The sequence below is a fragment of the Fundulus heteroclitus genome, chromosome 23 (assembly GCF_011125445.2).
Source record: "Fundulus heteroclitus isolate FHET01 chromosome 23, MU-UCD_Fhet_4.1, whole genome shotgun sequence".
Lineage (NCBI taxonomy): Eukaryota > Metazoa > Chordata > Actinopteri > Cyprinodontiformes > Fundulidae > Fundulus > Fundulus heteroclitus.
In genome coordinates this window covers 22144229-22215687 of record NC_046383.1, presented here as the reverse complement: position 1 = coordinate 22215687, position 71459 = coordinate 22144229, and the positions used below count along the sequence as shown (strand labels likewise).

General features: G+C 40.6%; 3 protein-coding genes across 7 annotated transcripts in view; 1 reads left to right on the top strand and 2 right to left on the bottom strand.

Moving 5' to 3' along the window:
* Positions 1-5252: 5252 nt before the first annotated feature.
* On the bottom strand, positions 5253-19917 carry csf1ra (colony stimulating factor 1 receptor, a). 4 transcript variants are annotated; one of them, XM_012849362.3, is made up of 22 exons: positions 19757-19907; positions 19430-19502; positions 17875-18162; positions 17501-17788; positions 17282-17418; positions 17038-17203; positions 16749-16950; positions 16311-16426; positions 15565-15676; positions 15256-15455; positions 15058-15149; positions 14808-14934; positions 14110-14214; positions 13889-13999; positions 13610-13772; positions 13442-13524; positions 13252-13367; positions 12792-12914; positions 10129-10240; positions 9933-10032; positions 8913-9024; positions 5253-6688 (listed from the first exon to the last, which is right to left on the bottom strand). In XM_012849362.3, exons 2-22 carry the CDS (start codon positions 19482-19484, stop codon positions 6542-6544), a joined length of 2955 nt encoding a protein of 984 aa, XP_012704816.2. In that variant the 5' UTR covers positions 19485-19502; positions 19757-19907; the 3' UTR covers positions 5253-6541. The 4 variants fall into 4 exon arrangements, 3 of the variants coding, with proteins under 3 accessions (XP_012704816.2, XP_012704891.2, XP_035983571.1); XM_012849437.3 differs by having other exon boundaries at positions 19430-19499; XM_036127678.1 differs by lacking the exons at positions 5253-6688; positions 8913-9024 and having other exon boundaries at positions 9929-10032; positions 19757-19913.
* Positions 19918-24134: 4217 nt separating this feature from the next.
* pdgfrb (platelet-derived growth factor receptor, beta polypeptide) lies at positions 24135-61746 on the bottom strand. 2 transcript variants are annotated; one of them, XM_036127677.1, is made up of 24 exons: positions 61306-61746; positions 47298-47472; positions 45092-45166; positions 43101-43418; positions 42759-43016; positions 42129-42259; positions 41003-41165; positions 39060-39240; positions 37575-37690; positions 37300-37423; positions 36932-37143; positions 36456-36550; positions 36210-36342; positions 33846-33950; positions 33408-33518; positions 31546-31702; positions 31158-31324; positions 30646-30758; positions 30422-30544; positions 29310-29421; positions 28648-28747; positions 28460-28565; positions 26626-26915; positions 24135-26038 (listed from the first exon to the last, which is right to left on the bottom strand). In XM_036127677.1, exons 3-24 carry the CDS (start codon positions 45138-45140, stop codon positions 25891-25893), a joined length of 3312 nt encoding a protein of 1103 aa, XP_035983570.1. In that variant the 5' UTR covers positions 45141-45166; positions 47298-47472; positions 61306-61746; the 3' UTR covers positions 24135-25890. The 2 variants fall into 2 exon arrangements, with proteins under 2 accessions (XP_035983570.1, XP_035983569.1); XM_036127676.1 differs by lacking the exon at positions 47298-47472.
* An 8575-nt stretch (positions 61747-70321) lies between these two features.
* Positions 70322-71459, top strand: part of cdx1a (caudal type homeobox 1a) — a 9642-nt gene continuing 8504 nt past the window's right edge. The window contains exon 1 of the mRNA XM_012856390.3: positions 70322-70777. Coding sequence (XP_012711844.1) covers positions 70426-70777 — 352 coding nt within the window. The 5' untranslated portion in view covers positions 70322-70425. The remainder of the gene's footprint in view (positions 70778-71459) is intronic.

Here is a 71459-nt window from a genome sequence, read left to right as displayed (position 1 = left end):
TACCACATTTCGTTGCTTGTATTTGTGACAGTGCAATGACAATAAAATTGAATTCTATTCTATTCTAAAATCAAGTATTATATTGTTATTACAGGAGTAATTTATTACATATTCGAGTTGTTCTACAGGTCCGATCTATAGCAGTTATCCATTGTTTTGATTTTTGACACATGGATGTAAGCAGAAAATATAAACCCTTGCTAAATTTAGTAAATTTGACAGTAGAAAGTCATTTAGTTCCCACATCATGACTTTTTTTTTTTTTTATATATTTCTGAATCCCTCAAATTTTTTTATTCTTTTAATGGAAGAAACAGTGATGTGGCTTTCTTTCAACCACCTGAGTGTTTGCAGCAATAGGTGGGGCAGGGGCAGTGCTGTGGTTCTTTATGCTCCCTACAGACGGAGAGAACTCGTCGGCACTTTCTCTGACATCTCAGTAAAACAACCTTCATCCTTAGAAACAGTACGGTGGAGAATTTCTGTAGTTTTGGTACCGTAACGTTTTAAAACGTAGGCGTACTTTAACACCAGCGATCGGCCCTTCGCTACTTCTGACTGAACTGAGCTTCTTCAAACCTTATTCTGCATCTTTGTCCATGTGCCATATTTATAGCATTTCTGAAGTCCATAAAGCTGTCTTCACAGAAATGTTTTTTTTTAATTATTATTATCAGAATATAATGTTAAGTCAGTTAAATATTGATCTGGTCAGTTCAGTAGTAGAGGGGTTGGCAATCAGTGTCAGCTGTTCTGTGTTAATTAAATAAACAGGCGCACTAAAGGGGCAACAATGAGACCACCCCCTAAACAGGAATGGGTTTACAGGTTGAGGCCACAGATGTTTTTCCCTCATTTTTTTGCATTTGACCAAGGCAAGTGTTATTTTTATGAGTTTTTGTTGCCTTGTTTGTCCAGACACCCAGGCTGTGATTAGATAAATCATCATTGTAGAGTATTCCTTCATTTGATGTACATTTGATCAAGGTCAGTGTCACTAGTGATAGCTGGACAATACCTGGACCCTGCAGAGGTTGCTCAGGCAGTCCAACTCCACCAGGATGGCACATCAATACGTGCCGTTGCATTTCTTAACCATACAGCATTTATCCAGGGTGTTTCTGCTTACTCTCTACGAAGATGAGTTCAGATGTTTTTAAAATATGTCGGTAAAATTAAATTTATTTGCCCTCTTTCACAGGTCACACTTGCCGGTGTCTTGGGTTGTTTGCACCAGGACACATGAAATTATGAAAACTTCTACTGATATATATATATTTACTCGTAGAACATATTTGTTTAAAATAAATTGTATATTCATTTGTCTTGTCATGAATGCTTTTGGTGTATTTAAATCAAATAAGACCTAAATATACTACGTTGCCAAATGTATTCATATGAATTTAAGTTACTTCCTGTTCTTTAATCTACAGGGTTCAACATGGTGTCGGCCCACTGTTTACAGCTAGAACAGCTTTGACTCCTGTGGGAAGGCTTTTCAAAAACATTAGGTGCGTTTTTATGGGAGATTCTGACCTTTTTCTCAAAAGGTCATTTTTGAGGCCAGGGAGTGATGTTTATGAGGTGACCTGCACTGCAAAAAGGGAACTGAAAATAAGTAAAATGTTCCTGAAATGAGTGTATTTGCCCTTAGTTCGAGCAGGTAAATAAAATTATCCACCAATGGAATGAGTATTTAGATCCCTAAAATAAGACAATTAGATACCGCACTTAAAATAATATGGCGGAGATGAGTTGTTTTTATTTTAGATGCCAAAATCTTATTCCAGTGGCAGATCATTTAAACTTGCCTGCTCAAATCAAAGACAAACACACTCATTTCAAGAAGTTTTAGTTCCCTTTCTGCAGGACATCCTAGTTCTATCGGGTTGAGTACAGGATTATGTGCAGCCCGGTCAAGTTATTCCAGCCCAAACTCACTAATGTATGTTCTTATGGATCTAGCTGTGTGCATTGGTGCCTAGTCATGTTGGAAGACTGAGGGACCATCCCTAAACGGTGCCCAAAAAGTTGGGAGGATGAAAAAGTCTGAATTGTCTTGGTTTCCTGAAGCATTAGGAGTTAATTTCAATAAAACTAAAGGTTGAGTCCAGCTCCTGAAAAACATCCCCATACCATAATCCCCTCATCACTAAATTTGACCTCTGACCCAATGCAATCAGGTTGTTATTCAGGAACATCATTAGTCACTCCGGAGATGGCGTCTCCATTGCTTTGGAGTACGGAGGCTGCGTGCTTTACACCGCTGCATCCGGTACTTTGCACTGGGCTTGGTGATGTGAGGGTCGGATGCAGCGGCTTCACCATGGAGACAAATTACACAGAGCTCTCTTCACGCTTTTCTTAGGCTAAGCTGAAGGACACATGAAGTTTGGACCTCTGTTCCCACCATGCGCCTCAGCACCTACTCACCCCACTCTGTGATTTTTAGGTGGCCTACCACTTCTTGGCTGACTTGTCTTTTCCAGTCACTTCTAGTTGGTTATAATATCACTAACAGTTGACTTTAGTATATTTAGTACCAAGGAAATTTCACAACAGCACTTTTTGCACAGGTGACCCCTTTTATTCACAAATATTTGTAAAAGCAGTCTGCTTTCCCAGCTGAAAGTGACTGAGCCACCTGGATCCAATGATCTGGATGGGTGAGTAGATACTTTTACAAGTATTCTATATTTGTAGTTTATATTAGCTAATCAAGCTGTTAAATAAGATAGATTATTGTCTTGTTATCATGTCTTAAATGAGACATGACATTGTTTCGACAACCACACTTATCATTTATGTGACAAAATGGCCAAATTATCACAGAGCCTGACTTGGAACCTTTTATTCTCCTAAAACGATGATAAGCTTCAACCCGTTGTTTAAAAATGCACAATTTAATTACAGCACGAAGCATTGCCAATGCTTCTTTTAAACAATCCGCAGTAGCTTATTGTCGCTCCTTCTTAATCTTCCTGAATCTTATGCATATAGAAATATGTACTAGGATTGTTACGATACAGAAATTTCAGACTCTATACCGAAACCAAGAATAATGCGTCACACTGGTTTGACCCAGTGGCAAATTTTATGAAGGGCACTTTCTAGTTGAGAGAAAAAAACAAAAAAAAGTAAAGGTAATTAAAAGATGGTAATATTACAACTTCCTTATTTAGATGAAAACAGAATAGTAAGGATCAATTCAGACCTCCATATAGAAAATTATCTAACTTAAAAGTGTCACTTCTTTGTTCGGCAAACAATACACAAAAGAACACCCTGTATAAATGTTAAAATCCCTCATGGAGGTGTGTACTTTTGATTCAGTTGTGTACACATACACACATATAGTGCATTTGTATACTTAAGCATGCAAATACCTTAAAACCTGACTGGTACAGAAACTGTTGACTCTTTAAACCAGGATTGAAAACACTACTGTTTTTTTTGTTTTTTTGTTTTGTTTTTTTGTTTTAAAGAAAAAAGAAAACATTACTGTTTACTGCAAATTTCCTAAAACATATATAATCACTTTTATGTCCATGTCTTGTCTTAAGATGGGCCTCTATAACATTGCTCCTTTTCCCTGTAAAGCAACCTGTATGAATGAAGTTACATGAACAAACATCTTACTTTTTTTAACTTGATTAAATTCAAGTTTCCATATGATCAAAATTACTGATGTACCTTGTAAAGCATGATGGTTTAAACACAGCATCATTGGGCATCTATGAATCCTGAAACATAGATTAATCACTGTAATAAAAAAAAGAACGTGCCCATTATAAAATGCATAGTGTTAAAACTAAGACGCAACAAATATAAAAAAAAAAAATAATTAAATATGCTCTCATTTGACAGGAGATCTTTTTCCTTGGAGGACTGAGAGAACAGTAAACACTTTGGTCAATGAAAGTGCACAGATAAAACTATACTTTCCACTGATTACTGTATGAACGTTTCCTCTGCCTCAAGATAAATCATGTCTAACAAGTACTTATTTGTCTTGTTCTCTCAGCCCCCAGGAGTTTTTGTCCTGTTTGAATTTTAAACATCATCATCATCTTGATGACACTTTGTACGTTTGCAGGAGTGTGACAGAAATCCTGGCAAGTAATGTATTATTATATATTAATCGGGATTTGTGAAACGTGTCCTCCGCATTTAACCCGTCCCTTAGGGAACCGTGGGCTGCCGCTGCACAGCACCTGGGAGCATTCTGGGGCTTGCTCAGGGACCCAGAGGGGCAGTCTGTGGGATTTGAACCTGGGAACCTGTAGTCTTCCCAGGATGCAAGCCCTGTTCTTAAATTTTCAGTACCTTACATAAGATTAGGAGTTTTCCCTGTTCTTCCCAGCATGGATGTTATAGAAATATGCTTGTTTCCACTTGCTACTTAGTAATATGTGCAAATCTGGAGCCATTTAGGCAGGAAAAAAAATCAGCAACAAGTTTGTTAATTTACATTTCTTTGCATTACTGAGGAAGCTACATCGTAGCCTCAGCTGTCCTGGAACAGGCTGACCACCGACCGCAGGCAAAGTGGGTGAAATGTGTTCCCCAAGGACATAACAGCCCTAAGAAAATATCCTAAATCTGCCTTCATCCACATTGGAAAAATTGGTCATCTGTGCATCTTGTTAAGTATAGATTTCCTCACCGTTTGATCAACCTATATAGTGCAATTTTTGAAACTATAAACAACCTATAAAAAAAATCAACACAAAATGACGGTCAACTCTTTTTCCCATGAGTAAACGGAAAATGCAATTATTAAGAAATTAGTTTTGGACACAATCCACTTAGTAAAATAAATGAATCTCAAAATGATTAATGACTGGTTTAGACAGAGCCTCTGACAGAAACAATAACACAGAAGGACTCTTCTGTAATGATGATTTATCTTATTACAGTCTGGATGTCTGGGCAAACAAGACAACAAAGACTCCAAATAAATGTGGTTTTAGCTTTAAACAAAGCAAAATCAATAAATGCCTGGGCCGATTTGAAGTGCGAAAAAAAGCCAGAACATTGCTAAAGAATGTTTAGATAGATCTACATACTTCCCTTAAATGATTTCTGACTTTAGCAACATTCAGAGAGATTGTGGGAAGCGTTCCAGACAAAACGCAGATTGGACGACGTCCAGCAGAAAACGGGAAGTGGGGAGAGAAGAAGACAAAGGCCACACAGTTTCTGTCTGCACAGGAAAACAAAAAAACACAAACTGCGAAGTTCTCCAGAGGTTCAGCGACACTGAAGAGGAAATCAGTCGTTTATTGGTAATGCTTTATTCCTCAACTGCACGTGCACTGATTTAAACAAAAAACACTCACTGAAACGTTGATGTGCTACAATCTACCGCATTTCAGTGGAAAATAAAGATAATCCTTGATTGTGTTTTATATCTCTATATATATATATGTACACTATGAGAAATCTCACCTGTGTTTCATTCAGATGCAAACACACACAAAATGCCTGACATCGCGCAAATTTGCAGTCTGTATCGCTCACATAGCTTATAAGTCATTCTAAAAATCATCACACATTTGGCAGTGTAGGCTGACTGCTACATACAGACATTAGTGAAACCTTTTTTTTTTTTTATCCAAACATTCAACTAATGCTGGAGATGAAAAGATCTAGTTTTGACTTACAAAATGGACATTTAAAAAAAATAAAACGAGAAAAAGAAGTTCACATTGTCAGATATGAAAGGTTTCTCTGGTGCAGAATAGATCCACAGATTTTGCTGCTGCTAAACTACGCTGAGCACTGGTAAATGAATTAAAGTGAAGCAGAACAATCACATGTTGCTAACCACTGGGCAGCCTTGTAAGTGTGTTGCAAGTAAAATAGCCATGACCGAGGCACAGAGGGAGAAAACAACACGGGCTTTCTTTGCCTTCTCGAATCGGTTGTTTTACCATGTTCAGATGTAAGAAACATTTGAACTTTAAGCTATAGAGGGAGAAGAAAAAAAACGTCTGAAGGAGACAAAATCCCAGATCAAGCTGTTTTAGCCCAGTGTTAGCAATTATATACCTGCTTCTTCTGCAAGCGCTTGCAATTGAATAATTAAAAGGAAGTGATCCTGCTGATTTCAACCTCCACAAAAAAAAAACAAGACTTATCATATGGCAGTAAAAACTGTCTTGCATATTGATGTTTTCCCAAAGACAGGGTGATATTTTTAATAGAGAACGGCTCTGAAAGCCCGCACGCTTGTTGACGTGTTTCCTCCCTCCGTGTCTGCAGCCGAGGTTAGAACTGGCAGTTTCTAGTCATGGTCTGCACAGAAGCGGGTCACATGCTTCGCTGCAGCCAGCCGTCTGTCTGGCGAGGCACAGTGGGCAAAAAATAGCTGAGAGGGTAACAGTCTGCAGCGCTTCACGCAAAAGGCCTCAGCCCACGGGCTGCAGCTGATCTCGCTTTATTTCTTTTTATTTTGTTACTATCATCATTATCCTCTTTTTTTGTTTTTGTTTTGGTGGTCAATGTTCCTACAAATGCATTGTTGTCCGGGGCTCCTTCAACAAAACTGATAGTTATTTGTCTTCATCAGAGGCTGCTCCTCTTCTTCGTGGTCACAAGACTGGTCACAAGGGCCGTCACGACACTTGGGCTCGTCATACGCGTCGGCCTCTGTGACCTCCTGCTGCATATTCTGGTAGATTACCTGAGGAAGGAAGCATATAACGGACTGATAAGTGCAACGGCCTTTTATTTAAAACACTTTCGCTGATTCCACATTTCGTCTGTGACAGGGACCTTTTTAGATTGCGATGTCCTTCAATCCGGCTTATTTCCTGCCATGATTCTCAGACTACGATACAAAGATAATGTTGCTTTTGGTGGTACTGAGATGACACGAATAAGCCAAAAACAACCAAGAAGATGACTGGTTCAAGTACCGAGATGTTTGCCTCCAACAGGGCTGTTCGCAGGAAGTGTGGCGTAGCATATTTCAAGGAAGAAATAAACCCCCAGCTGAACCAGAAGGTGAATCGAAAACGAGCTGTAGGGGGCTTCTTGTGTTGCTTTGACCCTCTCAGGTTACAACTTGGATCCAACATTAACATCCAACCCAACTCAACACCGTTCTAGCTGCCAGGCAGAAAACTGGTAGGATTTACCAGCCGTCGAACTGAGTTTCCAGGTTAATAACCAGTACTGAGACAAGCTAATAGCAAAATATGTTTCTATACTTTATGTATTCCAAACTCATGAAAAACATTTTAAGGACGCAGATGTTGCACATATATTTCCGGGGCTGTAAAAAAAAACCTTATCTGCTCTCTTACAGATTTCTTTAAAGGTTTCAGATCATCAGACTAATTTGAAATATCAAACATAACCAGAACATATGTAAAAAGTAATATTGGTATTTATTATAGGAAGGAAACTATCCAACCACACTGCCGGCCCTATGTAAAAACGTTATAAACCTGCCAGCTGTTGGTAGCAGCTGCCTCCAGGAATTTGCGATACCTAACAATGAGTCTATTACATTGGTATGGGAAAGTTTGGGCCCACTGTTCTCTGCAGAATTGATTTATTCAGATGCACTGGAGGGTTTTTGAGCATGAAAGGTCCGTTTAAAGCCACAGTATCTCCAATCTCATTTGGATTGAACGTCATCTGTTAAAATAAAAAAATTAAAAAAAGCCAGAGGTGGACTTGCTGGTGTGTTTTGGATGGTTGTCCTTCTGCACAACCCAAGTCAGATTGAACTTGAGGTCACAAACCTTCAGGACTTCCTGGTTGAGTAGCAGCCCATCACCCAGGTCCTGAAGCAACAAAGCAGCCCCATAACATCCCACTGGCATCGTAAGCCACCACCTTGTTTAATTGCTGTGTTAATTTTATTGCAGATGACAGAGACCTTCCAAAAAGTTTGGTTTGGGTCGCCACAGAATGTTTTACCAAAAGTCTTGCGGTTCATTGCAATGTTTTTTTTTTTTCAGAAAGCAAATCTGAGATAGGACTTTGTATTTTCTAGGTCAACATTGGTCTTTTGACCATCCTCCACAGATGCCATTTTCTCTCATACTCTTTATTTTTGAATGCATTGTTGAATCCTAAACTCCACTAAGGCAAGTGAGGCGTGCGGTGCTCTAGATGTTATCGGTTCCGCTGCAACGTCCCGGATTGATCGGGTCACTCCTGGGAAAGCATGTTTTTTCTCCATTTGTGAACAAGGGCTCTCTATGAGTCCCACAGCCTTAGAAAAGCTTTTCTAGCCCATTCCAGACTGGTTACAAACGTCAGTCGCTTTGTTTCTCAAATTTCTTTAGATCATGTCCAGAGGTATTTTGTATTTTGTGTTGCCAGACAGGTCCTGGTTAAATGATTTCTGGAAATATGGTAGTAATCAGACCCATATCAGTCCATTTTCCGGCGGCGCCCTGATGGCTGCGGCTGCATACAGCTTCCAACAACCTGCGAGCGTTTCTACAAGTCTAAGTATATAATTATGTAGTATAACCACTGGATTAACTACATTCTCACAAATGGCCGACGTGGTTTGGTCAGCTTTTCTCCCTCAACAAATTAAATAAGGTCATAAGAAAACTGCATTTTGTCTTTATTCAGTTTATCTTGGATATTATATTTAATGTTTTGGCTTAAATCATTCAAGTGGGACAAAAAACAGGAGAAGGGGCAAACTCTTTTCACGGCATTATGGACATGCGAAGAAAGAAACGACCGTCTTTCCTTCAGGGAATTCTGATTTTAGGGGTCTCGCTCTGGCTTTTTATTCCATGCTTGAAATTGCAACATTTTTCACTTCAAACATGTAGCACAACTTAATACGAATGTTCACAGTGTAATTGGAGCATCACATGTTTTAGTCCCTTTCACAGATTTGACTGAACCAGGCCTGAATCACAAAAACTCACCTGCTCCTCCTCAAGATGGCCCCCGAGTAGCTTTTCTATCATTTGTCCGATTTTGCTAAAGGTTGGACGGCTTGTGGGCTCCAGGTTCCAGCACATTTTCATGATGGCGTACCTGGAACCAAACAGGACAGACAGAGGGGTCTCAGTGGGGTCTCGGCAAAAAGCTCTAAAACCGACTCAGGAAACGCAGCGCGAGTGCAGCGTAGGTGCTGACGCAGTTCGATAAGAGAAGCTCGTTCATAAGAACCTTTCGGCCCTCGAGTCCCATTTTGAGGCCGTGAAATAGCGAGTTACACGGCTTCCTGGCTGTGCGATCATGTGGCTAACAGGCAGAACCGGGGCCTGACTCACAACAGGACAACAGATGATCAGGCCCTGACTCACTTCAGCCCCTTCCATTTCCACAGCTCAGTGATTCCGACTCGTGTGACGGCCGTGCTAAATTGGTGCACACAGATGTTGCGAGCACTTCAACCCCAGGACACGTCGAAAAAAAAAAAAAACGTCTCGTTTTTCACTTTGCAGTTTGAGCTTGCTGAATTTGAGGTTGAGTGAAGTGAAATCAGAAATAATGGAAGTGCTTTATTTGGTAATCTCGTTTATCAGTATTTTCAGATACGAGCTGGGCCTGAGGATATGGGAGCAGAAAGAGAAAAGCCTCTTTGTTTGGCCGTGATAGCCGGCTGCTTTTTCTGCGTGATGCTCTACTCAACTTGGAATTAATCATCAGCCTAAATGTTTTTAGCTTAAAAAGTCCCTTGCATGTTAGTTCATCTGTTACGTGCAAGCACTGCAACAAAATACTACGACTACTGCTCATGCACTGATAAGCTGGGAGGCATATATTAGGTCTGAGCTAATCCTAAAAACCCGTGCTAATGATCACTGGATGCCCCACTAAAACCCATCCTATAATGAAGCCGGGCTTGGCGGAGCTTTGCTTTATCATTGGGAAGTGTAATAGGGGCTAAGCTGGTTGCTGCAAGCAGAATCTTGCAGATAAGCGTACAGAAAGCTTACATTTCAAGTGGAGCAAAGTCGGGCTGGGACATCTGATAGCCGCGCTTCACCATCTTGTAGAACCTCGAGTCCACAGCCATGCTGGGATACGGACTCTGGCCTAGAGAGAGAGAGAAAAGAAAGCTTAAGATTTTTGCTGGCTGCTGCATCATGACTGAACAGATGAGTGCAGAGGAAGCTCTGCGCTTATTCCCACCCAAAGAGAAAATCTCCCATAAGAGGATGCCGTAGGACCAGACGTCACTCTGCACAGTGTAGACACAGTCAAAGATGCTCTCTGGGGCCATCCACTTCACAGGCAGACGGGCCTTCACACACAAAAAATAAAACATGAAATGAAACCACTCTGAATGAGTAGATAAATTGATCTTATGAGTTAAAACAGATATTTACAAGCATTGTATAAAAAGATTGCTGCACGAGAGAGTATGGCCCTTTATAAAAAAAATGCCACCATAAGAAAAAAACATTTTTTTTTGGAAATACTGAAACAACATCAACCAGGAAATTAAAGCTTGGGTATAAGTGGTTCTTCCAAATGGACAATGACCATAATAATTTCACCAAATTAGTTTCAAAGTACCTTAAGCAAAACAAAGTCAATGTTTTGGAGCGGCCTGATCTGAATCCCATAAAAACAATATTGTGTTCTGAGCTCAAAAGGTATTCTGGAACGAATGGGTCTGCAAACCTGACTCAGTTAAACCAGTTCTGTCAGGACGAATGGGCCAAATTTCCAGAAGCATTTGAATGAACACTCAAAAGGTTTGACTCAAGGTATACAGTTTAAAAGTAATGTTATGAAACACTAATTATGTATGTTTACTTCTGAATATAAAGAAAGTAAAAAAAAAAAAAAAAAATCTCATTATTTAGTTATTTAGCAAATAGAAACAATCTGGTAATCCTGAGTGACCTAAAACAGGGGAAGTTATAAATAAAATGAGTAGAATTTAAACAAATTTGGTCTGAAGTGACTAAAGCACTGAGAATGGATGTCATTGATTTCACTAATGTCAAGTTCTTTCAATCAACCAAGAGTTTGTATGTCCTGGACGGGGCGCACAGAGATCGGGATGTGAACAGGTTTAAAACAAGCACATTTACTGTCTTTAGTCAACATTGAAGTATTTAGTGCAATATTAGTGATTTAGATTCTGTCATTAAATCATATCCAACTACTGTCCACTCAGTAGTTAACTTTATTCATCATTGTTTTAAATCTCTGGTGCTGTTTTTTTAAGTTCTAATGAGCAAAACACCTTGAACACTTGAGAACTCTTATTTCACTGATACTTTTTTCGCTTTTTCTAATAATAAGTAGTGTAATTAAAATACTTAAATACATTGAGTCTTAATATGGTTCCAATATTTAAAATTCTCTTTTGCATATCAGGGGGTGGAAAAATAAAAATTATTATTTTTAGTAGTAAAAATTGCCACAAATTTGGTAATCGTATTCTACAATCAAGCCGTCCATGTTTTGTTTGCCACAGATTTTGAGAGAATTTAAAATAAGTTTAGTTCATGTTCAGTTAGTTAAGATCGTGTTTGAGGATTCAACAAAAGGCCAGCAGGCCTTGTTCTGAGGAGAAAACTCTGCTGCGATGTTAAAACCATCAAACAGAAGCTGTAAAAGTTGTGTTGTTTCAACCTTTAGTTGAGTTTTCTAAAGGTTTTGCTTCATGTTTCCAGGATCAACATACAGGTGCTTTTATTTTTGAAAGTAAAATACCGTAGATATTTGAAATCTGAAGATTTATCTTTTGAGATGCGTAACTTAAGATTTCCACTAAAGGTAAAAAGCCAAAAAAAGTAATAACTATTCAAAAGTGATCCTTCATAGTTTATTGAATTCAGGATCTTTCATTGCTGCAGATTATTGTGTTTAATTTTGTGTATTTTTGCATTTTCTAAATACCTTGATTTAACACGCCATTGTATTCTAGGATCTTAGTCTGAGAAAGTGTTCTTTATTAATAAATGCGTAGATTCGACTTACTTTAAAGTTGTAACTAGATTCCTAAATACATTTTGACAAATAAACATCTAAGATCATTAAGTGGACCTGAAATGCTACCATACTGTATCTGTAAGGTTTAAATTTGCACAATTTATTGTGGAACACAAGTGTCATAGTTTTGGAAGATCCAGATTTATATTAATGTAAATATGTTTTCCAAGGTCTCTGATAAAATTATGATTTATTACTTTCAAGTATTCCTTTTGTCTTTCATCTTATTAGTGAATGTAAACAAAATTTCCAGAAATGTTTTGGCAGCCTTAAGTAATATTTTTTTATTTTGTGACAGCAGAGTCACAAGTCTGCATGTTATTAGAATCTAACAAACTGTTTTTTGTTTTGTCGTCAGTTTTTTTTTAAGATTATAAGATGCCTTTTTGCTATAATTCTTTTATTATAATTTGTCTAATGGTTTTTCGTGCTGCTGCACACAGCTGGTCAGCTGGCAGAAGGAAGGCTGCTACAGCTCTCCATTGTTTTTGTCTTTTCCTAAATATATCCGGTCATGAAAAACATCAACAGTGATAACCTTTAAAAATCGTCAAGCTACCATTTGCATGTCTGTTAAGCAACCGACTGCAGGACAGATACCTGAGCAGATAGGGGTTAGGGGTAGGATTGAAAAATGAACTAAAAAAAAAAACTTGATATTCTGTACAATAGACACAGCAGGTACTAGATTTAGCTTTTTTTTTTTCTTTACCTTTTTCCTTGAGTCTGTGTCAAAATAACACTTTAGTATTTTTACTTAAGGGTATCACACTGTGACACACATACTGGGTCATGCCTGCATGGTATAGGGGTCAAAGTTAGCTGCCATCTACTCAAGTGCTTACGTTGCCCTTCACGACGTAGTTGGAGTCATTCATTATGTCTCGGGCCAAGCCGAAGTCACAAATCTTTGCCTCTCTGCGGCTGGTCAGGAGGACGTTCCTGGCGGCGACGTCTCTGTGGATACACTGAAGAAAGACAAAGTCACACAGTTTGTCTTCTGTTGTGAAGCCATGTGTCATAAAAAGCAATCGGTTTAGTGTGTTTCCTAAATATAGCAGCAATTTTATGATGAAAGGCGTCAAACTATTACCAGTTAAATGGATATAATAAAAAAATGCAAAGGGGGAAATTCCCGTTCTAACACCCCATGAATGATTTCACAGCCCTCCTTTTCGTGGTGGAATTAGCATCAGTGGAAATATTTTCTCTTCTCTCTGCGACACTTTCCAGAAATGGCATAAGAGCCGCTCTTATATAATTTCACAGAAGTGTTTTCGTAATAGAGATTTTGTGTATTCGTACATTTTTTGCAGCAAGAAAGTCAAGGCCCTGCGCGACTTGAAGGGAGAATCTCAGCAGGTCGTCTATGTCCAGCGGCCAGTCACCAGTCTCCTCGCACTCTGTTTCTGGACAAGAAACTGAGAGAGATGTTGATCAATGTGTTATTCTATCTTTCCCGCTGTGCAGATCCAGTTTTCAGAGCTGCGTGTACCTCGAGGTTGCTCTACATTTGGCAGCTGACTGGGTCTCATCTCCAGGTAACTGCTTGACGCCACGCTGGAGATCCCACTGTCACTGTTGAATGAATGATCACAATAAGTGGATTTTCTTTCTTTTTTAATTCATTCAATGGTGCTAGGTTCCCTGTTTAAAAACAGACCTTCTGATAAACTGCTTCTGAATGCAAATGTTTTTATAATCAATCGAGCTCTCCTCGATGTCGGGAATGTTCATGACGAAGTTTACGAAAGTCTCCGCCTTCTGGCGCAGGAAGTTCAGAAGGTCGCCGAGGCTGCAGTACTCTGTGATCACAAGCACCGGTCCTAGAGAGGAAACACACTTTTAGAGGGTTTTCATGCAATTTACTATGTAATACCAGATTTTGCATGGATTCAACAAAGTTTCATAAGCCTTTTTTTTTTTTTTTGTGCCATCTGACCTCCATAAGTACAGGCCCCGAGCAGATTGACTATGTGTTTGTGGTGCCCCAAGTGGCTCAGGATCTTCAGCTCAGACATTAAGGCCTCCTTCTCATCTGAATGGGCACAGGCTGCAAATACAGAGTACGAACCACACAAATTAGTTTTTTATTGGTATTTAACTGTTTTATGGGGTTAATTGGAATAAAATACCATGTCTCTGGTAGATAGTTGATCTCACCTTTTAACATTTTCACAGCCACGCGCATGACGTTGTCCTCCTTTCCTAGACCGTAAGCCGTTGCTTCAACAACTTTTCCAAATGCACCCGCACCCAAAATCTTTCCTGTTAGGAGACAAAGCACACAGGGGCAACATTTCTAGCGTTTTCAGCTGTGTTCACCAAACATTTTCAGTATTATTATTTTTTGATTCTCTATTTCAAGCATTATCTTGATGTTTAGCCAACCTAATGCTTCAGGCTAAGCTAGGCAGGGCAGATTATTATTTATACTGCCGTTCTGTTGGAAGGTCCTGTTAAAACAGAGTCACTCCTCTCCCCTTCCACCACATGCTTACTCAAGTCAAACACTATGCAATCAGTTGAACTCCCTTTGGTAGATACATTTTGCACAGTATTATACTTAGGATTGAAACTGTTTAGATTAAATGTTTGAATTTCACTATAATTAGGTTCTACTGGACAGAATTGGATTCATCTGAATTAAAATAGAGACAGATTTTTTGTTATATAACTGGATGTAATTGGGACCAGATTGCCTTGTAAAGAGCCTTTAGAAGTTCCAGACTGTTGCTTTATAAATATAATTAATCATTTAATGTTAAAATCACATTAAATTAACTGAATTCATTTCAGTGATAATCAAAAAAATTACATTTAAGATTATGTGTATAAATTAAAATGGGCATTTATGTAACCTAGTTTGAGCTTGTCTCTTGGAAACTCCCACTTCTCGTTGTATGGCAGCTGCGTGGGGTCAATAAATGTGTAATTGTTGCCATCCCTCGCCTCTATGATCTTCCAGCGGATTTCATAGCGGGGTTTCTGCAAATTAAAGTGAAAAACAGGTCTTCAGTTTTATCAAATCTGTCAACTTTCCTGTAGTCCTTCATTTAGGATGAAAACCAATCGTGAAGTGGAGCTTTCAGTATTTAAAATGTATTTTACCTGCTTATATTTGTAAAGTAGAATAACCAACAGAAGCAGGAAGATTGCCAGAATTCCTGCAGCTCCACTCAAGGTGGTGTTAAAGAGCTTGTCTGTTCAATTAGAGAGAAAATGTATATTAATGCTCCAGTTTGAATCACACAAATCAAGACATGTGATTGTAATCTTAAAGATCTAGAAGAAACATCAGATCCTCACCAGACACCTCCATGGCAAGCGTGTCTCGGCTCACGCCTACAAGGTTGAAAGCTACGCACTCCACCGTCATCCTCTGGCTGGACGGTCCAACTGTGAGGACACTCTCCACCTCCACAGCTCCGTACTCCTCCCTCTGGACTTCCACAGTGGGAGCCTGGAGAGGGATGGCCAGCTGCAAGCCTGAGGTGTTCTCATTGCACCTAAACCCCAGTCAGAGAAACATAAATAACAGTCTTTATAATCTTGATGTCTAATGTATAGAGTAAACTTAGTGCCAACCATTAGACATTACAGTCAAGTTGTACTCACGTGGGTCGTATTCCCATGCACTGATACCAAATGATCCTTGGAGCGGGATAGCCGAATGAGGTGCAAGTCAGAGTGGTTACATTTTCCCATCTAACGACCGCATTGGGTCTCTCTGGCAGAGAACAGAGAAAAATAAAAACAGCACCCTTTAAAAATGTCTTTGGACCGAGCCCTACGTGACTTTTGAGAAAACAGAAAAATAATATGTTCTTTTGTGTGACAAAACGCAAGAGTTTTTGTGATTCTTGCAGCAAAAAAAGCAATGGGTTTGAATGCGGGTTGCGGGGTTTCTGGTTGAGTATATGCAATGGATAAATGGGTGGTCCCGAGTTTCTAGGGCGAGATCTCAATGTTAGTTTACATTTCTTGTTATTTATATACAGCTCCACAGTCTAATATTTTGTCCTTTTTTGCTGCATCTCACAATTCATTTGAGAGATTTTAAAAATCTTTGCGGGATCTCCTAGAGATCCAAAATTCTCCAATGTCACTGGCATGACTGAGTGACGTTAAAGCAGCACTCTATAACATCTAGCCACTAGGGGCACTAGTGCCCTGAAGCTCACTGGAAACACTGCACTGTCTCAAAATGAAACTGATAGCAGACCTGAAAATGGTTTAATATATCTCAAATTAAGGTGATAATGGGATCAAAACTCACACTGTGCTGCTTTAAGATCTATTAAACGTTGAAGGACATCCTTTGTCAGTCTAAGAGGAACGACAGCTTAATTTGTGCAACTTACGATACATTTGGACTTGAAACGAGATGGATGCGTTGGCCAAATCACTCTTTGCATAGAAAGTATATTGTCCTTGCTCCTGTATGTTCAATCTCTTCAGCTGCAGAGTCGCGTGGTATCTAATGAAGAACAAAAACAAAAAAAGGATCTTTTAACTAGGAAACAAGAAATATTTATGAACTAAGAAGAAGTGACTAATTTTGCGGTTTGTTTTCAGACAGTTCCTATATGTCACTCCTGGATAAGTCCAGATTTTAAAAAGAGAACATTGTTCTTCCCTTTAGCAGTTTTTTTGACCTGAGTGGGGATATGGTGACCTTCGTGTTCCTGGTCAAATTTACACAAAACGCGCTGACAGCATTTCAGAACAATTTCCTCTTCTGCAGTACAGCCTGACTGAGGATCGACGCTCTCTATTATTTCTATTGCTCCAAGCTGCACCTGTTGTTGTATCGGATGAACTTGTGCTCCTGTGTGGGTGTGTTGGGTGATGTTGGAGTCAGCCATCGGTGCTCGGTAATATGAGGGTAGGCTTCGATCAGCAAGCTGAGCTCCAGGTCTTCTCCCTCGTTCACCACAACAGAAAGCCCCTTGGGGGCCAGTTTGGGTGAGAGCTGGGGCAGCAGCCTGATGTAGGGCTTGTCTGTTTTAATATATGAAAAGTTCAGAAAATCATCAGCTTTTTATAGATTTTAAAGGTAAACTATAGAAAATGTGTTTTGTTTCTTACCCACAACCAGCAGGTATGTGGTTGTACTGTTCACCCCAGCTTCGTTAGTACCAATGCAGGATATGTTTCCTGTGTCTGCGAGGTCCACAGCAGAGATGGTAAGGATGCTCTGGATGTCCAGACGATTCTCTCCATTGGAGCGAACTGTCTCCTCTATTGTTGGCTTCTGAAACGAGGAGTAAAAATCTGAGCCACAGTCCAGGTAAATCTTACAGACGAGCCTTCGACAGTGCCTCCCACTGACCGTTTTGGTGGTATATTTCCACGTGACATTGTAGTTGAAGTTGGGGTTGTGCGTCGTGCAGCGAATCTTAATTTCTTCCCCAACTATCCGGACGTATTCATCTGTCTCCAAGAAGACATACGGAGGGAAGCGAAGCTCTAGAGCGAGAAGAAAATATGTGAATGTTTTGACATTAAGAAAGTTGCAGTGAATCGGTTTTCCACGGCAAAGGAGTCTCACTCTGAATGACGTTGACGGAAAAGGCCTTGGAGGTCCTTTCCACTCCATTGATCTTAGCCGTGCAGACATAGTCAGCATTGAAGCTCGGGTGGAGGCTGTGGATGAGGATGCCACGGTGTTTGTCCACAGTGTAGTTCATTCCCGGTGGCACAGTGGTGCCGTTGTCCATACGGAGGCCCAGATCAGTGGCCGAAGGGTCTGTTAGCAGACAGGGCAGCAGGAAGTCCTCACCCTCCTTCCTCACTACACGCAGAGATATGCTGCTAGTCCAGAACACTCGCTGAGGGTCTGAAATGGACACGAAAATGTGAGTAATCAGCCTAAATAATCACAGAATTCTGATCAAACAACAAGTCTCAACTGATCCCACTCACCTTTCACGTACACATGCAACGAGGAGGCAAAGTCACTGGATTTGGGCCCAGCAGTGTAGAAGCACTTGTAAGTTCCAGTGAATTCTGCCGAAGGGCGATCCACCTTGAACGTGCGGACGTTCCCGCTTCCTCGGGACACAAAGCGCCTGTGCTTGGGCAGCCTGGGTTGCCAGCTTACAGGTCCGTCGCCCTCACACCTCAGATCCAGAGGCCTCCCGGCCCTAACCATCACCTCAGAGCCTGTCACCACCTTGGAATTGACTTTGATTATGGGGCGCCTCCATTCCACTGTTGTAGCAAAATAAATGTTTTCTTTAGATCATTCAAGATTTAGTGTCTATTTTAGTCTGTTCAACCACTTGTCAGATCAACGAGTCAGACTTATTTTGGAATGTCTACCTCCTTTTTGTATAATATCCACTTCTGCTTTTCATTGAAAAAAAAATATCCAAAGTGATTCAGGGACTGTTCCTGTTGTATTAATGCCAAAAATGTTTGACACAAGAAGCACATTCAAGCAATTCACACACCAAGAGAAAGAACAACAGCTAAATTCAAAGATTTGCGAACTGTTAAAAGGGACTGCAACAAATGAGTCATTTTTGTGATGAAGACTAATCATCTCTTTTATGGCTTTAGTAAGAATTTTAGCAAGAACTTTAGCAAGTTTAGTAAGAACTTTGTGCATCACAACAGGCAAGTGGATGGGTGATTTTAGAGCAATAAAGTCTCTTCTGTTCTGGATCTTCTACTGAAGTCTTCTCATTTTTTTCTTCTCAAAGTTTCCTTTTAGAACGCTGTGTTTTGACTCTCAAAGGAGAACTGAGATTCCACGTTCAGCATTTTCTCTATTCACCGCATTATTTCTCACAGTAACTGGGATTTAAATGTTGTTTCACGCCAATCAGCAGTTCCGTGCTTAACGTCCGTGTGTCCATAAACAGATCCTATCCCTCTTTTGTTCAAGTAAGTGAAACCTTTATCCAAGCTGAAAATAACCCTAATTAGATCTCCTGAAGTGATCCCAGAGCAAGTAAAGCTAATCCATTCAGCCCCCAATGAGATCAAAATTAGAGGATTTCACATGTTCAGATTTAAACACTTTAAGCGGCAAAATAATAGCTGGTGGATGATAACCATTTATCCCAGTCAAAGCTGTGTCAAAATGCAGCGGGTGGAAAAAAAAAAGAAGGAGAAAATATCTCAAGAATGACCCCATAAACAACTCATGATGTTCTGTTCAATTGTTCTGCTCATTAGACACAGCATTGTGTACAATTTCCACAAGCCACGAGTGGAAGCAATAGCATGCTCTCACAGAAAAGCCTGACATTTGCATTTGATAACCGTGTGGAGCAAATGAAACCGTTGTGTCTGGATATAACTAACCTGTTTAAAGTTTTACGCATTAACCCATATTACCAAACCAGCACTGCTTAATTTGCCTAATTTAAATTGTGGGATACACACATGAAGCTGTAGCAGGTAAGGAATAAAATAGGACAGCAAACAGGATTGACATTGGATCATCTCGGCAGTGTTTGTACCGTCTTACCTGAAGCTGCAGAGGCCGCGAGCGCCAGCAACAGCGTGAGGTGGGGCTGCATCATGGATGAACTCCAGACCTGCTGGTTGAAAAGCATTACTGGCTTCTAAACACTCTGCATTTGATTTGGAGTGTTTCAGAGAAAGAAAAAGACAGAGATGTGGGAAGACTGTCTAGGACGTTATGTTATCATTGCATTCCTTCTTTTACTTCTCTTTTCTAACCGCTTAGAGAAGCTATGGTGTGAGAAAGAGCATTTTATAACTGATAAAGAGCAAACAGGAAAAAAAACAAAATATTTCATTATTGATGCGAATGTCTGTTAAATATTCTCACCTCCAGATGTCTTCAGCTTGAAGGAGGGATGTAATAACTTCCCACGGTTTTGGAAGTTCCCAGCATCCAAACGCGGACACACGAGTTCCTTCCTCACTCTGTTTGTCTTTGCCCTTATTCCTCCTTTCTGCTTGTTTACGGTCACACAGAAAACATCAGTGAGCAAAGTCTGGAGGGTGGAGGGAATTGTGCATGTGTCAAGGAGGAGGCGGTTCAACTTATCATGCTTGACAAATTAATGAGGCATTTCAAATTTGACAGAGAGAGGCCCAGTACAGACAGCCATAGAGGTGCTACTTATCTGTATCAGTGCTGACCTGTGGCTGCAGGGCTTTCTTGGCTGCAGAACATATGAGGAGACAGGGTAGTGACAGACTGCAGACATGTAATGCATTTAAAAAATATGTGACCATATAGTAGATCCAATTAAATATTACATTTATATAGTTCCAATTCTCAATAACTGTAATCTAAACACAGATTGAATCTATGGTATACAACTTCAATCAAGTTCTGTCCAACTCTAATCCAAACTATTACATCCATCCTCAATCTACACCCATGCTGGGTGGTAGGTGCTGGTGCCTATCTCTAGCAGTCATTAAGCCAGTCCATCACACACTAACATCCAAGGGCAATTTGGAGAGACCAATTAACCAAACAGTAAATATTTTTGACGGTCTCAGTACCCTGAGAGAACCCATGCATAGAGAACATTCAGAAAGATTTGAACCTGGGACCTTCTTGCTGTAAGGCAACAGTGCTACCAACTGTGCCACTGTGCAGTCCTACAATCTGTCCCAGTACAATGGAATCAAGCTAAAGGGCAAGTTCAATCGAAGAAACTCATCGCCTGCCTCCATTCAGAGTCCGATCCGCCTCTGATGTGAGCCAATCAGCTACGAACTGCACCTCCATGAAGCCAATCAGCATCCCGCGCTCATCTTAAAAGCAACTTCAAATCCACGTCTCAGCCTGCAAACCAGCAAGCGCAAACGGATTGCATGTCGGATTTCGAATCAGATGTCCGATTCAACCCACCCCCGACCCCTTCTCCACCATCGTAGCTGAGTTCATCTAGCTTCCAAGACGTTCCTCCATCCTCAACCCATCAGAGTGTTTTCTCCCTTCAGTCTTCAGCACTTCCTATCACCTCGTTATTGGTCCGGCAGAAGACCACCATGTTGGGCCTGGTTCTGCCAGAGGTTTCTTCCCAAAGGGGAGTTTTTCCTCTCCACAGTCGCTTCAAGCTTGATCATCATGGACAGTTCATGCAAACCTGTGTTTATCAAGTTGGACATCTATCTTAAACAGATCACCATATGGACTGAACAAACTTCTTCTATCTCCACTCCACCACCAGTTTCAGACCTGGGGGGAACATCCCTGTTCTCATACATCTACTTATGCATATTAAAGTATAATTCAGCATTAATGTTCCTGCCGAGGTCTGAGCGCCAAAGACTTAAAATATTGTGTCAATAAAATCCTTCTAATTGCCATTTCTTTCTCTGTGAGTTTTTCAGATTGAAATCATACAGTTGGACATGTACTACATACATCTATCCATTTTCTTACACGTCTATTCCTTGTGGGGTCGCAAGGGGTGCTGGTCTCTATCTCCAGCTGTCAATGAACGAGAGGCGGGGTACACCCTGGACAGGTCACCAGTCTAGCACTAGATACAGTCCAATTTAATCTTAAACATCAAACAGTTAAGTCAATCCATCCATCCATCCTTTTTCTTTCATGAGGGAATCCCACATATCTCTCTCACCAGCAATTCACTCTGTTGGTCAACTGACCATTCTGATTAGATGGCTGAAAAACCTCAACTGTATCCTTTTGGATTTAGTGGCTACTCTAAATGCCCAATCCACCAATGTCACTACCTCCCCTTACTAGAATATAAGAGCTCCTCACCTGTTCTCTAAGGTTTGTATCTGGGATCTCTATTCTTTCAGTCACAATCCAAATGTCATGACCACAGGTTCGGGTCAGAATGTACACTGGCTAACTTAGAGGTTCGCTTTTTCCTCACAAGTAAGAATCAGCGTTTGCAGTACTGCAGACAAAGTCCCAATCCATCAATTAGTTTTGCATGCTGTCTTATCATTACTGCTGAATAATACACCAAGACACTTGAACCCTTCCCCTTGAGTCAGAGACTTACCCCGAGTATGAACAGATTTTTGTAGTGGCTGCTTAGCACTGTGATTTTCTATAAACTGGCCAAGAGTACGCTCAAGGCCATGGTCTGAAAATGGCAACATAACCCCATCATCTCCCAAAAGGCAAAGATCAGACCCTGTGGTCCCCAGAACAGACAACTCTCATAAACTACACCTTGAGAGCCTGTCCATGAACAACATGAACGGTGAACAACATATACTTTGTTACAAGAACACGGACAAAGTTCTCGCCCTGTTCATACATGGGTGTGATATCCCTTAAAAACATCCCTAAGCACGCCATACCGCTGAAGCAGCCCCACACAAAATCGCTTGAGGGGCAGGGTTTTAGCTCCTCTCCAGATCCTCAAAACACATGTAGACCAGAGAGCCAAACCTCCCTGACACGCTCACCAATTCAGCAATAGTAAAACTGATGTTCACCCTTTCACGGCCAGGACAAAATTCCTATGGCTCCTGCTCAGTCCAAGCTTTGACAACTGGTCATGGCCTATTTTTCCAGCAAACTTTCCCTGGAAAGATGAGCAGTATGACATTTAATAGTTGAGGCAATGTTGAAGAGGTGTGTCAGCCATGGCATCTCCACAACATCTAGTGTTTAGCCTCTCTGGGAAAATCTCCAATTCACTCCTGGATCTCTGTTGCCAGAGAGCTTTTTAGTATTGTATCCACCCTCTGCAGTATCCCACTTCAAACCAAAACCAGCATTAGAATTGTGGATCCATAAATTACTGTGCATGAACCTCCTCAAGATCAACTAAGAATCATTCTCACAATCCTTCTGTCTACCGAATACCTGTTCTCTGCTTCTTGAGTACACAAGAACAACCAAAACCTACGGGTCTCCTCCTTTAGCTTGATTGCTTCCAGCACCGCTGGTGTCTGCCAATGAGTCCTCTGGCTGTGGCTGTGACAACATGGTCCATCTAGATGCTAGATCTCCACCTTAATCTAAATATGAGAGAAACTCCCAGAAGAGTAAGTTGAAGATTTCCCAAGCGCTTATGAACCTTCTTCTGCTCAGTCATGCTATTCATTATGGACATCTCATGTCTAGAATAGCTGGTCAATCAGCAAAATACTGCATAGATTTAAATCAGGGAATTAAATCTTGTCTGTACCCTAGGTCCAAATAACTCTAGACTATATTTATATTGATAATAATTGTTGAAAAGGCATCTAAGAAAGAACAGGATATCATGAGCTATCGACATTTCAGCAATCACTCATGCTAAGTGACATAGTACACATAAATAATGGTAGCAATAGTTGTGTTAGTCCTTCCAAGAAAGAGTAATACTTAAACACATAGGCACTGAGCCAGCAGTACTTTCAATGGAAATGAAAAACAGAGAAGGTACACATTTGATTAAATCCATAGCTTTTCAGTGGGTTTATACAGCAGGATAAACCTTCTGTGTTGTGATGTGTGGATTTGGAGTAGGACCCAAGTGCAGACAGGTATGTGGGATGAGCATCATGTCAATTTTAATGATGCCAGAAACAGGAGTAACAAGATGAGAACAGGATGGGCAGAGTAATGAGTAGTGTAACAAACTAACTAAGGAGGATTCAGCAAAGATCAGTGACAATTGGAGAGCTGAAACACTGAAGGAAGAGTGGAGAATGACACTGGATGCAGGTGAGTTAATTAGGGAATTATGTGTAGAAGCTCAGGCAAAATGGAGGCAGGAAAAATAAGGGAAGAAGATTAACAGAGGGAACTGAGCTAAAACACAAAAGAACTACTAAACAAGGGGAAAATGTGTTAAAATACCATCTGTTGTGTCTGCCTGTATACATTGTTTGCGCACATCCTGAGCCGGTGTCTGTCTCAAAACAAAATATACTGCGTGGTGACAATAAAGATTCCTGATTTTTAAAAGACTCATGGGACTAAATTAGAATGCACAGGGAACAGAACACAGGAATAAACTACAAAACTAAATGGGAAGAAATTAACTAGTTTGGAACCTCATTACAGACAATAATGAACACAGAGAAAGGAACATGATATGGCAAGATGATATAGAATATAATAAACAACAAGGAAATTACATAAACACAGACGTCAAAGAAAAAAATCAAAGCCTCACTGAAACCAGCTAAATTTGGTTTAGTTTATTTTTTTTAGCTCTTTAGACACATTACCAATTTCACAAAAAAGATTCCAGAAAACTCAAAAAATTGTGATATTACTGATTTATTGACACATTTACAGCATACAAAAAAGAAACATATAAAAATACATTTGTAGAAGTTAACAAGAGCTTTGGTACCGTCATTTGTGACATAGTGATTGTGTGCTTTTTACATTGTCAGGAAATAAAGATGTGTTCATTTAATGGATATGCTAAGCACAGAGGTGTAAAACACTATGCAAGAAAATGTGACACAAAGCAACAGAAAGCATTTTGTTCACATGTGCACACCAGGCTTTCATCGTACGGTGGATAAAAAGGTCTACTCACCCATGTTTATATGCAATGCTTTTACAACACAATAAAATAGGAACACGATAAAGAGTTTCCTAACATTTCCTGTCTTTAATGTGACATATTTTCAGTTTAATTCCACCAAAAACACCAACATTGAGCAAATACCATTTGTATCCAACTGTGAGAGTTGAACTTTATTTACAGTTTATCAGATTCTCTATAAATAATGGACCCATCTACCCTTGATGTACCCACGAAGAATGAATGCTCAAATTTAATAACAATACGCTTTAATAGTACAAGTCTGCACTAATGTATTCAACCAGGTTATTCAAGCTTTTTTATTTATTTTTTTCCTTTCCCCCCTCAGCAAATTTGTTTTTAAGTTGAATAATGCAAGATACTTGTCACATCAAAGGTAGAAAAAGTTCTGAAATGATTTATCAACCTAACATTTTGATAGGAATATATATATCCACCGTACATTAAAACAAACTTTCATGTATGAGCTATGAATAAAACGTCTGTCAGTACAAAGGCACTCATGTGTGCCATCTTGTGCTAAGGCAGTGATATGCTGCTCGAGTGTTTCCCCTTCTTTCACAGATATCAGATTTGAATCGAATCAATCAAATAAACCCAGATTCATGCTGTAGTGGCTCTACATTGTAGCTTTCTAATATTCACAGAGAGTAACATTATACCTTTAATGCAAAGAACCTCATTTTCTCTAAATAAAGTGCAAATATGACACAAAACTATGAAAGAAGGCTAAAAAATAATTGAAAACACAAACCTCAGCGGTTATTAAAACTCAGGCATAAAAACACTGACAACAAAGCTAAGAGGAAAAAAAAAAATCTATATATTTTTTAAAACAGTGCACCAAGGTTCCTCCATTTCTGATCCTAGAAATGAAACTTTATAAATGTATAATGATGAATAAGGCTACTGAAAGAACCCAAGAGGTAAGCAAAAAGAAGTTTATAAGTGTGATTTAACAATAAACCATCTATTTCTGCTCATGTTTTAAAACTGTTTTAAACTGTTTGTTAAGGTTGGACTTCATTACTTTTCTATGTGAAAGCCAAAGAAAAAAATATATACCCGCTTCTCAGAAATCACATATTTCAGTCAAAAAGACAAACAGAGCTAGCACAATAATAAAGCACATTCTGAACCTCCTAAGGCCGTCTAAGTGTCTGACCGAACTGGGAACTAGAGTAAACACCAACACTACTTTGGTTAAACTGATTGTGGACGAATATGACCTTATTCATCTCCTGGCAAGCTTCCAGAAGCGTGAGAAAGATTGTACCTTTTTCATTTTTATAACTTCGCATAGAAAACAAAAACTCTCAAAAGGAGGAAGTACTTCTTCGAAAGCTCAGTGAAACTACAGAGATTGCTTCTCAGTCTCAGTTTTTGCTACATTTCAGTTTTAGTCGGGTTTCGTCTCAGCCTAAAGAAAGGGGCTCTGTCTCCTCAACGTTCCCGCGCAGGACTACAGGAAGCTGTCTTCTACCTCAGGGGTCCCAGTGGAGCCCAGCAGAGCGTCCCTCTCGCTGGTGCCCTCCACCCTGTCCTCCTCGGGAAGAGTTTCGGCCGTGTCATGAGAAGTAGAATCGGCCTCTTCCTCCAGAGCTAGAGAGCTGAGAGCAGAAAAATTGGCTTAGCGTTACAGAAATATATAATTTTTGCTCTGATAATAATTTTATCTTGGCTCAAAATGTAACAAAATGTGTGTTTTTGATTGACCTTCTTCCTCAAAACGTGACCCTTGATCAAAGCCTTGTCTGTGTTTTTACTCGTGAGGGGGCCAAAACCTTAAAACCCAAACCTCAGCGTTGAAGGCAGCACTCATGAGCCGTTTCATAAGCAAAAGACATTCCAAATAATCCAAAACTGCAAACACGCTCAGACCTACATCTTTGTGTAAATATCTCTGTTTGAGGTCGAATTCATAATGAGATGTGTCAAAACCGCTGTTTAAAGGGGAAATTACAGACCACTGCAAGCTCGTGTGGCTCAGAATTTATTTGTCATGTAAAGCCGTTGCTTGGCTCCGCGTTTGTATAAGCTATAAAAACACATCTCTGAATCCACCTACATAATACAACTACTGTCTAGCTTCAACATCTGGATGAGTGGGTGTGTGGTGAAGAAAAAAAAAAAAAAAAAGAAAATACACACATCTCTCGTTCAGACTATGTTTAATCCCTGCAGGGAGGGTCCATACCTTGCGGGGCTTTCTGACGGCACTTCAGTGAAAAGTTCCTCAGGTTTTAGGTCGGGGAGCGGGATGATGTACTCGTTGTACGACGGCGGGACTTCCTGTGCGTCTGCCTCTCGCCCGCCGTCTCCGGGCCTCGGGCTCTGGCTGAGCTGGCCCGGGAGGGGGTGGGCGATCGGAGACGGAGGGCCGAAGGCAGGGTTGGTGATCGGAAAGGGTGAGGAGAGCGGAGATTTTGTGCGTGCCACTGCAGGGTGGTCGCTCTTCAGGAAGTTTTCATTCACTTGATTGTATCTCTGTATGGAAACAAGGGGGGGGGAAAGGTCTGTGAATCATGGGATTGTATCATCTGTATATAATGAGGATATAAATATTAAATGACCTGATATAATGCTTATAAATATCTTATCATTCACCATAGTGTTTTGCTAAATTTCCTCCAGGTTCTCATGAAGGCTTTTACGCTGCTTGCATGGTTTGGAGGTGCTATACATTAGCCCACGTTAACAGACTTCTTTAGAGGGTGGAGTCTCCTAATGGGAATGTTGTTTGTTTGTTTATTTCCTGGCCGTCATTTGGATGGCATCTTTTCCTGCAAACAGTCTGCGCTCATTGACTAGATCAAATATGATTATAAAAACTGACTTGACCTCACCAAATTAACGTAACTTGCAGCCTTAATCAATCAGCGGTGATAGGGGCTCATGTTCTTCATGCAGGCTTCCTTAAATGTTTCATTTCATCCCATCACTCAAAAGCAGCCCGCCGTCCATTGCTGCTTCTCTTAGTTAACCTTGTTTTCTTCTCATTTAGGTGTTAACCATGGTTTAACTCCTCAGTACGCAAAGTTAATTTTCTTTCCTCAGATTTATCAGTTCGGACACAAACAACAACTTCCTTTTCAGATAATTTGATCTGCGCTTCCTTTACATGAGTTTTACGCCTGTAAAGCTTTTTTTCAGATGTATTCATTTTCTGCCTGGGCTGTGACATGTTTCCTTGTCTACCTACTTTTTTCTGCAATTTATAAATACAACTGGCTTAGTAAGAAAACAGCAGCTTCTACTTTCACTCTGTGCTATGCCTTATGTCCAATTGTAAAACCTTATTAAAGTCTGCAATAGAGCTGCACCATATATAGAATCCCAACAATTACTGTGTGCAATATCGCAAGGGACTGTTAGAATGCAATATTTGTCAGGATGTTATATTTTAAGTGTCACACTTGTAAAGTCTTCATGTTCTTAATATATTTGGCCTTTGTTAGAGTTTTACTGCCCTTGATGCCAACACTGGATGTATAACTTCATGTTTAAGCTCATAGAGACTTTTGGGACACTGAGGTGAAGCAAAGATAATTAAAAAGGAAGGAAAATGTGAGTAAATCACAACTGAAATCATCTTCCCTGACATTGTGTTGGCCTGGTCTGAAAGCACCTTGGACAGCAGACTATTGCCTACATCTAGATGTTTGCATACATAGCTTCGACACCATCCCCCTTATATTAAAATAAAATGACCATGAAAAACAACAACTTTTTATTTTTTTACAGCTGAAAGAGAAATTTAAAGGGGATCAAAAAGTTATTTCCTCACTGCATTTATGTACTTTTTCCTGTTTAAAACTGTAGACTAAAATATACATTTTTACTTTTAACACCGGATTACTGAAACTAAATGCCATCAAATCCCATCTATTGAGCGTCAAATATTTTTTGGATATTGGATTGGAAGTTTTTCTGCAAAAGCTTCATCTCTAAACGTCAGCCTCTGCAGCGCTGGTCAAGCCTCCTCTACGTACATCATTTCCCTGGAGGCTTCAATGGAACGGTTAATTTACCTTTTTGTAGCTGTCCATCAGCATGTTCCCCACATTGTGCACCAGGAGGGAAAACTCAGGCCTCTTCTCAAATTTCTCATCCCAACACTTCTTCATGATCTCATACCTGCAATGTAACCAGCATCATAACAGCTACAGTCAGGTGGAGGAGGAGTTTTATGGGCAACACAAAAGGTAAGGTGACTCACACTTCATCAGAGGCGTGGGCAGGCTTGGCCATCCTGTAGCCTCTCTTCAAAGCACTGTAGAAGATCTCATTCATGGGCAAATCAGGGTAAGGCGTTCCTCCTGCAGGGACAGTTTAAGATGCCCAAAGAGAAAAGCTGGATTCAGACAGGGTAAAAAGAAAGTAAATATCTCATATCATATTTTTTGCACGTAACATTTTATGGAACAAATGTGTGGCAAAAATGGTTCCTGAAAGTGCAGCGTAAGCCGTATTGAGACATGAAAGCACAGAGGATCTTTTATTTTGGAATCACAGAGGCCGGATTGTGAGCATGTTTTCACCAAGCAAACTGTCTCCTTTGTTTTCACGGTGGCCAAAAAAAAATTCATGGGAAGATTGTTGTAAAGGAAAAACAAAAAATAAACTTACAATACCCTGAGTAAGGAAATGCTGATTTCAACGCTCGACTGTGACTGATACGATTTGGACCTCATATGAGTTTTCAAACAAATAGATGTGAGGACGTACGTACAAGATTTGGCAAAGTTTTATGTATTGTTGCTTACAGAAGTGGGATTCTGGATCTGACCAGAGCTCTTTCAGGTAAAACTACAGATCTTATTATTACTGCATCTTTTTGTACGTTCTGTGTGGGCAGACTTATGTAAAGTTTGGACTGACCCAGAGTGAAGATTTCCCAAAGAAGGATGCCATATGACCAAACGTCGCTCAGGGTGGTGTACAAATTGTGGAAAATACTTTCCGGTGCCATCCACTTCAGGGGTAGGAATGTCTAAAGGAGGAAAAAAAGCACACAGACACACTCTCTTTTAGAAAATAAAGAGCTATTTGAAATATGACACAGTCAGCAGGGGTGGAAGGATGTGTGTTTTTGAATTTTCTCAACATTTTCCATGCATTTGGTGCACAGTGTTTCACTAGATAACAGCTATATTGTGGGTTTGTGATGGAAAATAAGATCTCGTGTGTCTTTTTCTGCTAACAGTAAATGTTTCTGTCACTTACGAGATATTTTCCTGCCAGATATTAAATACACCAATGAAACGGCTCGGCTGCTCCACAGCAGGTTAATTGTTGGTGATGCACCGATTAACCAGCCGGGGTATCCAGACTGATCGGCTCTAGGTGGTGATCAGCTGGTCAGTGCAAAAAAATCTGATTGGTTTTGCTTTTCAATAAACGTATTAAATCAATTTGGGTTTTTTTGAGGTGGGTTGAGAACTTAACAGACAAAATTTCTAAACCAAGAGTTGGGTCGAATGTTGATATCGTGCCTCTGAAATGGCTCTGACCTTCAACATATCGGACATTTTAATACTTTGCTTTAATGTCAACCAATTCTGCAAAGAAGAGTGGGAACATATCGAGCCAGAGTTAAAACCAAATAGATGTTGATGGCTTCAAAAAGCACATTTTAATATATATAGTATCATTTTGAGAGACGTTTGATTACAGGAAATTAGCTAAATTCAAACTTGTGCAGCCTGATCTTTTATCTAAAACACCTTGCAGTTGCATATGAATCCATCAAAGATCAAATTTATCATGAGATTAATGCAATCAGTGAACAGAGATAAACGTCTGTATGCCTTGATGCATTAAATGGCATAATGTGTTGGCTACTGCATCTTTCAGTTTTTGTCAGGTTTGTTACCTTAAATTGTTAACAAAACAAAGTTTAAACTGATGAGTCTCCATGTGTCCTCAGGTGTCAGCCAGTAATGTCCTGATTGGCCACTAAATTTGCATAAACTCCTTGATTTGCTTCTTACGCTGCCTTTGGAGATGTAGTTGGAGTCGTGCATGATGTCCCTGGCCAGGCCGAAGTCGCAGATCTTCACCAGCTTGCCTTCACAGATCAACACGTTCCTGGCCGCCAGGTCGCGGTGGACACACTGCGGTGGAAACATCGAAGTTAATCAATCAAATCTCACCTGCTAAGTTTCACATCTAGCTTTCACAATTTAATTTGAGACATCAAGCTTTAATGTCCTACATTCTTTGAGGCCAGGAAGTCCATCCCCTTTGCCACCTGGTAGCTGAAGCCCAGGAGATCGTCGTAGGTGAGGGTGGGAGAGTCGCTGATCACCAGGTCCAGCCTGCCTCCACCTTAAGGGGGAAACAGAGAGAGACATTCAGCATGGGATCAAATGAGGGGATTAGTTTCGGCCTTTAAAATGGGGGATCTCCAGTGAGAAGCTGTGGTGTATGATGTGATGCTTGTGTTTTTTTTCTTCTTTCCTTTCTTGTTTAACTCTCTGTACATTTGGTCCAAAATAAGCTGCTTCATCTGATGCATAACCAAACTCCTTAACTATGACAGGCGAGCGGAAGTTAGCGGATGACCCCGCTTCATATTCTTTAGAGGCATTTATCTCATTTCTCAGTTTTCTTTGTGCTGCTAATGTGTGACTCGTCATGCTTTTGTGAAACCGGAAAACAGATTATTCACCCCACTCTCCAGAGTCGCTTCAATGAAATCATGCCCAGGACAGGCCGAAGTCACACCTTGTTCCTGGTAGAGGTCCTGCTGGTAGGGGGACTCGTACGGAGACGGCTGGATGTCCGCGTATTTGATGGTGTCCAGCTGCTCCTGCATGGGCACGTAGAAGGAGGGCTCGTCTTTGCTCATGTCCATGTAACCTCCATCGCTTTCGCTTCCGAAGGACACATAACTGGAAGGACAAATCATGGGTGAAATAAACCGCCCTACCAAGTCAGTCAAGTGACCTCATTTGCAACCCGTAACGTGCAAAATCTGTAACAATTGCAGTCACGAGTTCAGTGTGGGGGTGCACTAATCTAGCTGGAGCTACCATTTGCAATGGCAGAATTTGGAGGGAAATAAAACAGGGACTTTGTGCAGCTCTGAATGCATTTGCTCTGCTCCTCTCACCCTTTTCTCTGGCTGACAGGGGTGCTTCCTCTGGAGATCATGCAGCCGCTGTCCTGGTTCTTCTCAGCGTAGTACTGCAGGAAGGTGTGCTTGTTCCTGTGCAAGTAGTCCACCAGGTCACCGTAGCGACAGTACTCGGTAACCAGGTAAAGAGGGCCTAAGAGGCAGAAGCAGAAAGAAAAAGCATATTAGCAGTGAAAAATGTTTGAAAGAAAACACAGTAGCAGACACTGACTGCCACCTTCCCCACTAAATACTCCTGTAAAATGTCCACAGTGTGTTGTAAAAATATACACACATCCTAAATCCTTTCAATCAACACAGAGAAGAGCATAGTTTTCAGGTGGAAGGAAAATTATAAATAGTTTTGAAATCTGTCTACAAAGAAAAATCAGGCATTCATTTGTATTTTTGAGTCCAGATGTTCTACGAAAGCCTCGGAGCTTTCTTAAGGAACAGTAGGGAAATAAACAGCAACACGTAGACAGAAGAGCACAGCACGCAGGTCAGAAAGAAAGTTGTGGATTATAGTTATCCTGTTCTCTCTCAGTTGATTCAGCGGTAAACCCCCCCATCTGCACTAAGTGGATAAACGGGCATTTCTTGTAAAGAGTAAAGTTTATGCCAGTTACTGCCTCAGAAGTGGTTTGCAGAGCCACAGTGAACACTAACTAGAGCTTTTGTCATGTTGGACCACAATTTCCACACCTAATCAAAATGGAAATTGATTTATTTTCATTTAGTTTTAATAAATACTAAATCTATTTTCGCAGTATCCAGTCTGAAGTATTTTCATTTTCCTGTTTTTATGACAAACCTTTCACTAAAGAATCCGCTGCAGTTTCCCGAATCACTTTCAAACCTTTCTATGGTCATTCTTCTCTGGAAACACAAGAAGCTGTAATACTTTTCCACATTTTGCAAACTTTGTAACCACAAGGTTTATCAAATTTGGTGTGGTTTTAATTGATAGGTAAACACAAAATAGTGTGTAAATTGTTAAACGAAAACAAAATAATACACAATTGACATTTTTCTGAAAATGAAAATATAAAAGTAGTGGCTTTGTATTCAGGATTACTTTAGTACTTTAATACTGTAAGTCACTTGAGTAAAGCTACTTGAGTAAAAGGTTTGACTTGATACTTCTACTCCTACAGAAGTATTTTTAAACCCTGGTATCTATACTTCTACCTGAATAAAAGATGTGAATACTTTTGACCTCTCTGGTCTGGACTGAGTCATTCTAACACGCGATGCATCGATCAAACCATCCTTTGTAGCTCTGGCTCTATATTTACAGTCAGTGTCCTTTCAGAGAGTGAACCTCTGCCTGAATCTCACGTCTTTTGGAGCCTTTAACAGGATTTTCTTCTCCTAAATGAATCCATTAAAAACATCAGCTCTGAGCAGCTGCTCTGTCCCTTCTGAAGGAAGCTTCACCACAGCATGATGCTGCCACCGCCATGTTCCACAACATGCAACATTATGTGTACCCAACATTTATTGATTTGCATTTAGACCAAACAGTCCGATTTTATTTGTAAAAAAAAAAAAGTATTTCAAAAATGTTTGATAACCCTGTATTATTGTCCTTCCACTAAACAAATATGCACTAATTTCTCTTTTTCGATCACATAAAATCCTGAAATTACAATGAAGTTTGTGAAAGTGCAGAGCACTGTAAAGTGTTTTCCAGTATTTCCTTTTCCAAAAGCAAGGATGCAAGCTGGGTACTTTTTTAATAAACTAAGAAACACGTGTGTGCAACTCTTCAAACACTAATATACAGTAGTCTCATACATGAACTTTACCAAACCACCATACTATCTTATTAGAAAAGCTGCCATTGTGACGCTGACCATGCTTGGTGCAGGCTCCTAGCAGGTTGACTATGTTCAGGTGAGGTCCCAGGTGACTCATGATCTTCAGCTCGGACATCAGGGCCTGAGTCTCACTCCTCCTGGCCGTGGCTGGGTGAGAGCAGAGAGGAAACAGGAGCGGTGAGTATAAAACCAGATCTGTGGGCGATATGAGAGCCTGGAGCAAAGTGAGAACAGGGAGCAGAGTGTTTTTGCCAAACAGCCTCAAAGACCTGCGAGCTGAACCCTAAATGAGGCTGGCAGGCAAACTAAAGCTCAGTGGGCCCACGGATCTCTCGGGGCTCACAGGAACCCGGCGCTGGTGTCACATTATCTGACAGCCGCGCAGGGCTCTGGCGTTGTTGTTCGCACAAAACTACGCACATGCTTTCCCCCCCCCGCTTTGTTTTGTTTTTGCTTTTACTTGGTGCGTCTTACATTTGAGCATTTTCACTGCCACCTTTGTGCTGGAGCGGGAATGCGTGAGACCGTACGCAGTTGCCTCGACCACCCTGCCAAACGCTCCCGATCCGAGTGTGCGACCTGAAACACAAAGAGGAGCTCAGTGGGACGCAGAGTGAATGGAGCACACATCAGATCAAAAAAAAAAAGAAAAAAGCAGAAGAAAAACACTTCATTATAACATCAGTGTGAGTAGCTCTCTTTCTTTTTTTTAAAAGATGATTTAATAAAGAAAACTTTCAGGGTGTTTTAAAGAGGATTTTTTTTTCACTTAATTTGAAGTCTAATTGAACAGGGGTCAGATGTTTTTTTGCTCAGCAACTCGGTTTGTTCTGTCAGACAGAGCATGTGACACGAAGAGCGTAAAAGAGCGGCTTAGAAGTGAAGATGGACCGAGGCCAGGGAGACAGGTTTCAAAAGCTTCATTACGTATTCTGCAGCTGACTGTGTGCAGGCAAACCCAAACCACCTACGGAACAAAAGCCCTGGAGGGACACCTCCAGTCTGTTTTCCTCCGAGCTACGGGAAAGGATCACAACAGCGTGTATGGAGCAAGAAAAGGGAGTGGAAACTTTAGCTGCAACCACAGAAAATAGAAACATATCGAATGACCTATCAACAATAAAACCAGGAAGGACATTGCATGTGTATTAGATTATAGGATGTTTTATTTTAAAAGGATTTGTTTTGCATTTTTGTTGTCTTCAATTTAAATCAATCCCATCTTAAATTATAATTTTTGTGGCTTTTGTCATTTTATCAAAAAAGGACAAAAAAAGGCCTCAATTGCACATTGCATGAAGACATAAATAACATTTTAACAAAATAATCATGCATTCTTTTTATGTATTTATAGATCAAAAAACAAGATTTTAGAAAAATCCCTCCACTATTTTCCCAAGGCCTACTGATCCTTTTTGTTTATTTGTTTCATTTTCAGAAAAAACGGAAAGTATGGCTGTAGATCGCTGCCTAAAAATGTTTGGAAAATCTCAGTATTTGTATAACTTTCATATCACAGGAAATTGTGTGGCTAATAATGAATGTAAGCCATAACCCTAAAAACTACTGAGGCACAAAACCTTAAAGTAAACACATTTTGAAGCATATTTCATATATATTTATGCCTTAAATAGGCACAAAACATAACCGGCATACCCATCATGGCTGAACATCTTAAAAAACAATGTTTCGGTCTTAACTTTGAGTCATTTTGTCACAGTTGCAGTTACAATGGCATCGAAAAGTATGAACAGCTCAAGTTCAGCCAGATCAGCTTGATAGTATATGCATTCATGTGTTTTCAAGTCTTGCAGGGGATTGTTAGGAACCCTGAGGTCTGGACTTTGACCGATTTTCTAAAACTGCTTTGGTTTTAACCAGGGGTGTCAAACTAATTTCAATGTTGGGCCACTTTGACATCATGAAGTCATTAAACAGGCTGGTTGCACGTGTAAAGATGATACTTTTGATTTCAGAATTTCATTTCATTCACATAAAAATATTAAAAAAATGCACAATGACATAAAAATAACACCTTTAAGCCCAGTTTATACAGTTTATCTGCAAAAAAAGTTGTTATTGGGTGAGTTACTCTTTAAACTCTCATGATTCTGCATCATCTTTCTATTTTTGGACATTTCTGGGTTGTTTTAATATGTTGTGGAAAAACTGACATCGAGTGGCAGGATGCTGTTACTACAATGTTAAATCAACATTTCCTACAGGAGGCCCAGTTTTAGCCACTTTATACACTTTAAAAGGATATATGCCTCTACTTTATGAGATGATATGCCTTTTTTGGCTCTTGAGGGCCGGATAAATTGCCTGGATGGGCCAGATTCGGCCCACGGGCCTTGAGTTTGACACGTGTGGTCTAAACCATTCAGTTGTAGCTCCGGTTGTATGTTTGGGTTATTGGCCCGCTGGTAGGAGAACCTACTTCTCGGTCTCAAGTCATTTCAGTATCTAACTGGTTTTCCAAGGTGGTCCTGTGTCTGTCTCCATCCATCTTCTCCTAAACTCTGACCAGCTTCCCTTTCCTTACTGAATAAAGCCTCCACAAAGCATAATGCCGCCACTGCCATGTTTCATCGCAGGGATGGCGTTTCTCTACGTTTGTTCCATCCATCCATCCATCCATCCATCCATCCATCCATCCATCCATCCATCCATCCATCCATCCATCCATCCATCCATCCATCCATCCATCCATCCATCCATCCATCCATCCATCCATCCATCCATCCATCCATCCATCCATCCATCGTCACGAGGGGTGTCCATTGGTCTGTCTGACTTCAACTCTGCAGATTATCACCATTTGCCCAAAGCACTCACCCAGCACCAGGTTTTCTCGGGGCATCTCCCAGGCCAGGTCATAGGGAAGGTGGATGGGGTCCACATAGATGTACTCGTGTCCATCCTGGCTCACAGACTCTATCACCTTCCATCTGATCTCATAGCGAGGTTTCTGAGAAGAGAGTCAAGGAGGGAGAAAATCAGACATTCGCTTCGCCAATCTAAGACAGAGGGAGAAAATGTGCACTTGGCACGGGTGTATTCGCACAGTCGTGTCTGTTGTACCTTCCTCCATACGGCGATGAGGATGATGATGGATAAGATCACAATGACCACTAAGGCCAGAACAGCAGCCAGTACTGCCACCTGGGAGAACCAGGCTGTAAGAGAGCAAAGAGCAGCAAACCATTTGAGATGGCACAGAGAACGTGGTTGGCTGATTCAAACTGGTAAGCTTTAATAAAGTAGATACAACGTAAACAATTTGTCATACCAGTGATTAAATGTCACGTGTCTAATTAAAGAAATATTGTGCCTTCTCAAAAGAATCAATCTTGTTAGTTTGCATAGTTTAGCCACGGGGCAATGAAAGTTCAATATATTATACTCTCTCTTTTAAGCTCTTTCATTGACTTTTTTTTTTTTTTTTACAGGTATCCCTTATTAAAAAGCACAGTGGTGCACATTTGTTTTGCAAAATCGGCCATGAAGGCATCCTGCGTAAACGACAGAAAAGAATAAACGTTCTCCATGACACCTACTGCTGGACACCAGTTTGACAGCCCTCCTGCTGGGGACCCCGACTTGGTTGTCGGCCTCACAGCGAACCGTGACCTGCTGAGGCTTGTGGAAGGTCACCTGGCTCTTCACCAGGCTGACCTTGCTTGCCTTGTTGTAGCTGACGTTGGTCTGGATGCTCAGCTCCTCCGGCTCCAGCCTCAGCGGCTGCCACGTGGCCGACTGGTTGCTGCACCTGAAGCAGGAGCGGGGCGTCACATGAATCGCGGCGGCCGCATCCACAAAGTGTTAAAGTCAAAGCAAGATGCTCTGATGTTAATGAGTGTGTGAGGTCAGCCCTCTAGTGTTTGTTCTGTGGCATTTCAGGGATAAAAAAGGTGGCGCGACTTACTTGAGCATGCTGTCACAGCTGTACCACTGTATGGTCGGGGCTGGAAAGCCCTCAGCGACGCAGGTCACCACGTCCTTCATCCCTGGGAGATGGTGGTCGGTCAGCTCTTTAATCAGAGCAGGAACTACACAGAGAGGGGTGAAGCAGCCATTAATAATAATGTCAACCAAAGTCTGAAACTTCATTTCAAACCCAGCAATTAATTGCTTTGATTTATTTATAAGAAAATGAACAAAAAAAAACAACAACATTCTCATTGAACATAGTGTTCACACCTTGGACCTCCAAGTCAAAGCTAACTTCCTTTCTGTCGTCCCCATTGGAAATGATGACCGTGTAGAGGCCCTTCTGCTCCACCTTCACCCTCACCAGGGTGAGAATGGTCACATACCTGGGGGAAAAACACGCAGAAATGCAACAGGAGGGATTTTAGAGCACATCATTGATCATCACTGTTAAACTAATGCTGCTGGGTGGGAACAGAGAATGTGACTGAAATTATTTTGCATGACTCCATGTCAGCCACTGTTTTCTTTGTAAAATACACTGCAATTCAGTTCCACTCCATTAACATAGACAATTATCTTTTTATCTTTTATAAATGAAACTAATATTTACATTTTAGACTGGCCCAGCCAGTGGAGGGAGCTAATGATTAGGGTGATGGAAAGAAGGTCTTCCAACCTCAAACGCTTAAAAAGAGTAATTATCAAAGTAGCAGTGGAAACAAAGGCAGTTTACCAACTTTAAGAAGGAATTGTGTGTCGCCAATAAAGATTTTCCATTGATTATTTGTAGGATATACATAAATTTAGCCATGCCATTTTTTAATAAAATAAAATTGATACATTATTTATTTTTTCAATAGTATACTCCTTTTACCATAACTTTTGAGAGATGTCTGCCTCATTTCAACTAAGAAACAAATTTCTTGGTTGAATGAAAATAAATTTTAAATTTAAATCTTCCATTGGTATGAATAATTTTAGGCATAGCTGTATAGGACTTTAATAATAGCATACTTCTATTTTATAACAGTTTGGATACATTATTGTAACATCCCTTTGGTGCAATACAGATAATGACAACGATAAGAACACATTCATGAGAATGGCAATAAATGGCTAGTTCAAATAGGGCAGTTTAGATTGTGTTTTGCATCATCCAACAACTAGGGGCTTCTTGAAACTTCAAAATTTGAATATTTTACAGGGAACAAATTAGAAATGTTTTCAGACAAAATCATTTGTTTAAATGTTCTGCAATATTTAATGATGGATGGTTTCCTTCAAGCCTCTGTCAGAAAGTTGAAGCTTGTTTATAATCGCGGCCTTTAGAATAGATAACACTTCTGTTTTTTAAAGTTTATTGCGTATAAAACAATATTTCTATCTTATATACCTTTTTGTAGCTGTTTTAATTGCTTTAGTGCTGTATGTAATTTATCCATCACTGAGAACCTTTCTTTATTTTAGAGTGTATAAGCGGAGCTCGGTGTGGGCCATTTGTCTGAGAAGCATTAGGGAGTTGTGACAGGTATTCGGTGTTTATGGTTTCTGTGTGTTGACAGATGAAGTTCTTCCCTCTGGAGAGTATTGCGTTTCCCTCTGAGGAGGCCTCGTTGTGTGCTGACTGACAGGAGCTAGATGTGCAGATTGTTTAGATCTAAAGAGCTACTGAGCGCCTCCTCCGCAGCTTTGTCGCGTGTGTCGAGTTTCTGAGATCAAGGCACAGCTGCAAGCTCAGGTTGGATGTTCTACCTTATTTCATGCTCCTGCCGGATGGAGATGGATTTTTCTCCCCTGATGGTGGTCCCGTCTTTGGTCCAGCGAATCAGAGGAGGAGGGTAGGCCTCTATATCCACTCTCAGCTCCACGTTCTCCTGAAGCCTGGCGGAGATGTTCTGCTGCTGAGCAGGCTTCACCTCCACAAAACCGTGTTCTGATAGAAAGACAAGGCATCGGGAGAATAATCTACAGCGACCAATTACATATAAAACTACTCAGCAGGAATTGATTTAATAAATCTGTTAACACTGTCAGACATATTGTTCTCCATCAATTCATCCACTGAATTGGAAAAAAAAACAAGGACTGTGTCTATCTCCTGGCCGTGGAACACTGGAACAGCTCTACAACCTCAGCAGGATCCTGGAGAATCCCAAGGCGTTCCCAGGCCAGCCGGGAGACATAGTCCCTCCAGCGTGTCCTGGGTCTTCCCCTGGGCCTCCTCCCGGTGGGACGTGCCCGGAACACCTCTCCAGGGAGGCGTCCAGGAGGCATCCTGACCAGATGCCCGAGCCACCTCAACTGGCTCCTCTCGACGTGGAGGAGCAGCGGCTCTACTCTGAGTCCTCCCCGGATGACTGAGCTCCTCACCCTATCTCTAAGGGAGAGCCCAGACACACTACGGAGAAAACTCATTTCAGCCGCTTGTATCCGGGATCTCGTTCTTTCGGTCACGACCCAAAGCTCGTGACCATAGATGAGGGTAGGAACGTAGATCGACCGGTAAATCGAGAGCTTGGCCTTTTGGCTCAGCTCTCTCTTCACCACAATGGATCGGCTCAGCGCCCGCTTCACAGCAGACGCCACACCAATCCACCTGTCGATCTAAATCTTCCCCTCATTCGTGAACAAGACCCTGAGATACTTAAACTCCTCCACTAGGGGCAGCACATCCTCCCCGACCCGGAGGAGGCTCTCTACCCTTTTCCGGCTCAAGACCAGGACCTCGGATATGGAGGCACTGATCCTCATCCTGGTGCTTCCCTGTCCCTGCTGAAGAAATTATCCGCACAGCATGACTCTGCCACTGCCATGTTTTACTGTGCCAGTGAATTGTTTGGGGTTAAGTATAATGTTAGTGCTTCACCATAAATATTGGTGTGCATGAAGGCAAACATTTTAAAATTCATATAAAATTCCTATTAAATTCATTGACGTTTGTGGTTGGAATCTTATGGAATGTGGACAAATCCAAATGGTATGCATACTTTTGAAAAGCATAGTAAACCAAGAGCCAGCTTGAAAATATTCTTTCCTCCTGGGGATAACATTCACTCAAGTCTTCTTTCGTCGTCAAACCCGAGGTGTGATGGCTGAATCCTTGGGCTCTGTGTTGGCTTAAAGCACTGCTGAAGCGTGTTTGTTTCAGGCCAAAGACACAGGACTGTCACGGATTGTGTCTCTCACAATATAACCAATGACGATTACCAAAAAATGCTTTAAGTTTAAGTCTATTTGTGTTTCTTTACTGAAAATGGTGGCTTGTAATATTTGTGTTCATCACTGGCTGCTACTGTGGGTCTTTTCCACTGACATATCCAGTTGAAACTAAAATCTGTCCCGGCTTTCTGTCTCCCTCAAACATGGAGGTTCGAGTTATTTAAGGCTTTTATACACACAGCACGCCTCACTGCAGATGGAGTAAGCATTCATGGACCCAATTCATGGGTCCATGGATGCTGGTGACTTTATGCGTCTCGGTTAAACACGTTTCCACCTTCAGTCTAAATATAAAGCGGGTGTATTTTTCAGGCTACCGCTCAGCTACCTTACTCAAAATTATTAAAACTGCGTGTTACTCCATTCAGACACAGGTCTCCTAAATCTTTTAGCTCCCAGTGTTAACCTTAATAACTACTCTTTTTGTGGTAAGAGAGGCGCTGTAATCAACCATGCAGCCTTTGTGTGTTTCTAACCGAGAACGGTGATGTTGACGGTGGAAGACGCTGTGACATCCAGGACCATTTCTTGAATGTAGCAGATGTAGCTTCCGCTGTGGCCCACCGTAGTTTCAGGGAAGATCAGGTAGGAGTGCATGCCCTTCTGGGAGAAGGACGCCTCTGGGTAAACCATGCCGTCCTTTAGGGGGGGAGAAACAAAACAATGAAGAAACGCCTAATTTCGCCACATCTCATTTCATCATTTCATCTCGGTCAAACTTTGTATCCTCTCCATGACTCGCACAAAGATGCACTGAGAATCGGTTGTTTTACCAATTGTTCTTTGCAAGTCATTCAGACTGAGAGACAGAGAGAGAGAGCGTTCCTGCTATCTTCAGCAGAGAACAGGAAGGCTGAAGAGAGAAACGAGGATTTCTTTGGTTTCATCCTTTCGAGCAACCATTTTCTATCCAGGAAACAAACTACTAGCAAATGCTAGTAGTTTGTTTACGTCAACGCTCATGTTGTTTTACATGCATGGCAGCCATTTTGGACGTTGAACCTGGGGCTCATAGGGGAACAACCAACAACAAAAAAGTACTGTGCAGCAGAAGCAACATGAAACATAATTTAAATATGAATGGATGAATGAATGAATGAATAATTATATTGTCACTGGACAGTAAAAAGGGGCAATGAAGTTTGGAGCACTGCTTCTATAAGGTGCAATAAGTAAAAGTAAAAAAAAAAAAACACAACTACATTTTTACTATACACAAAAGTGAATGTAAAATAACTAACAGGTATACACCTTCAAATATTTTGTTTCTGTAATCATTGGCAGAAAAAAGATTTGAAAGATCTTAAAGATTTGACGTGAGCATGAGATAATCAATTCAACCTTGACCACAAGACGTCGCCAGGCATGAGCTGAAACAGATGCCGCTCAGAGCTTCCTAACCTGAAACTATATGTTGTATGAATAAATCATCACTCGTTTTCGGCCCCCACACTGCATGTTTTTCAGAGCAACATTGCTGGAGAATCCAAACCGAGGAGTGTCTCCACATCTGGCTTCAATTGGGGCTCGGTAACGAGGCCAGAGAGACATCACAAAGGGAAATTTGAACAAAAGCGCTTGTTCTGCTCCACTCCTACTCACCAGTGCGCTAGGAACAGCCCAAGTAAAATACACCAGCCCAGCATCAGGCACGGTGCAGTTTATCGACAGCGGCTCGCCCTGCTTCAGCACCGTCTTTGATGTGCTGATGTAAGGGGTGATGTCTTCGGGCACTGGGATGGAAAGACAGAGTGCATGGGATAGGAGGGATGTTGGTAAATTGGTTCATTAAACAAATTGTTTAGGAAGTAGAATTGTGTAATTGATCTGTGAAATATATAAAAATAATGTCGTCTAACATTATTTGTATCTAATAATTTAGGGCTGGATTTGATCTTTGGCTCTGCTGCTTATTTTTACAAGATCTCCACAAAAGTGCAATATAGCCTTCAAGAGTTGGATCTCTTTATCTGCACAATCAATGATAAAAAGCTGAATTATAACACTAAAACTGCATAGTGTGGTTATGAAATTCTATCAAGAGTTTGAAACACTCGCCACACAGTATTTTACCTAATGAATAATGCCAAACACACCCAAGAAGCAGTGCTTCTTTTTGTTCTTTAGGCAAGAAAGATCAATTAACTTTAATAGTTTAGTTTTTGATATAGCTAAGATGTGAGTGTTTGGGGTTGTCTGATGGGGGGGCAGCGGTTTGAGCTGCACGCCTACCTGGAATGCTGAGAACGTTAAAATCCTGAGACTCTTTCATCTCTCCGTTCAGCTCTCCATGACACACGTATGTTCTATCCTCCAGCTGTGCCCTGTAGCCCTCGCCGGGCACATAGTGCCCTTTGATGAGCCTGTTGGAGTTCTTCTCATACAGAGTGACAGTGATGTTCGGGTGGGTGGCCACACAAGGGACGATGCTTTCCTCGCTGGTCCTCGACACCATGCCGTGGGAGCTCTTCACGAACCAAACTTTAGGATCTGAAGAGAGAGGTGACTTGTAAGTGGACAGCCTCGGTTAACGCAGGAGGTCACGCCAAAAAGGTAAAAACGAGCACACCCTACCTGGCACAAGAACTACCACTTCGCTCGTCTCCCCAGAAGTAGGATCATAGCACTGATACACGCCAGTGTGCTCCCAGTTCACATTGTTGAGGGTCAGAGCAACCGTCTTGGCATCGGTTTTAACCACTGTGGCTCTTGGATTCCCATTGTCATCTAGCTCAGCAAGAGCGTTTGGTGAATCGTCCCTCTTTAAATCCCATGTTGCCTCCCAGGAGCCGGAGCAGGTTAGGGTGAGAGAGGAGCCTTGAACCAGGACAAACTCCTTGTCTTGAGGGGTAATCTCCAGGCTGTGCACTTCGGTGCAGAAATGCACAAAAGCTGCAGTTTGCACGACAAGAGGTCAGTATGTAAGGGGAGGGGACGGGGACGGGGGGGGGGGGGGGTAGGGGTGTCAGAGAGATAACAGAATGAGTTCAGAGGTTAAAATGCAATGTACGTCAGATCCTGTCCTATCTCTGATGGTGAAGGATGCGAGTGATCTGGAGCCGATGAGTGGGAGGATGCAGGCGACGTGTCGCAGACAGATGGATCCAAAGTGTCTTTAGCATCAAAGAATTGTGTTATCTCACCGAACTGCTAGTTCAAAACGGCTCACTGTGTAAATGTACAAACTTCTAGAATGTACTAGCTTGTTATTGTGGATATATTAAATTGACTATCTTTCCATAATATTAATCCTTGTACTTTGTAATCACAAAAAACCTGGAAGTTCAAACATTACATTGCATGATGTTATGTTGCGTTCCCAAACCATCAATTGAATATGTTGAAAAAGAAATGCAATCTGTTTAGCAGCATTAATTACATGGAGCCCTCCACACCTATCTACATCTAGTAAAGATGAGAAAAAAGTCTTGAAATAAATACATCTTTTAATGTAGTAACATAATCCCACACTGAGAAAACTTTAGGGAAGTCACACTTTTAATTAAAGTACTTTTTCCTGTCAGAGAAAGGTCCTATGTTAGAAAACTGTTGCCCATGCTTTTTTTCTATCTGAAATAATTAAAATAAATGTAAGTGGATAATAATAATAATAATAATAATAATAATAATAATAATAATAATAATAATAATAATAATAATAATAATAATAATAATAATAATAATCTTTCAAGTTGATTAGACCACCTCGGATTAGTTCCCTCTTGTTTCCCTGCAATATACATGTGACATTGCAAAGTAACTCTGCTACTCACTAGGACCAGGCTGTACAGGGGTACATATTTAACTTACCAGCATGTGGGGACTATGGTAGAAGAGGTAAAATAAATATCTCAATAGCAATCAGACACTATCTACCTGTCAGCTGTCTGTTTCAGAGAATTGGAAAGTGTCTTTTCTACCTACCATCACAAACAAAAGCATGTAGAGACTAACTTTAAACTCTACAGTGTGGAAAAGCACCTCATGTTAAGTATGGTAGAGGATCTGTGAGGCTGTGGGTCTGTTTCTCTTTTAAATGCCCAGAGAAGATCACCACATTTTAAATTTGTGGGGCTCTATCACATATTTTAGAATAGGTCCCCAATGGGTGTTTCAGCAGGATAAATCAACACAAAAATGGGTCATCAGACACAAAGTTGTCCGTCTTCAAATGCCTTCTGGACTTAAATCAATCATCTAGAAAAATTGCAGGGTTATCTGAAGGGAAAAGAGCATATCCTCACCTTCCTAAAATAATGGCCTATGTCATTTTTTTGCCTAAATTAACTTAATAACTTCTTGCTGTATTATTTTTGATGTTTTCTGAAAAACTTTATAAAAATTACCCAATACCATGGAGAATCTAGATAGACTAAAAGACTGGAAAGCTCAGAGAAAATGTTCAGTGTAAAAATATGGTACCTAAATACATAATGAGTATTTACACACCTTTATAAGGGGTACCAATAAGTATTACCCATATGTCACGTCATTGAAAAGACAGACCTGTCAGATCTTCTCCTGCACTTTAACTTCTCGTTTGTGGAGTCGGACGGAGCACTGACCTGTAAAGGTGACCATCAGGTGGAGCCCAGATGCTGTCAGCCTCCTCATCGCGGCTGCTTTGTGACCCCCCTATCCTGCAAAAAGGAAGACGGGGCAATCATAAGTCTTTATTCATACAGCACCTTTTATACAAGTGGGTGCAGCTCAAAGTGTTGTGCAATTAAAATCCACAAACGTAACGTTAAATTTCCTAAAAAACAACAACAAAAACATTTTAGCTTGTTTGAAGCATTTAATTGAGTAGCCTTTCTAACATCAAGATGTAAAAAGGTCCTATTCTTTCGAGCATCATTACAGCGGTTGTGAGCTAGTAGAAGATGACAGCATTGTTCTTGGTGGGACGAGAACAATGAAGGAAGTCTGAGATGTAGGTTGCCCCTTTGGAGATTTGTACCTCAAAACAGTTACAACTGGACTCATATGCTTCCTGCTCTCAGTTGAGGTCAAAAAGTCTAACATCTCAATGCTAAAAAAGCAGAATTTTACTAAATGTATTCCTTTTTTTTATCTAACATAAATAGTACTACTTCAAAAAAAAAGCATGAATCTAGTTTTCTGCATCAGCTTGTAGAAAAACTGATATTACTGTTGCCATGTTTTGCAGGTGAAACAAAGGATTTTGACAATTTCTAAAGGAGCGATTTTAGGGTTAAATCTGAATCACCCAAACAGGTGATCAAATAATCTCACGCTTTTCATCACTGCTTCTGTTTTGACCCTTGGTCATACTTCTAAAAGTTCAGTTTTCCCCAAAAAATTGTTGCTCATCCATTTTATTTGTTGCTTTAAAGCAGGTCGGAGTTTATAGTTGAAATATTTAGCTCAACAGAAATGTCCAGCTGGGTATCATCGGCTTAGCAAACATTTTGCTTTCTAACAATATTACCACGTGATAATATGTATAGTGAGAATGGTAAAGGATCAAACTCCTCTGGGAAACTCAAAGAAAAAATTAATATTTCTCATAGGAAGGATCACATAGTTTGAAATGGTCTTTATTTTATATCAGTTTAAAACAAGATAACTAGGACCTGATTGCATTTTCAAGACAATTTATCAGAGTATTATGATCTATTGCATCAAATGCTCCATTTATAAGTAGAAGGATAAGAAGTGTACATTTTGTCTAATGTCGCTGACAATTTTCATAAAAGCTGCAATGAAATTCAGCGACCCCTTTTGAAAAACAATCTAAATCTTTAACAAACATCTTTCAAACTGAACAAAGCAATAGAAATATTTCAGTTTTTCTCCTTTAAATCATGACAAACAACATCACGCGTGTAAGAGATCGACTTCTCAACCATGATGGATTGACACAAGCTGCGCCGGATCCGGTTAAGTGACAACATGTTTCTGAGAACAGTCTGTTGCTCTTGTAAGTCTTAAAAGCAAAAAAAGTATGTGATTCTTGATGAAGCTGCTTTATTTCTTGGCTCCTGACCTAGTCTGGAGGTATTTGATGCTTCGCTGCACCAGGACAGAGTGACAATGTCCCTCTCCTTTTGTTCCTGGTTCCTGGCACCCTCACAAATGGGTCAGTGTGTGCAGATCTGCAGCGGGCTCACCGGCAACAACGCTGGGTCCAAATTATTCTCGGGTTCCGCTCAGCCCGTAATTGGTTTTAGCGAAAATGAGGGTATTCACGTAAGCCTCTGAAAGGAGCAAACCGGATTCTTCGACAGGTTGCTGTGGTTTGGGGATGCTTTGCGGTATCATGTCATACGCTGACGCTAATCTAACATCCCTGCTGAACTGAAATCACTTACAACTGCTGAAGACCTTGTAACCTCACACAGCTGAGGAGGCCAGAGGATAAGGTGGGTGAAGGCGGGGAGGAGGGGTTTGTTGTTATGTTTGGGATGGGGGTTAAGGCTGGCTGCACGCACACGTCTGGAAACAGTTAACGATGGATCACAGGCCTGTACGCAAGAGGGTGGGAAAGAACAAGGGGGCGGAAGAATGAGTCTTGGGAAGAGCGAGGGTGGAGGGGGAAGAGAGGGAGTAAGCCTCAGGAAAAAAAAAAGTTGTGAAATCTTTCCTGGGGCATCCTTCCAGTTTCTGCTTCATACTGCACACGATTTTACAACCTCTATTTTAAGGCTTCGTCCTATTTTTATCCGCTATGTAATAAACAGCATGTTTTGACATCGGCTCAGCTGTTTTACCTGAGAATCTAAGCGTTTTAGTGGTTTTCATAGTTACGTTTTCAGGTAGAAGTGTGCTGAAAGCCCAAAGTCAGTCAGTTACTCCAGCCAGACACACGTTGTCTCCCTAAATTAAAAGCTTCTGGCACTTCCGCTCCCAAAGCGAAACGCTCAAAGCTCTCGAGCAGTTCCAAAAAACACGGCTGGTCCATTTCCTCCCCCGCCTCCTGGTTCTAATAAAATGAGGTAGAGGAAAAGCGGATAGATAATGAGCTGAAACTTACAGACTTCACAATTCATACTGGCACAAAAACATACTCAACACACGGACGTACAAACACATTACAACCCGAATGTCCTCTTAAACTAAACACAGAGACACCCCCCCCCACCCCTTTCCTTTTTTGTCACTGCTGTGTATGTACAGTTCACGTTCCCACAGTATTAATCTCAAACTTTCCCAGGACCGCCGATACACACGGGACTCTGCTGGTGATGACGGCGGGAGTTGAGGGGTCACCTCGTCCCAAGGGCCCCAGGAGCAGCAAGCATCGAGGGTCCGCTCAGTGAGGAAGCCATTTGTCAGCACTCAAATAAAGCCCCCTACTTCACTATCAGTGACAAGGGCTTAGAACCACAACAGCCAAGCGACGCCGAAGGCATGTGTCACTTGGCACGGTGGAGGCTAACAAATTATTTTTTTAATTACTTTGACAAAACAGGCCAAAGTGCTATGGTTAGGGTTTCTGGGTTCAGTGTATGCACAACTCCTTCAAAAAAAATACTGATAGGCATGAACCTTTTCACATTTTGTCACATTCCTTAATAATAGGTCAAGCAGCAATATTAGATCAGTCTTTAAGTCTTACTACAGATTCAGATGTATAGATTTAGGTCTGAACTTTGACTGGGCCCCATTTTCACATGTTTTTGCAGTGAAGCTGGAAAAAAATTATATATTTGAATAAAAAAACGACAGTTTTTTCCAAATGCAATTATCCTAACAAACATTTAACTCTTCTAAACAACAGAACACTCTCTTTTGTCAGTTTGTTGTATTAGGTAATAAAAATTAAGAAATAAAATAATTTCTATCCACTTAATGAAATTTGACAGAAAGTCCACTGTTAGCACTCCAGGTGGGAAAGTTTGATGTTTCTTACCAGCTCCGATTTAACAATCCAATATGGCTGCCTTGCATGTAATACCTGTTAGCCCTAGTGATGAAGAGGGTTTTGCACTTGACCATTTGGTTCACATTAAATCTTTCCCACAGAGAGTACCATACAGCATCCTTTAAGACGCATGCTACAGTGTTTAAAGGAAAAAAATGCTGTAATTTGCCTGATCATTGAGAATAAAACACCCACTGCTATTCAAATGTAAAGAATTAAACCACACCCTGGCTTAAAACGGAGGCAACCGGACTTTCGTTCAGTTCTTTCTGAAGACGTTTTGATACCTATCCAGGAGTCTTCATCAATTCTGGCGGTTCGCACTTCAGCAACCTGCAGTTGGTTCTCTGCTGTTTTCAAGGACATGGAGGCCCATCCTCTTAGGCACATTCTAAGTGAAATGCAAATCAATGACCCAACGTCACTGTCCTGGGTCGTTAGAAGCTATTGCTTGGTGTGAGTGGAGTACTTAATCACCTGAATCATGATGAAACTGCTGATGTAATCTCTTCTGAATGAGTTGGAGGACCGAGCTGTAAACACTGGGGAGTTTACAGTTCAGTGTTGGCTTTTCTCTTTTGATCAAGATGGCTTCTTTTACCCCTCTTTCAAACCATCTGTTCTCCGTGTCCAAAATCTGGACATCATTGTTGTCAAAAGTGTGCCCTTTTCTCTTGAGGTGCAAGCGGACTGCTGAATCTTGCCCCGAGCTGTTGGCCCTCCTCCAACTTGGGGCAACAAAACGAGGGTGAACATCAGTGAAGCTTTTGACCATTGGTGCCAACTTAGGGAAACAAAGGGGCTCAGAAGCCACATGGTGGTTGCCACTTTCTTTCTGGACAGGTAAGTTAAATGTTTGCTAATGCTAACAAAAAGACGTGGAACCCGGCTGGCAAACAGTAGAACTGAAGGTTGGAACAAAGGTGAGTGAGTGCGCCACCTACTGACCGGGAGGAGTTAAACCTTTAGCTGTCTCCTTTAAGAGTTGAAGGAATACAGCAGAAGTAGCCAGGAGAACTTTTTTCTTCTTCCTGCTTTTTATCTAAATCATTTTATTGCAGCTCTAGCTGTATGGTTAGAGCATTATACGGCTGGGTGTTAACATCCAACCAAGTCTTCAGTGTTGTGCAGCCTTTAACCCTCTTTTATTGCCAGGATTTAAACCAATGTCTCCGTATCAATCTTCCCATCAGTTCTGACCAGCTTTGCTGTTTTTTTCTGAAGAAACAAGCCCCACAGCATGATATCACCACCCTCATTTTGAGGCGGTGATGCATATTTTTATATTTCTGTCACATATTGTGTTTGGCATGAAGGCCAAAAACTGCGATCCAATCTCTCCAAAGCCTTTGTTCCACATATTTGCTGTGCACCATACATGGCTTTTTTACCCTTGGATCCTTTTCCACCAACTTTATGTTTATTGTTCTGATTGCATGGGTTTGTTGCATAAAATCCATGTAATACATATTAAAGTTTGAGATGGTGTGCAACAAAATGTGAAAAGAGTTCAAGGAATGTTTTTGAAAGGCTTCATGAAGACCCATGGGCATTTAGGGGACTATGAAGAGAGAACTTCAAGAAGCAATCTTGTCCTAAAATGATTGAACCCTAGAATAATGCAGCAAAAGCAGTCAAAGGATCAAACGTAAAAGAATTTGCAGCTTAATGACTTGAACAGGAGCAAAAAGCTGCACAGAAGTCAAGCAGCATGAAGTGACTGTTAAGAATACAATGTCTGGAAGCTGTTTGATCCCTTAACCTCAAGGATGCTTGAGCCACAACAACAGAGTCGTTTACAGTAAGGAATGTCCACAGCGTACACAAATAAAGCAGGGTCACATCAAATCATCTTAATATGAGATCTCGTAAAGAATCTTAAAAACATTTCTCCGAGCCAGATGTTAGTTGTTGTCCTTCAGGTCTTTGGATTGGGTCACGTTCTCTCAGTAATCTTGGGGGTCTGAGGAAAAACAAACTGTGTTTACTCCTGTGATGGCACAGCAATCACCAGAGGGGTTACACTTCTATCCCTCCACATGAATTTTCCCACAGATGCTGGGAATTTGGCAGTTTTTCATAAACAAACCCTTACACTCAAAGTGTCACCAGCTAAGGAGAAACGATCGCTGAATCCGACCTCAGCGGGAGGTGCAGGGCCCACGCTCTGCCTCAGGATGCAGCTAAGCCCGCTCCTGGGATTAGATGCATATAGTAAGGCTACGATGTTTTACTTAAACATCTGGCAGTGATAAAGCAGCCCTCGATTAGGTGGGAACCACTGTCCAAAACGCATTTGCAGCCAATTGTGTGAATTAGTGCATCCCAAGAGGGGAAAACTTGGAAGAAGGGGGGGCGGAACAGTGTAATCTATAACAAAAGTAAGAAAAGCATCCAGAACTCCTCAAAGGCTGCAGCTGGAAGGATCTGCCTTCCTGCTTTGGGAAATGTTCTGGCCCTGTGTGGGTGTGATGCAAAACTGACACAGCACACTGTCGGTAACCCACAAACTAAAGGCTTACAGCAAACACGGATGCTACAATGACTGGAAGACAGGCAGTGATGAAACATCTTTAAATCACAAGATGCACCATACGAGATTCTAAGTCGCAGTCATAGGAGAGGAGCAACAACTTGCCCAAAACAAAACAAAGTGAAACGTACCATCAAATGCAAGAAGTTACCAATGCCAGAGCATGACGATTCCAACAGAACAACAAAAGAAATGCTGCACCCTCCACCAGACTGTGGAATAATAAAGCAAAGAAGCATGAAGACATATGAAATAATCTTTATGGGAAAAACCAGATCAAGGCAGACTGTGGAGCAACAGAAAAAGGCCACGCACCCTCTCACATCACAGACACTGACGCTGAAGTGTGCAGGAAGCTGAGATCTGCAAAACAAATATCTCCAAATTAGCCGCTTATGTCTTTCCAAAGAAAACATTTAAACTTAGCAGAATCTGACACTGCCTTATTAGGCTATACTGATTATGTCTGAACATATGTATACAGTATGAAAGTTAATAAACATATACATTTTTAATAATGAGTGGCTTGTTAGATGTTTTGAGAGATAACAGGTTTTTTTTATGACGTATTTATGAGCAGCAGAGCTGTGTGGGAAGAAAATGACCTGGAGTGTCTTTGTTATAACAAACCTCTTTTTTTTATCTCTCATCTTGGACTGACCATCCCCCCCCTGAGGAAAACCTTCTGGTCCCTCAGCAGCAGACCCATGATGCACTTTTCCCACCCCAGGAGACTGCAGGGTCTGCCAAGTGCAACAGGACTTAAACAGCTTTACATTCACAGCCCTGCAATAAACAATGATACCGCGCAAGCCCAGGAACAACTAAACTCTGCTGCAACCAAAATGTCAGATTAAGGGACGTATTAACAGCAGAAACCCTTTCAGGCAGATGCTGAAATATGTAGAAGACAATGAAGCTGCCTTTTTCCAAACAAAGTTAATAGTAAAGTACTTGTGGGGGACAGAACTGCATTTATAAGTAACATATATTTGTGTCGAGGGATTAAGCGGGTCAGAAAATGGATGGATGGATGGATGGATGGATATATATTTGTATCTCTGGATATTTGAAGCCTGATGAAACTCCATCTCCATCCGGCCTAAATGTTCCAATTTAACGAGGCATGACGAGGATTCAAAAAGACTTTCACAATTCAGCTTGTAGGAAAATAAACTTTGATGATATTTCATGCCATGTTTTCCAAAAGAGTTTTAAAAGGCACACCTAAGCTCTAAAGTGTGGTTCAATGAGGAAATCAGGTAAATGACCCATTCATTAGCACTCATGCAAAGATGTACAAATAAGTCACGACATAAATATTATTATTATTTATGAGCAACAGTTACACATTTTAATAGACTGAAACATTCCAATTTATTCTCAACTTTTTTAAGTTGATCAAACTCTCTAGTAATTTCTTAATTAATTATTTTTTTCAGACCTTGTGTTTCCCGGGGTGGAACAAGAGCTGCTGTTCACAATGGAAAACATGCAAGAACTTTACATCTGAGAAAGGCAGATGGGTGTTGATTTCCATAAGCCGCCCTCTCTGAGCAACTTTTCATTGAATAGACGCAGAGACAACATTACTTACCGACTAAACAACACAAAATTGCGGTTGAAAAGTGAAAGGTGAAAAGCACGAAATGGTGTTTATCGGTCTCTAAATGTGGTCAAAAGGTGGTTGGGGTTGATCTTAAGGGCTTCTAAAACTGACTTCCAGCGTCTTTGTTTAGGCCGAATTTGGACGGCCCAATTTTAATAGACATGTTTTCCTGGCCCAAATAAAGTCAAGGACTGACAAACCTTAAATAGCCGTTACAAAGATGTCCGTAGCGGTCCAGTGATTGTAGAGATAACTCTAAAGCAAGAAGTGAAAGGTTTACGACTAGGACTGTAATGGATAAGACAGGATGTTTACCCTTGAGCTGTCAACACAATGTGGAGGACAGAAAATGAAATAACACAGTCTATTTATTTTAAGCTTTTCATGCATTTACTCACTGGAGTGCAAACAATTGTAGAAACTGCTTTATGCATGGTATATGTATGTATGTGTGACACCTGCTTGTTTTTATCGCAATACAAAAGCTCAGACTTTAAGAAATGATGTGAACTAGTGAACTTAATTTATTATGCTGTATATATATATATATATATATATATATATATATATATATATATATATATATATATATATATATATATATACATATATATATATATATATATATATATATATATATATATATAAACAACTACTACCTGGGAGGGCAGATTTGAACAATGTGATGTGGATTTCTTTATTTTCTGTATCTATTTTTGTTGGGAGGGTGGGGATACCAACATGTTTGCTAACCATGTCTCCTTTTTGTACCATTTTTGGTTTATGTTCAGCAAGTGCTGGTTTGACTTCCAGATGAACTTTGCATTGTGCACCTTCTGTTTGTGTTCACACCAGATCACACACCCAAGTTCAATTTGCTATTTAAAGCAGTCTTTATTTTCCTAAAGTTTATTTGGTTGTTGCCAGTTTGTTATTGTTAGTCAGTATTTGAGCATCCTCCGAGTCTGGTGACGTCATCAGCACTGGAGAGCTGATCCCAGGAAAATGGGCTGTTTTCTACGGAGACCTATAGCAGGTGCCCATATCTCAAAATACCAGCAACAGGTAAACGGCCGTGGCGAAATGCTACAATGAGTAATTCCAAATCGAGGGTCACGTCCTCAGCGGGTTTTGCACAAAGCACCTTTGTTAATACCGAGTAAAAAAAAACAGCAGTATGTCATGTGAGTGATGGAACTGCAACAGATCGATCTCGCCAAGCAGTACCTTGGCAAAGTTTCAGCATCTCTTGAACCTCTTCACATTTCGTTGTATTAGAACCTCACACTTCATGGTGTTTTGCTCGGATTTCAAGTGAAAGAAAAGTGCCTAAAATACAACACAAAGTAATATAATTGTGAAGTTGAAGGAACGTGACAATTGATTAATTTCTTTTAGAGAAAAACAATCTGAAGGCTCTTGGTAACTCTGGAGAGGCTGCGATGACCCACAGCTCAGCTTGGAAACTGTGTTGGTTGGTTGTTGTTTATTTTGGAAAATTATATGATTTAACAATGTTTACATTTAATACTTCATAAACATACAACATGTTTCAAAAAGGAGTAGGATGACGCATAATCTTATTAAGCATTACCCCTCAGTTACATGTGTCATGGAGGTAAAGGACAAATATTTTGATAAACTAAAACTTCTTTTTGTTGTTCGAACATACTTAGTTTTAAAATTTAATTTTCCTCTTAAATTGTATCTTCCATCTCTATCAGAAAACACTTGTTGTATGTGGCGACAGAATAAGTTATTCTTGCTGTTATAAAGGGGTAGGCAAAGGATATTGTAATTCCAAAAACTGCGCAAATAACGTAACCTAGTTTCATCGCTAACGCCACGTTGTTTATGGACTGAAAGGACGCGCTAAGGTGAGTCAGAGTAGCACGCTAAGCCAAGTGCTGAGTTGACGATAAGAGTGTGAACGGTCAAATTTATCAACGAGAGGTGTAACCAGACTGGATCTGCGAGTGAAATAGTAAACGGCAAAATCAGGTGGTCATATGAGGCTAAAAAGGAGCTTTATGGTGGTGGGAGTGTAGGTCCTTTTTCAGCCAGGACAGAAAAACTGATCAACATTTTGTGGGAATATGGATAGAGCCTAATAAGTGACTTTGGAATAGAGTCAACCTTCCTGTAGGACAATGATCCTAAACATTAGCTAGAGTTGCAATGGGATTCATTTACATGCTTTCATGTGTCTCACACCTAACAATAAATAAATAAATAATAATAATAATATCTGTGGCAATTTTTTTTAATTGTTGTTCACAGAACTTGAGCTTTTTGCAAAGAAAAGCAAAAGAATTTTGACTCAACATCTTTCTAAGCTGATAAAGATGTGCAATAGAGGACTTGCAGCTGTCACTGCTGCAAAATGTGTCGTCTACAAAGTGTTCATTTAGGAGAGCTGAACGCAAATGCACACCGCAATGTTCAGAGATTTATTTGGAAAAATAAATGTGTAAAGCAGCTCTCATTTTCCTTCCACTTCACTGTTAAGCATTACTTCGTTTTGGTGTATCACATAAAACTCCCAGTAAAATACATTAAAGTTTGTGGTTAGAGCATGATAATGGGAGTCTGGAGTAATATGAATTCACTTTGGTTTCAATTAGTTTTCTATTACTTTTGATGAAAAAGAGAAAAATGCAATAATGCCTTGTCTTCCAGCTGTATTTCTAGCCTCCAGTGTTTTCCCTCAGGGAGATATTTCCCTGCAGCAACACACAAGTTCAACTGTAAGGCGACAACAACGTTTTCTTACAACCTGATGCTGGGTAGGTAGTGTTTTTGGTAAAAACATTTGCTTGCTGTGGTCAAAAACATGCAAATATGGTAATGATCCGGGAAAAAACTAAACAAAAGGAAAACCAGAATAATACCATGCTGGCTTAATGCACAGGGAAGTCCAAAAGAGACAAAGAGACAGGTGTTAACTCTCCCTGGGTTCACTCCAAGCCAAAATAATATAGTGTTGCTGTTCTTACTTACATAGAGTACAGAATATAGCAGCTTTTCCATTATTTTACACTGAAAATAGACTTGTTGTACCCCAGAGACTGCCCCTGTGGAACATTTTCTGCCAAGTTTCAAATATTTTTGGGTCCGACTGAGGCCATAAAGGGGTCTTCGTTTGTTATGACAGTATCTGCCTGAAGGAAATAGTTGGTGGAGATTTGTGACTGAGTTTCACTGACCCCGATTTAGATCCGAGTTACACAGCTGGACACTGAACTCTTAAAAGATCTCTTCCAGGCACAGAGAATTGCTTGTATGGCGTAACTCAAGAGGCTGACGCTGCTCTGAAGCCATGTCAGGTTTGCCTTATCAGCGCTTTAAAAGAAAAAAGATCTGCTGTTGTTCCATTTTCATAAAGCTATTTTCTTTTTGGTTTAGTGTTTGGACACAGAGCATGTGAGGTCCAATTTCAAAAAACCAAAGTGACTCTGTAGTCATGCTTAAGCAGCACATGTTTAGGAAACTGCTGATTTTGGTTTGCCTCCCCTTTCAAACAGAGTTGTAAATGCTGTTTGTAGTGGCGGTGAGGGGATGTGAAGGGCTTGCTGCAGATCGGCAGCTTCAGATGTGGCAGCTCTTAGATATCAGCTTAATTATCTAGATTTAAGTCATTCAGGGACTTAAATGAAGGAAAAAGGGATTAAAGAAAACAACAAAAAAAGCAACAGCCTCTTTTTATTTAATAAATTTCCACGTTGCTTCCAGTGGGGATTTAATTTGTGTACGGTAATCAAATTAAGTTGCGTTTTTGTAGGTAACTAAGCATTATGCAGCAGACTGAGATATATATTTTCAGACATAACGTACACAAAATTCTTCACAGTTTTTTTTTCTTTTGTCAATGATTATCTCTAGAAAATGGACAAAAATGAGACCCCCAAACCTCCTGAGAAATTAAGTCCCTTAACCCAACACCCACACCCACCAAAGAAACAGCTGAATCCACTTAGGACTGACTGCCTTTAAATTCCACTTATACCCCTAGATGCTCTAAAAAAGAAAACTGGTTTCAAAGGTAAAACAAATTACAACCCTTTCCAGATAATTTATGCAATTAGTGTTATCCTGGTTAAACGTCTCAAGTTTGTGATTTCTCATTGCACTAAACTCTGAATGTTAACTGTTGATTATGAATGGAGGTAAAACTATTGAGCAAAACCCTGGTCTCTATTTTATGCTGTTCAGAATATTCTTATCTTACAAAAGCAGTGTGCTGTTTTTCTTTGCCCTCCTTTCCCATTGCTCTGTATCACCAATCCCAACATGTTATTGTTGGAGAGAATACAGCCAGAAAGACTCATGAGAGAGAGAAAAAAATCTGATGGAAAGCAAAATGTCCTGTTGAAAATTTGCCTTGTTCTTTATGCACAGAATTGGGAAGAAAACTGGATTTCCATTAAGTTTTACCTGTGAAGGATAGGAAGAAGATGTCAAATACTTAGAGGAAACTGAGGAAACTATATATATATATATATTTTTTTTTTACAGATAACTTGTTTTTCTTGCTCATGAAAGCCAGAGCAAGGCTTGTTTTACACTTTTGCATCTCTGACTGTCTAATGGATATTTGATACCATGTGGCAATATATATGTCCAAACTATACATTTGTTTTCACACTATCTTTTCAAATAATCCAAACTTTCATTATAAAAGAGCTGCAGAAACAGTGATAATATTGTTTCTTAAAATCCAATCACCAGAAGTTCTCCAGCTTCGAAAATTAAACCCGTCACTCATGTTGAGGAAATGTGTTGAATCATGTCAACTTAGAAAATGAGGATTGTGCATTTAAAGGTAAATCTATGCAATATAATTTAAAATACCTCTTTTATTAGCATATAACTGTGGACATTTAATCTTTTCTTCATGATGTCACACAGCAACCACATAAATCTACCTATTGTGCTCTTTCTACAATGAAGAGTTAAAATAAGCACCATAAAGTGGCATTAAATGTAAGCATTTGAATAGCATACCCTTGTTTTCTATTAAATTGTAAAACTAACACTTTTTAAAAAGTTGTATTCATACACAGTTGAAACCAGTTGTTTAGAAACACGGTCTTAAGAGTTATATAGCGTATTGCCTGTTTTTTTCACCATCTTAAATTAAATCATTCAAACCTATCCATGTTTTACATGAGTTATGATTACCAACATTATTTCTATGCCCTAAATACTAGAACAATAAGACATTTTTAAAGAAGTCCGACTTTTACATATAAGTTTATGCATTCCAACAGTTTGTGACAATGATGATCAATACACTGATTAATGAGTGCATTCATTTAGTTATTTGTATTTCTGGTAGGTGAATTTAAGTAACGCCTTTTTATAGAAATCAGGAAAGTTATTAGAAAAAGAACTGGGTACCTCCACAAGTGTTTCTTCAACCCAAGAAAAAAAATCAGGATGTGTGGGTGTGTCTTTTACTGCAAAAAGAACTGGTGCGTGTCACAGAGTAGGGGGCATCATGAGCGAAGAACTTCATGAGCAAATGTTGAAGTGACATATCAAGACATCAAACAGGAATTTAAAGCTTGGACACAAATGGTTCTTGTAAATAGATAATGACCTTAAGAAAACAGCATTATTATTTTAAAGTGGCAGAAAGAGAGCAAGGTAAATGTTTTTTTTAGAATGGTCAGAATTCGTCATGTACATTTCTGGGTTTCACCAAACCCAAAACATTCTTACTGGTCTAAAACAGGAAATATCTTTGAGATTTATTATCAGGCAGTAAAAACATATTTTTGAATTGTTTCATACTTTGAATTTAAGCATCTGGTTTCAGGAATGACTGTCTATACTCTCCAAAGGAACGGTGTCATAGCAAAAGGAGACAAGGGATACGATAAAATGAATACTTCCTCCGTGACTTGTCCTGCAGGACAGGCTGAACTTCCTGAGTGAAGATGAAGTGCAGCTGCCTGCCAGCGCTCCCTTCTGTGGGTGGGAGGGAGTTAGAGAAAGACGCAGAGAAGCCAGATGGATGGGCAGCCGTGCAAGAATGCTGCAATGTTAAACACTCTTTGTTACACGTACGCGGGTCAAGTTTAATGTTCGAAAGGCAGAGAGGGGCACAGAGAACCAACTGTTTAGCTAAAATAAATATGAGTGTTCAATCATGAGTCATGTAATCACTGACCACCAGGATGAGTCAGAGAAAAGACGCTCATCAATCAGTGTATTATAACCATGTAATATCAGCTATAGATACGTTTCCAAACTCAAAACGTTACCCAGATATGAACAGCTTGACACTGGTTTTCATATTCTGGCTGCTGAGCAGCTGTGTGAGAGTACGGGATAAATCACCGGAAGAAAGAACGGGATCAGTATGTGTTTTAAAAACTCCATGTGGAGCTCAAACCTTTACATGTCAACACTGTGGAGCACATGTTAGCCCAAGGAGATTGCTGGCAGGTTTTTTTTTTTTTTTTTTTTCCGCATGGTCATAATACGAAACAGATTTTTCTCATTGCAGAAGGCATGCAAAGAGCCAGGAGGGCCAGGAAACAGCTGATGAGTAAGGATTAGATCCAGGCCGAAAGGGGGGGGAAATGGAGCCAGCATTGAAGTATCGGGGCCGGCAGAGGTGCTGCGACGCATACCAGCAGCCTGACGCACGGGGAGGAAAATCCCAAACTCTTCATGGGTGATGTGTAACAGTAACACTTTTTTGAAAACCTGCTGCAGAGATGTGGCAGAGGAACGAATAGTTCTGATATGCACTGCAGCCTCTCAACGCTAATAGTTAAAGTATGAAACTTTCCCTGCAGAACAGATTTGGACAGCACCCAGACTGGAACCTCCGCAGAGCCTGAATAGCTTTAAAACTCCAACATATAGAGGGGGATTGAAAACACGTGCTCAATCAGATTCAAACACTTCAAAAAAGAAAACCATCTGTGTCCTGAAGGTGTATGTGCAGTCAATCAGACCAACAAATTCAGGTGCAAAACATGTGGCAATTCAGATGGAAAAACACATGGAGGAAGCATGTGTCTCGGCCGTGAATACAGTAACATCGCCATATTGTAGTAGTATATATCTAATTTCAATATCAAGGGTAAGATTATTTTATTTTAAATCTTCATTTAGACATCATTCAATGATGAGACAATAGCCCGGATTGTGACCCAGATATTACATCTATGTTTCGACCACATTCAGACAGAACAGTTTTGGGCACAAGTATCTAAAATAAAGTCTGTAAATCAGCCTGAAATGTCAGAAAGCGCAGGTAAAAACTTGAATACAGCATCATTTGATTCAGTCTGAATGATGTTGTTGTGAGATCCATGTTTAGAAAAACTCATTTAACTGTTATTTAAGGGCTAAAGATACAAGTTAGAGTTAGATAGCGTTGCCCTGGGCAGCTGCCATCGACTGTCGAAAACGACTTGCTGTTCTATCGAACATGTGGATTTGATTTGTTCAAACCGTGCAATGACAACAACATGCCTCTGCGACATTATCTGAGCTTAGTTCCTTTTCAAAATGTGACTTTTTAATTTCCAGCCTAATTTCTGTGCATCAGAGTTTCCTAGAAAACTGCTCGCTCTGAACCTGCGGCAGCACCTCCGAACCTCCGAAGTTCACTGAGTCAGCATTGTAACACCGAGATGACACAGTGCTGACAGGAAGTCCCTGAGACGAAAAATGTGGATTTAATAAAATGTATTTAAAAAAAAACCCTGACAGCTAAAACGAGGAATGTCTAGAAAAAAGAAGCTTGATTTTGGTTAAAACCTGCTGAAGTTTAGAATGACGATAAACAGCTATAAATCTGTTTTAGAAGTCTAAAAAGCTTTTCCTTTTAGACCAAACATGTCAGACATTTAGCCTTAATGTCAATGGACAAATCAGACATTATTTAGACGTATTTTCAGTCATAAAACGGTCAAAGGGAAGTCATTCCAGGCAGTAAAACCTTTCTTGTGCGATGAGTGCCAAGAGATGGTTACACAGATTGCTTATTGACCCAGTGTTGGTTCACTGCAGATCTTAAAGCAGGGGTGAAGCTGTCTTCAATTAGAGCTGGTATGTATTATCACTGCAAAAGGAATGCATTTGTAGTTAGAAAGGATGCTGGAGACAGTGACGAGTCCGATATCGATGCACAGCCACGAGTTTGGCAGAGAAGCTTCTCTCAGGAGGATTCAGTGGGAAGATTGTTGGTTCACTCCTGTGACTGAAGAGGGTTGTATAAACAGGCTCTTTAGCAGCGAAGCACAAAGTGGAGGGCATGCAAACAGGTTGTAAAACCCAGAATGTGTGTGTCTCTGTGTGTGTGTGCCACCGGGACGTCTTGTCAAACGATTTCTCTCAGCGAGAAGACGCGCTCTTTCAAAGAGGAAGGAGGTGTGTGTGTGTGCAGAGATGCGAGCCCATCAACATGTTGCTGTTTGAACAGGTTGCTCATGTTATGATGCTTATGTATACACACGGAGGTATGCGGGTAACAGACACCCCCTAACAGAGACATAAACATTAGGTATCACGCAACAAGAACGGGCTCAAACGTGCGAGCTGCGTCTCTCAAATCGGACTGGAAAGAATTCAAGGAACTTTGGTGCGTGTCCTCTCCCAGCCAGACGTCTGTGAAATCACATCTGCAACTTTGAGCTCCCTTTGCCGTCTGGGTGAATTTGAACAACTCCGTTCTGCCAACATCTGCCAAAACAGCCGTGACCAACGGATAAGAAACACCTCTTACCTTCAGAGCGCTCCCACAGACGCGGCTGAGTCTTCCCTCCCCTGACCCGTCTCCCAATAAAAAAAAAAAGGAAAACCTGCCGGCCCGGCGGATGGAAGACAGAGAAGAGTTTTCCAGCTGTAGTCCCTCCAGGGTCCGCTGCTTCAAATGTCCAGCTCTCTCAGATGTTCAGAGTCTGAGGTTAATCTCTGCTGTCCCAGGAGTCCGTTGGGAGGAGGTACTGCTCTGAAAAGGGCTGTTTGTTTAGTCAAATCAGAGCAACATGGGGGTCTCTCTCTCTCTCCCTCTCTCTCTCCCTCTCTCCCTCTCTGCTCTCTTCACACTCACTAAACAGCCCAACACTTAGAAAGAGTGGTGTAAGTTTTGAAAAAAAAAAAAAGTTACCAGTGGAGACATGCAAGCCACACACTGCCTCTCTAACAGGCTTTTAGAGAGCAGAGAAGATCAGTCAATGGTCCTGCCCTCACCAAGCAGAGAGAGAGAGAGAGAGAGAGAGAGAGAGAGATGTGGGAGGAGAGGAGAAAAGCAACAGAGGCAAGTTTCATGGAAATGAGAGAAGAGGCAGACAAAACTTCAAAAACGCAGATCAGGTTCTGCTTGTTGTTCTTAGGTAGCCGCTCGGAGGTCCCCTGAGTTGGACCGATTTGTTTATGAATGGAGAGGCGAGCCTGCTGGAGGTGAACTGAGACAGTCTCCGCTGGCAACAGGCGATCTGGACTGCCTCTAAATCTGCCATAAAACAACAAACACAATGAAAAGGAAAGAGAAAGAAGAGTGAGGGATTCAGACAGGGAAGAAGAGAGGAAGGGGGGGGGGGGGGGTAGGGTTTTGGCAGAGGTCTTGGTGCCCTGCTATGGTAACAAACATTTGTCTCAGTTTCTCAGGAGCAGGAGAGCTTTTATATAAGTACACAGCCAGGATGAGGTGTAAAAGTCAGTAAACACAACATGACTTCAAGTTTTTCTCCCCTTTTTTTTGTCATTTTCCTTCATTAAAATTAGATAAACTATCTCAGCGCCTCACTCTGTTCCCACCCTCTCTTGTTTCTTCTCCATGCCCTTTCGTCCTTTCTCCCTTTCAAAAGCCATGCGTGCTCACAACACGTCCTAAATACTGGCTCTCATCCTAATTTCATCCTTTCCCAGGGCAGGATGGGGTTGGACCCCACCGCTGCTGAAGGCTTTCTTCCCTCTAACAAGCAGGCAGAGTGAGGGGAGGAGGCAACAGGGGCTAAATTGGACAGTAACATGTTGTCCTCTAATTGTGAGGGTAAATCTAAAAGCCCTGTTAGAAGTAATTAGAGAGCTCCGGTTGTTTGATGGAAGGGCAGAAACGCCGCACCGGGCAGATCACCATCTAATTGTACCTGTGGGATTAATGTGTCCTGTTAAAACAGCTTCCCTTAAGCTAAAAGGAAATATCAGGAAATCATTGATATTAGAAAAAAAGAGTGATTTGAAAATTCATCAGTGACTCAGCATGAAACACAGGCTTCATCTGCTTCCATCCATCCATATATCCACTCAGTTTCCACATTCATTTTGTACCTACAATTTAAGCTGTAAATACACTTACAATCCATAAAATTTGAGTAGGGAAAATATGAAATGTTCACAGGAGAAACGTACAGGAAGCCTGGAAATAGAATGCAGAATTTTACCCTATTTGCATTTCATTATCATATATAATTTTAGCCTGTAGTGACCATGGAGTAAAGACAAAGGGTTAATCTATTGCTTTATATTTAGCTGCAGTGCTGAGTGCAGCCCTTGACAATCTGGACTTCCAAATATTCTGTCCCAACAATGCTGAGTCTATCTGGTTTATTAAATCATGTGTCCTCTCCCTGTTCAGCCCATCTGATGCTCCAAAGTCCCACAAGCGTAACCATCTTGTGGGCTGTTTTTACCTGGTGTCTGATAAAACTTCAGTTTATGACATGTGAGGAGGGAGGAGGGAGGAAGGAGCAGCAAGGCACTGGTTCTGATGACAGGACCTAAAACTAATCCCTCTGAAGGATGAAGATATATGATGATGGATGAAAAGTGGTTTAATCTGGAGTGACTTCCATTTTAAGTTACATTGCTAAAGGCTCCAAATCCAGAGCCAAACACTGAAATAAAAAAGAAAACCAGAAAATGAGACATGCGAAAGCTTCATTTTCTGAAAACAACAATAACGTTTTCTGCATGTCACTAATAAAATTATAATAGGCTACAATAACAATCCTATTGGTAACGCCTTAGACACCTTTACTTTCCAGGTAATGAACTTTTTTGAAGTATCTACAATGTAAGGACTATGCAACTTGACATTTTACATATTACATTTTGAAACTGATCGTATATATTTACAGTCCTTCTTGTTTAAGTACTGGATTATATTCAGAAACTCTTTACTGTAGTCAAATTAGCAAGATAACTGATCAAAGTAAAAATGCCCATGTAAAAAAAAAAAATCTGTTTCAGCAGGATGTAGGATTGTTATTAGTAACCTGAAAACTGTTCTTCTTTGGTTGAAACCTTCTAATTTATGTCTTTTGTAATATATTAATAATGACACTGAGGCATTTGTGCCCAAGCAGTGCTATGAGTAGTTTTAAAGGACATTTCCATGTATTTTACTATTTTGCGCTCAGTTAATACTTCCCTTTTTGCAGCCAAACACTTGTTGCTCACCTTCAAATATACACCTGTCTGAGATTTTCTTCTTCTACCCGATAGTTATAACATACTTTAGTTAAACTAAACTTTAGTTAAACTAAACTGTTTGTTAAAGTAATTTTGTTTCATACAGTACTCGTAGCTGATCTTTTTAGACATTTTAACTTTAGTGATGTGGTTAAAATGAGCCAATCCTGATGAATTTTGGATTTCTGGTCTAATTTGCTTGCACTGCTGATTTTTCAATGGCGGACCCTGCATTTTTACCCTGAGCACCATTCTCTGTGTACTGCAGCTGAGTAAGGTTGTTTAAACAAGTTCTAAGAATGCTACACTTACAAATTTATCAACATTTAGTGAAATAAAAAGGCGAGATTTAATGTACATTATTTTTTTAACTCCAAAACTGATCTGAAATGATCACATCCTTCGTCTTGTAAGACTTCAAACGTCAAAATGGGTTGGAAGAATTAGGTTCAGTCACTAAAACTAATAAAGTGTAAAACGTTTATGTTAAGAACAGATTTGGAACCACAGCTGTCACAAAGACACACAGAACAAATCTGAGCCCACGGTCGTTATTGCAAGTATTTCCTCTCTCTGCACTCTGACCTTGTCAGCATTTTATCTCATGCTGTCTTTTAGAGCCATATGGTGGATGAAACAAAACATGCATATGGTTAACAGAAAAACACATATAGTCAGACTTCGTACAGGGCCTTGAAAAGCATTTCTATAAAGTGTTTTCACTTTTTGTGCCATTATAACCACACACTTCGGTGTATTTTATTGGGGTTTCATGGACAACATAGAGCTGAGTTTTACCCCCAAAGTAACATTTTGTGCAATTATCTTCAAAACTCATGCAATTGACTGCTATTTGTCTTTTTTGACTCAAACATTTAAATCTTATCAGACGCTAATGACTATCTGCACACTTTTAGATTCTCAGAAGGTGTTGTCGGTGCATTCAACTTGAACATTGTGTCTTGTTTTGTGTCTGTGTGTTATATTATAATTCTGGTGTCTAAGCAAAATTTAATTATAGTCACATAATTACAATAAAGATTCTTGAATGGTAGATAAAATCCACCTCTGTGTTTTTTTTTTTTTAAATCTCAGTACAAATTCAGCTGTTCTATAAAGGACTCAAAGTTTTGCTACAGACCATTAATGAACAAGTAGCATTCAGATCAAGGAACACACCACCCAGTAAGGGTTTGGTTAAAAACAACATACTAACATTGAACAACAATTATAGCAATGTTCACACCGTCATCTACAAATGGAAATTGTATGGGACAGTTGCTAACCTACACAGACATGGTTTAGTAGCAAAGAGATCCACCGCCCAGGTGGGAGGATCAGTCAACAGGGGATCTACTAATTGTGCAGTTTACAAATCTGATTTTAAGAGTGGGAACAAGGAAGAGATTAAGAAAAGAAAGGCAAAAGAAGTCCTGTTTGCAGTTTGCAATAAGCCATACGGGGGCACAGCAAGAATGTGGAACAAGGTGATCTGATCACTGTAGATCAAAGCTTAACTTCTTAGCTGACATGCAGTATGTGGCATAAAACTCAGCATATTGACTTGATCACATCGTCATCACTGTGAGGCATGGTGGTAGCAGCATCATGCTATGGAGGGTGCTTTTCTTCTGCAGGGACAGGAACTTAGTATATGGAGATATTCTGATGTGTGGATAAGAAGATAAGAAAATCTTTTATTGTCCCACAATGTGGAAATTCAGGCATGACAATGCCAAAAAGACAGTTACACACTAAATCAGAAATGGAAAAAAAAAAACAGCGATATATATACATAATGACATTAGCATTTTGTAAACATTTATTGGATTTGTCATGAGCAGCAGAGATTATAAAGTCTAACAGCAGCTGGAATGACGGACCTGTAGAAGTGCTACTATGAGCATATGGGGTGCAGCAAGCAGTCTGTCACTGAAAGAGCTCTCCAGCTCTGCAACAGCTTCATGCATGGGGTGGAAGACATCGTCCATCAGTGATGATATTTTTGTTACAGTCCTTCTGTCTCCTATCACCTGCACTGGGTCCAGAGGGGCATCTCAGGACAGAGCTGATGCTCCTGATGAGTTTATCCAGCTGCTTCCTCTCAGCTACAGATAAGCTGCTGCTCCAACAAACCAAACCATAGAAGGTGGCTGATGCCACCACAGAGTTTAAGAATGTCTTCAGGAGCGCCCCTTGCACTCAAAAAGATTCCTCAGCAGGTAGAGTCTGGCCTGACCCTTACTGTAAAGGGTCAGACCAGTTTTATGACTCCAGTCCAGTTTATTGTTCAGGTGCACACCCAGGTACTTCTAAGAGTTCACCATTTCAATGTCGGTTCCTTGGACGTTAACCGGTGTCAATGCAATGGCTCTACGCCTGTGAAAGTCCACCAGCAGCTCCTTTGTTTCCCCTGCATTTAACCTGAGATGGTTCAGCTGGCACCAGCCTACAAAGCTCTGGATCCACTGTCTGTACTCTGACTCGTCCTCATCTGGGATGAGACCGACTATTGTAGAGTCATCAGAGACCTTCTTAAGGTGGCAGCCTGGTGAGCTGATGGAGAAGTCTCCGGTTTAGAGGGCAAACAGAAATGGTGCCAGCACAGCTCCCTGTGGTGATCCTGTGCTGCAGACCAACCTGTCAAAGACACAGCTCTGTATCTTTGACAGAGCTGTGTCAAAGTCTAGACCTAAAACCACCTAAGAGTGTGTGGCCTTGCTGTTTTTTTTCAAAAAAATTAAAAACAAAGCAACTGGACTTGTTTTCCGTAGAAGAAGACGTTTCGCTTCCTCTCCAGGAAGCTTTCTCAATTCAAAAAGTCTGGAGTAATGTGGAGTACCAAGCTTAATACTACTGCCCAAAACAAAGGCCTTGTAATGGCCTTGCTGTTTCATCTGCGCTCTCCATCCAGTCTGACTGAGCATGAGCTTCTTTGTAAAGCAGAATGGAAACACATTTCAGTTTCTGGCAGTACAAAGCTACTTTTACAAGCCACTGTATGATGTCTGTTTTTGTCTTTGTCGCCAAATGAACACAACATTAAGAAAAAAATAGATCCCTGTGTATATTTGATCTGATTTTGAGATGTGAAAACATGCAATAAAGAAAAAATGTAACCATAGCACAAAACATGAAACTAGTGGTTTGTCGACTCTTTTTTATTTCTATGGTTCTTGGGATTAAATCTTTTACCATTGAAAGCCTACTGATTTCTTATAAATTGTGCCACATTTGTAAGATAAATTTGTTTGTGCAGAGAGAGTTGAGCAGCAGAGTTGAGTATGTGGGTATCGTCCCTCGGAAAACTAGCCAAATCCTCTCTGCCAGTGCCAAAAGCAGCTTATTCTGCTATTGAACCTGTTTTGCTGTTTCTCATTGGATTGACTGAAGATGGAAGAAAGATGACGACCTGGCAATTTAATGATTATGAATTCATAACCAGTGGTTTCAGTAATGCTTGGAAGAGCTGTACACAGCCTGGCTCCTCCTCATCCTCATGCTGGTCACCAGCTTGGTCACACGTTGTAGCGCGATGACAAACTATTCTTCAATCAGCATTTGTCCCAAGTCAGCAATTTTGGTTGTGCTAGGCACCCTGGCAAAAGCAACCTGCTGAAGCTGATCCCTTCAGCGCTCAATGGGGTTAAGGTCAGACTGCAGACGGGCTTTTTTATCCTGTAGACTCCTAAATTCTAGAGGCATTCCCTAATAAACCAAGTCCTGTCAGGGTGTGGGTTGCCATCTTAGAGGACATCTTAGAGTGACAGCCACATAGATAATGGATTGCAACTGATTTCAGATTGAAACCATGTACAGATTATTTTAGGAATGTATTTGTGACAAACATAGTGGCGCATCCTTGGTCATCTTAGTTGAAACAAAACAATCAACAAAAATCCATGAAACAAATTCTGCTGTGACAAAGAAAGCTGAAATGTCTTACACTTTTTGTATATTTTTGGACCCCTGTCCTTAATGTCGTGTCAGTGAGTTAGAAATGAGCAGCATCAGACTGGGTTACAACTTCTGAAGAGAAAAACTACGGCGAGGAAAAGAGCCAGGACCCTGACAGCAGATCCCTGTCTGACACATGTGAGCTCCGAAGTGAACAGAAGCCTGTCATTAGTTCTCCCTCAGTGAGCTTTAATGAGAAAAACTTTGCTCAACCTACACTGTTTAAACAAAACCTCTATACATGGACCGTGCCCGTGAAGTAAACACTCGTTTAGGTAAGCGGAGTGCATTTTTGCAGGCCACCTCTGCTCTTCATTTACAGGAAACATCAGCAGCCATTAGGGTGGCGTATTAAAAGCTTGCGATTTTCGTAGAAGTTTCCAGATAGAAAAGCTAAGAATTTATATACTTCTTAGTGTACATTAACATATTCCTCTGTGTATTCTCTAAGAGGTTAAACCGCAGTTGACTAATTTCAGAACGGTCGGTTTTTCTGGGTGCCGACCTTTAATGTATTTCCAGCTTTTGATGGTATGTTTTTCTGATGTTTATATTGCACTTAATGCTTGGGTCAGCAGCACTTCTGTCTCCATTAACAGGACTCTGCTTCTCGTGAACACATTGCACATTAATAACTGTTTTCATAAAAGATAGTGCCATGAATCTTTTATGAATGTTTGTTACATTGAAATCTATGTAGGCTGGAAGCATGCGCTATATTAGAAAGGCTTGATGGTAAACAGAATGATGTCAACTGAATGCAGAAGAATGTAAGGAAAGCAGCAGGTGAGACGCATGAAAACAGCCTGTTTAGGGTTGCTGAAGAAAAAACATGAATTTCTACCTGGATACGGATTCGCCTGCTCTTTGCTGTCCTCTTGTGGATGATTTTAAACAGGACATGGGATGATCTACGTGTACCTTTATCGTGCAGTGGCTCCACTTTAAATTTGAAGTTGACAGTTCAGTTTTAATTTGAACGAACACAGATTTATTACATCAAAATTTACAAGGTTGCTTTAAATTATTGACCGTTTGTAATTCATTACCGATAAAGATGATTTTTTTAAAAATCATTTTTAATAATCACAGTATATCCGACAGGATTCACAGAGAAATCAGAAATCTTTTGATTTCATAAAATAATGATCAAAAAATGCTTGGATATCACACATACTTCATGAACATTTTATCACCATTTATGTTGGTTCCCTTTGGGCCACTTGACTGTTCTGAAATAGAAATTATGACCCCTTATCAAAGCAACCTTACTCTTATCACCTCCTGCTGATAGATATTGTTACATATCCAAACTGGAGACTAATACCAATATTATTTTACCCATCGATTTTCAATATAAGAAAACGTCTCTTAGCATGGCACCATTTCATACCTGAAGCATGGTGAAGGAAAAATGTAAAAAGAGTATTTATTATGAAAACAAGTTTTTATTTACATTTTAATAGAGAAATGGCACGTTCATATTCTTTCATATTCTTCTTGATAATAAATGGAAATATATTTTAACCCTGATGATCCCCTGATCATGTTTCTTTTAGTCTATAATGAAGAGAGTGTCATTTTTATCTGTCTACAAAGAGGTTCCTGTTCTTAAAGCAGTTTGAAAACTGTAACATGTGTGTTAGAAGATGGGGATTTAATTTTGCGTTTCCCCTTTTTTACTTTGCAAAACTACCCACAACTTGCTAAAACCGTTGGACAAAGAGAAACTAAAGAAATAAGTGAGATGAAATTAATTATGTATGATCGGAATGATTACCAAATGCAGCTTTTATAAGTCTGTGTCTATTATTTTTTATTTTGATAAACTTTTGAGCTGCAGTTGATAGCAGTCATGTGATGACTACAAACAAATGACTACATTTGTGTAGTCATTTTGAAATCGGTGTCAAGCGTGCTCAGGAAAAGGGCGCACTTTTCAAAACTGTGCCTCAGCAACTGAATAAGAGTTTAATGAATAATCCGTGAGGAATATTTGATATTTTGATGACTATGGAAAAGGAGAGATTTCCGGAAACTTGTCCCGAATAACTGGCTGTCATTGTAAAACCAGGCTCTGGTATAAGGAGGTAAAACGGACAGGGATTAAGAAAAAGGTCTTTTCTCCTATGACCCTGATCTGATCCAGTTTGATTTACAATCATGGAAATCACGAGTTTTCTTTCCTCACATACTGCTCTTATCATAGGGATCTTACAGGTAGGGTATGGTCATTGTCCTGGCGTCGCCTGAACACGCAAGGGAGTCTCAGATAAGCCGTGACGTCATTCTGATACTTTTGACCTCCTTGGCAGTAAAACCCATAAAGGTGTGTATCCTCACCGCTCAGGTGCAGTTATAGCCCTGAAACCTCCGACTGAAGCCTGCTGGATACAAACACAGCAGCCGAACATGCGCCTGAAGGCCTGATTCGCCTGAGATCCAACTCCACCTGTCGAGCGAGGACTCCAGCATGTATCCCAGCTCCCAGCCAGTGAGAAATCCGGTTCAGACGCTGAGCATGAATGGTCAGTATCTTCCGCCTGCTTATGACTTCTCAGGCTACCACCACACTGTTTCGGGAGTCGCCGACCTTTCAGCAACCAACTGGAACCCCGTTTACACCCCCCGGGAGGAATACCCCTACAGTTTCCCAGGTTCGAGCCCCAGCACAGGGCAGTTGAGCTACACCTCCCCAGAGCTGAGCAGCGCCCCCTCAGCTGCTGGAGGAGGGGGGTCTCTCACCCCTTACAGCTTCATCACAGGACAGGACCCCTTCAGCTCCAGGAGGAGACCACCTGAGCCCATCAGACAGACGTTTTCTGGTAGGAACTTTTTTTATTGTTAACACAACTAAATAAAAAAATAAATAAAAAAAGACATTACTTTATATTTTAGTTGTGTAATTTTTCTACTTGAATACCTTCTGAAGAGAAGAAAGGTTCGTTATCTCTGACTTACACACAGCCCTAATCTGATGCAGTGGAAACTTGTATACTGGGTTATCTTGACGCTTGCCATGTACCAGATACCATAAATATCCGCTTTTCACTCTAACAGGAAGGAAACGCATCATGTTAAAGGTAAATTAAAGATAAAACAGGTTTGCAGCCAGTATATGTTGTACAGCAACATGAGAGACAGCAGTTTAGCAGAGGGGACTGGCAGCGTTTTGCATATGGACGTTAAGTCAGTCTAAGGACACGTGCATTCTTCACCTCTCCCTTCTCGCAGCACGCGTTGCGAAGTCAGTGCAAAGCTAACATTGAGGGCCACGAAGTCTGCGCTGCTATCGTTCCGCACCCTCTCTGTCCACTGGGCTGGGGCAGCACGTTGACAAATCACATTGCATGGTGACAGAGGAAGTCAAAATAAACTTCCCCTCGCAGGAAGCGGTCAGGCTTTTCTTGTATCTCACTCTGTGGGTGTGTACATGGATCTGCTTCAATCGATGCTGTCACATGCTCAACATTTTCTAATCAATAACTCTCACAGAGAGTGTGCGAA

Bases quoted from the DNA above. Each gene is read 5' to 3' on its own strand.
- pdgfrb (XM_036127677.1), bottom strand. From the start codon at position 45,140: ATGAGGAGGCTGACAGCATCTGGGCTCCACCTGATGGTCACCTTTACA. The intron at 31,325-31,545 runs GTGAGAGGAGCA...TTGTCCTTCCAG, and splicing joins CCTGTCAGCCAGAGAAAAGG to TTATGTGTCCTTCGGAAGCG. The intron at 28,748-29,309 runs GTCAGTCCAAAC...CTGTCCCTGCAG, and splicing joins TTGGGAAATCTTCACTCTGG to GAGGAACGCCTTACCCTGAT.
- csf1ra (XM_012849362.3), bottom strand. From the start codon at position 19,484: ATGATGCAGCCCCACCTCACGCTGTTGCTGGCGCTCGCGGCCTCTGCA. The intron at 13,368-13,441 runs GTACACGCAGCT...CATCTCTCTCAG, and splicing joins AAATGTAGAGCAACCTCGAG to TTTCTTGTCCAGAAACAGAG. The intron at 9,025-9,932 runs GTAAGCTTTCTG...GTTTGGTTCCAG, and splicing joins GACTTTGCTCCACTTGAAAT to GTACGCCATCATGAAAATGT.